The sequence below is a fragment of the Cyclopterus lumpus genome, chromosome 10, assembly GCF_009769545.1.
Source record: "Cyclopterus lumpus isolate fCycLum1 chromosome 10, fCycLum1.pri, whole genome shotgun sequence".
Classification (NCBI taxonomy): Eukaryota; Metazoa; Chordata; class Actinopteri; order Perciformes; family Cyclopteridae; genus Cyclopterus; species Cyclopterus lumpus.
The window spans coordinates 22044532-22113934 of NC_046975.1; the positions used below are offsets into that span (position 1 = coordinate 22044532).

A 69403-nucleotide genomic window follows, 5' to 3' on the forward strand; every position below is an offset into this window, starting at 1 on the left:
GAAAACAAGATTGAACTTGTTACTATACTGGAAACGTGTTCCTGTTGTGATTTCTAAAGGGATTGAAGTTAATCCCTGTCAATGGGGGGGGCTTTTTTTGTTTTTGTGAAGTCATGTCGATGGCCTTTGACCTTCAGGGTTGGGTCTGATTTTCAGAAGAGTACAAATACTAAACTTTTGTATAAAATGAGCCGGAAGAGGAAAGCCCGCTACCCTCCACATCTCTGCTTTCTGCAGTTTATTTATGTACATGCTTTGCACCTTGGTGATGAGAGCATGCACTATTCATATTTACATTGTTCTAATGCTATTGTGTCTCACGGGAAACAACCATGTAGAATTTTAGGAACACTTTTGAATGTCTCCGTTATGGTCCCGATGGCTCTGAAGTGTGACAAGTAAGTTCTGATTGTTAGAAATATAAAATACTTGACTTAGAGCACTGTTTTGTTTTGCGTTTTCACCGCTTGAAGAAAATCCTGTTTTTTGGTTCATATTCAGTGATTTGATACTGAACAGTGTGATTTTGAGCCTCAGTTATCCACAATATAAATCAATAAAAAATAAGTCAAAGCTCAAAGTATGATGTTCAGTACATGTTTATTTTTGCAAAAATTTGTATGATGCAGCCTGGAAAGTTATTTATATATATATATATATATATATATATATATATATATATATATATACACACGCACGCATGCAGGAAATGCTTTGGCTTCCTGTGTTTGCAGTGGATCATTTACTCCTGTAAGTGTCGAGCGCTCTTGTGAACAGAGCGGTGGTGCGTTCACTTCCTACTGGTTTGGGCAACGGATGGAATTACCGGTGCGTTCAGGGAACTTGTGTCCGAGGATCAAAGGCTTCCCGTTGTGTGTGTGTGTGTGTGTGTGCCCACAGCTCCAGGTTTCGTACTTGTGTTTCATTTTCTTTTTGTTGGATCACTTGTAACTTTTTGACTGACCATGTTTCTGCTGATGTTGATGTCTGACACTGGCACAAGTGCTTTTTCTTCTTTCCTGCATTCATTGGAGATGCAGTGGGGAAAACCTGCATGGCAGCACATGGACCAAGGGGTGTGCATGTTCTATTAAAGGGACGTGTATGTGTGAAGGCACTGCATGTAAATTGCCCTCCTTCCTCCTGCAAGCCGGTACACGATTGTAAAGATTTAATTTAAAAAAAGGTTAATGCTATTGGTAATTGTTCATGTAGTAGGTTTTGTGTCTAATGCCACGACGATCGAGAAGGAGTATGAAAATGATTAAAATCCCCGATGCCGTTCCCCCAAACAGAAGCAGATGCATGCAGGGTAAAGTGTGTGTGTGTGTGTGTGTGTGTGTGTGAGAGAGTGCCCATCAGTCACTGAGGTGATACTAGGTTTAGAGATAAACAGGATGTGCAACTCTTTTGATGTGGTTAACAAAGTGAAAACATTTGAGCACCTATGTGCAGAAGGACGAGTAACGTGTGCTGCATACTTTTTTTTAAATCGAGGCTGGATTAAGAACTTTAAATGTTTCAGTGAAATCTGTTAAATAAATAGTTATTTGTGCTCGAAACTCAGCAAAGTGCAGGATTCACGGGGTTAAAACTACACACAGGATGAATAAAAAAACCATGCCGACACTTTGCATCTACACATAATCATCAAATGTGAACATTTTCCTCGCCATTTAAAAAAAAAATAAAAATAAAAAAAATAATAATATTCCAGCAATCCTTGTATTAAATGGGTGAAGTTTAACGCAATAATGTAGTTGTGTTAATGATTATGGGGGGGGGGGAAGCATTGCTGTCAAAGAGTGGAGATTTGGGGGTGTTGGTTGGGGACCTGAGGACTATAAAGCTGATGTTTTAAATGACGCTTCTGATGTGGGACTGTACGGCATCTTTACTCGTTCTTAAAATGACTCGACAGTGAACGCATCACCGTGACTTTCCATCATTTGTCTGTAACGTTGAGGAAACTCCGCCTCCAGAGACCGTACGTCCTCGCCCACGTTATGTTCGCACCACTGCTAAAAGGGACGGAATAATTATTAATTATTTTTTTTTTTTTTCCGAAAATTAAACTACCAATAGCAGCGTCTGTCCCTTTTTAAAAAAAAAATAATAATTGAAATACTCTTGAGGGAATTTGTGTTCCCAGTATTTCAGTTATGCAGTGTATGTTTTCGGGCTTTTATTGTGAAAGGTAAGAACGCTGCCTCTGTCGAGGTTAAAAAGAGTAATGAAAGACCACAGAGCGTTTCGTGTCGTACAATTTGGCATCCGCACAAAGCTTTCTGCACAAAAGTGTACGTGACAAAAAAAATAAATATATATATATATATATATATATATATATATATATATATATATATATATATATATATTTGCGTGACAATTAATCACATGAAATAAACAACCCCGGTGTGTAAAGGCCTTCAGACATAATGTGTATTATGCACAGTTTCCACAACAATTCACAAGAGCATTAACTGGCAATACACAAACTTTAAGATAACAGATTTATACCATCAGGTTTAGAGCAACAACAACATACATTATATACAATAAATATATAAATAGAAAATCTGAGCTTTACAGGATCAAATACATCTTCATTGTTGGAAATTGATTTGAGAATTTTAACTTTGAACTCTTTTTCACAGCAGATTATTGTAGAGTAAAAGGAATAAAATATGTCATTGTAGAAATGTAAGATTATTATTATGTAGTAAAAAACATTTGGAATAAGTAGCTTTATCTTCACATTGAAATGACTTTGTTACAAAAGTAAATATTTTACAGCAGCGTTTAATCGATATCCCTGAGATCGCTCCTGTGTTGCTCGGTGGCATTAAAATCCTTCAAGCACCTTCTTCAAAAGTCCGCTGGTTGAGTCACATCCCACACTAGTGAAAGATCACTTTTTTTTGGCGGGGGGGGGGGGGATTTAAGGATTCGAGTCACTATTTTCCAGCTCAAGTAAAGACAACACGTCTCCCACGAACTCACTGAAAGACGTCTCTGGCCACCTCTCACAGGCGCACTCCCTGGAGTCGGTCAGCGCCTGAGGGGGGGGGGGACCAGTTAGTTCAGAGTACCTTTTTTTTTTTTTTTTTAACATCAGATTTGGTAACCCTGTGTGTGTGTGTGTGTGTGTGTGTGTGTGTAAATTACTCACGTGGCCTTTTCCCGACCGTTCTTCGATCTGAAGATCCAAGTATTCGACGGCGTCGTCGACGTATTCTCGGGGGTCTTCGCATTCCTCTCTGACGGTTCCGCTGAGCTCTCTCCGAACGCAGTCCAGCGCCGTAGTGATGCATCGTTTCTGAGAGAGAGAGAGAGAGACACGTGTTTTTAGCTTCCTCCTTTTCTTTTTTACACTGCTGTGACTTGAGGCAGACTTGTGGCTGCCCGGCCACTCGCAGCTTTGTGATGTAGCAACACCTGCCGAGCTCACTTCCTGTACTAGAGAACCTGTTTACATGTGGTTATACAAGTTCATCTCAACCCTGACACTTCAGCTTCTTTGATGCTGGGGAGTACCCAACGTGACTTTTTGTTTGTTCTTGAATGAAGCCATCATCATTGGATTGGAATGCAACATTATATTCCAAAACGATACAAAATATAGCCTTACCTCCACATTTCTCGGAGCGTAGAAAGTCGATTCCGATGGCTGTGTGGACAGAAGAAAAAACATTGCACTGTGTTAGCAACTGGCAGACACTGAGCAGGGAAAGTACATTTGGCTTAAAAAATTTAAATTTTAAAAATGTACTTACACATTCGACATGCTTCCGCAAATAGTAGGCACCGAAGTCAGAAATGGGGAATGAGTTTGTGAGGAGGCAACCGGAGAGGGTGATCCAAAAGGCAATCCTGATAAAGTACCCCATCTTCAGCTTCAAGGCTCGTCAGTGTGACAAGCAAGTTGTCTTCTGGAGGTGTTTGAATTGGTTTGCTCACCCCGCCCCCCACCTCCACCCTTGTGCAATTTATATATCTGTCGGGGTGGAAAGGGTGGGCTGAATTTGTCGTTTTTCGCCTAATGCATGCAGCATTGTTTTTTCCCTTTTTTACATGACTCTTGGAATGAATTTTTTTTTTTTTGTTCTCGCCGTACAGCGGGGTAAAATCCCTCAAGTGGCCTATTGCAGCACAGCATTCGACTTCAAGCCCTTGTGAAAGTAGGTTGGCCGGCCCTAGTTTGTGGTGCGGAGGGTCTTCCTTTCTCTCCTTCTTTTGTGTGCATGTTTTTGGTCATGATCTGACACTTTTGTTGTTGTTGTTGTTGTACATATTAAAATACAGCTTCCACAGCATCTTAACCATCTGTCTTTTATGCGATTCGTTTTATTTTTAATCCACTTTGCAAGCGAGCAAACTTAAAGTTCCTTTAGGTACACTTTTGCTTTAATGTGTCATTATGAAGTAAATGCCGATTGCACAATGTCGCGGCTCACTGTCACGATGCAGTTCTGTCTGCCACCGTGGAGAGAAAATAAAAGCTTGACAACAGGCAACGTGTCCTGTGCAGTATTGCCAGCTATTGCCCATTTAAAAGTAGCTAAAAAAAGTTGCCAGATGATGTCATGCACTCATTTGCATATCGGCGTCATCTTCAGGCATTCATTTGCATAACGCTTTAGTTTTTAGCTGCGAAGAGGAGGAGGAGGAGGAGGAGGAGTGTATTTTAATATATTTCTTGCTCTTTCCCTGACGGCGTGAATGCGTTTTTAAAATTGTCGTCGGCTCTCGAGGAAAACGGAACGCGGCACCGAGGACGCCGCCGCTTGTAAACGCCATCGGGTTGGATCCATTGACGCGTTAGTGTCATCTTTCAGACTAAAGGTTAGAGGAAGAAGAGGAAAACGCAAATAAAAAACAACACAGTGATGGAGTGTAAGAAAAGACGATATAAAGTGTGCAAATCACAAAAATATAAAGATGTGTATATAATCCGAGAAAATATCCGTAACCAGATAATTCAAGTACTGTTACGCATCTGCTCAGAATTGGTTGAAACAATGTTGAAACGGGCCCTGAAGTTACTAAAAAGTCAGTGGGTAAAAAGTCAGTGGGTAATATTCACCACAGTTTCCTCAACGTGGAGGTATGAAAACCTCTCTCGGATAGGGGAATTCTCATGATGAGACTCATTGAAAACAACATACAGTAATGAACACCTTTGTCCACCAGATGTGCATTTTAATACATGATGTAAAATCTCAGGTTGGATAATCTAGTGCGGTGAGTTTATCGTTTATTAAGTGTGTGTGAGACATTTAAAGTTTTAAGCTAGTTTAAAAACAAAGGTGTCGGTCACAGCATTACCAATCAACTAGTGAAGAAGATGACCCACGTTTACCAAGGTCACAGATGACCTTCAGAGGTCGGCTATTAGTTTTAATATCAGATAGATGGGCTTCACTGTCTGATCGGTAAGATTTCTAATGGTGAGTTAAAGAGCCGAGCTCACCTGACTTTGACTGACTGGGGACTCGTTCACATAAAGTGTGAAAGGACGCAGCCTTGTGGCGTGTTTACCAACTCCCAGCTCCAATATCCTTCTGTCACTATGAAAGATACCGGTCACCACCAGCAATATTATTTATTTTTGCGAGGCAAATGCAGACAAAAATCAAGACTCACAGTTATAATTGCTCGCATTTTATTTGCACATTTTCACACATCGTGTCCATACATGTCAGTTGCATAATAAATAAATAAATGGATAAATAACTTGAGAACCTTTCTTCTTTTTTTTTTTTGCAGTGTTTCTTAAACCGTTACCAGACGGTTAATCGAATTTTAGTGCAGTGTATAATATTAAATAATCATAGTAGTATAAATAGAGGGAACGTCAGTTTGCGGATTTGGCGTTGAGAAGTTGAACAAAACTTTCGAGGTTTTCCACAAAGTCCTTGAACTCTGACTCCTTGGTTTCCAGCGTGCACGCCGTCGAGTTCGTCTGCGTCTGAGGAGGAGGCGGGGTTTAGTTTTTGGATCGTGCATCTTTTTTTTCTTTTTTTTTATAAAATCCAACATTTAATTCAAAGGCAGCAATGTACTCACATTGGATGGAAAGTCGTTGTTCAGGGCGTCCAGAGTGTCGTAGATTCGCTCTTCGACGTCTAGACATCGCGTTGCGGCGTGTTCCAGTCCGGCCTTGAAGCGTCGCAGCACTTCATCGAGGCAGTTCTCCTGGTCAAAGAACACACTCGGGTTCACACTCGGTCCAGTAAGATAACAAGTTTAATCGGTGTTAAAAGCTGACTGCCGGCCTCTTGTCATTTACCAGAGCTAGTCCCAGTAAGTGGGAAGTCTTTCTTTTATCCATCCTATTGATCTATCTGTTTTGTCACTTTGAGAACACACAATCTCTCCGTCTTCGAGGTCGATGGCAGAGGATTTGCTAAAAGCACGAGGCCGGCCTCTCAAAAAGAAAACCAAAAGCGTGGCGACGTAAACACTGTGGTCTGCGCGACACGTCGACGCGCAGCTGCATGTAGCTGCACGAACCTCAGTGATCTCCTCTTACCTCGTGCACGTCTCCTGGGTAAGTGAACATCACGTTTTCCTGCAACAAATTGGAGAGAAAAAGACACTTTCACCTGGAGCATTCACCTGATCCTGGTCTGTTTACATATATATATATATATATATATATATATATATATATATATATGTGTGTATATATATATATATATATATGTGTGTATATATATATATATATATATATATGTGTGTATATATATATGTATATGTGTGTATATATATATGTGTATGTGTGTATATATATATATATATGTATATGTGTGTGTGTGTATATTCCACAAAAAAAAAAAGTTATCCTCAAATAAATAACTTACGCATTTGACATCTCGCTGTAGATAGCAGAAGCCCATGTCGCCCTGCTCCGAGCAGACGGGTCTCGCTTGAAGATGGCCGATGAGAAAAAAACCCCAGAGGGCGATTCTGAAACACTGCTCCATGTCGACGGCTTGAGGGCAAATATCCTGTGAAGATGTTCAATGAGGTCTGTTCGCCGGTGGCTTGTGGTGTCCCTCTGGTGTGCAGCGTGCTAATTTATAGGGGACGGCAGTCACCAAAAATTGAGTAGGCTGGTGAAAGGTATGTTCTTGTAGGGTTGTTTTTTTTCCTATTAATCACGTCACATTTTTCCCTCATTAACTGCACGGTGAAACCCCGAAGTCAAAAAAAAAAAAGGGTCAGGTGGGCACAGAGTGCCCTCTCTGGTGAGGGCTGCTGACACATTACAAACAAAACGAGAACAAAAAGTATTTTTGTCCGTGACAATGTGAGCATACTGACGGATGTAAGAGGTTTGGTTTCCTTCCTTCAGAGAATTGTGTTTCTTTTTGTTGTTCGACGTGAGGAGCAGCTTGCACAACCACATCTGTTACATAACATAAAAGTCTTTTTTTGACTTTTGGGCTATGGCTTGAAGTAGGAGGGGAGCAGCTGATTTCCAACTGTTTGACATTGATTCATTTCTTATACGTTGCAACATGCGTTATAAAACTGATCGGGGAACCGCAAGAAAAGGAGCTATACTACGAATGAGACTTTCTCTGGAAAACCTAAATCAATACCTGTAATGCATGAGAACAGCCTGCATCAGTAATATGTGTCATAGGAATTTATAATTATGTAGTTTTGCATCCCAGTAAGAATGGAGCAGCAGGTAAAAATAGACTGCGTGACGTCACACGGCCTGCAGAAGGGTTTCTCTTACGCCTACGACCCCCTCCCCGCCCCCCCGAGGGGATTCCCCTCGACAATCCCAGTTGACAAGAGGACCGCGGGGCTCGGTTCACCGAGATTACTTAATTCTGTCTTCTAATTGACGATTGGATCGATGCAGAGATAACCGGCAAACTGGAATCCCCTTTTCGTGACGAGCGGTCAAGGACCCCGAAAAAAAGTACTGCGTCACTTTTACCACAACACCTCCAGACCAGGGCATGTAAATCATGCTGTCCAACGTCCTCCTTTTTCCATCTTATTTCTTATTTTTGTGAAACTCTAGATTAACAGATGATGCATATTTATATATATATTTATATGTATTTATATTTATTCAATATATATTTATATTTATTTATTTATATATATATATATATATATATATATATTTATATATATATTTATGTATATATGAATGAATGCTCTTAATTAATATTTTAGCTGTTGTGCTTTACAATTCAGCAGCAAAAAGAAACCAACCGTAAAAGATTAAAACCGTCAAGTGTCGTATTTAAAGGCAGTGTTTCATACTTTTTGGGGCCCCGATGTATGAGCTTTGACCTTTTTTACATCCCCAAATGGCAACGAGGTTTCTGGCTCGCTGTCATGTCTGCGGCGCCGCAGCTTTATGTATTCAAAATGTTGTTTTCTGACTGAATAGTCCACAATAAATACAGTGATCAGTAAACGCGAACATCCCTTTTTTACGTTTTTATTTTTGTGGGATATTTGAGGCCTAAGATGAACAAGGTAAGTTAGTCTCGTCCCGGTTATCTGAGGGCACTAAAACCTGCACTTCATTGGAAGTATGTTGAATTGTGGTTAATTGTAATCTCTGGTAAGAGACGTAGTGGATCAAATACTATGCCTCCATGAAAGTGATTTGGTAGTTTCACATCCTGTGACTGTGATGCTGTGTGTGTGTGTGTGTGTGTGTGTGTGTGTGTGTGTGTGTGTGTGTGTGTGTGTGTGTGTGTGTGTGTGTGTGTGTGTGTGTGTGTGTGTGTGTGTGTGTGTGTGTGTGTGTGTGTGGTGTGTGTGTGTGTGTGTGTGTGTGTGTGTGTGTGTGTGTGTGTGTGTGTGTGTGTGTGTGTGTGTGTGTGTGTGTGTGTGTGTGTGTGTGTGTGTGTGTGTGTGTGTGTGTGTGTGTGTGTGTGTGTGTGTGTGTGTGTGTGTGTGTGTGTGTGTGTGTGTGTGTGTGTGTGGGGGGTGGTATGTCAGAGGTTTGGTTACCGCAGAGTCCACATGTTGTTATTGAGTCACTTCTGGATTATCAAAACTCTGTCCCAAGTTTCCTTTTTTTAGATATATATTTTTTTTACGTTTACTGCATGGTAACCACAAACTGGTGTCATCTAAAAGAGGGGGGAGGGAGGGGGGGGCTCTTTGTTTTAGTCAGAGGGAGTTTTTTTGGAAACTAAGGTCTTCATTGTGCATTTTAAATGTTTCCATCTGAATGTCTGAGATCACTAGAATGGAGTTTAAGGATCCTTGTACCTCGAGATCCGGGTGTGACCTATTCTGATTTATTGGGGTAATGAATTTAGTGTCGGTGCTAATTATGTACATATAAACTTTATACTGCGCTGTATTTCAGAGGGACATTTTTACTTCACATTAATTGGTAATGAGTACATGAAATACAAGTGAATTAAACCACTATGGACAACATTTAACATTAAAAAGCACCTCTCTTTGTCTCTCCCTCCCATCCTCCTCGCTCCTCATTTTGCCTTTTATAATAATAATAATAATAATACTAAAAAATTGGTGAAGTTGACCGTCCCTGCGTACATGTGCAGATTTTTTTTTTTAAAAAGCATGGCGCATGCACGCGATGCAACCGGAGAGCAGAGAAGCGACCTCAAGACGGAGCATTTCTGCATGGAAGCGCGATCACGTTACCTTTTCATCTCAGTGAAAAGGCTTCGTTGATCGTAGACGTTGATCTGAAGTCTTCACATCAAGTGGAGATCACACGAGGTGAATTGTGTTACAGGGAATTAAACTGTGTCTGTGTGTGTGTGTGTGAGAGAGAGTGTGTGGTGACACACAAAGAGGTGGAAGATCCCCACTTGGGCTTTCTCTCAAGTGGACCGCTGAAGCCTCGGCTGAACTGGAGAAAGTATGTTTGAATTGGATTTATTATTATTTATTATTATTATTTGGGATTTTTTTTTAAATCCAAAACTGTACAAAAGATGCAAACCAATAAAACACAAATAAATGTGTTGGCAGCGAGGAGGCACATGGCTGTCTTGTTTTGGCAGAACTGTATTTTTTCTTTTTAGGTTCAGTTTACACATTTTGTTGTGGACACTGGAAAACCCCCTGAGCCCCACCACACACACACACACACACACTTTGAATTGAAAAGGCTCTAAAGGTCTCTTCGTGAAGATGTCTGGCAGGCACACAGCTGCACCACACAGCTGCGTGCCTGCCACACATCAGGTGTCATCGCAGTGTAGTCTCAGCTGTAAAGAAGGAGATTCCACACTGAATTGCAAAAATTGTGCTTGTATTTTGCACTTTTTTTTTAACAAAATTGAATGATAAGCAAAGGCGTTTTTTGGAGTGAATCCATGTGCTTCATGCTTACAGTACGTCCGATTCTCTTCCCAGTCTACTTACCACCGTGGGCGTGGCGGTGGAATAGTTCAATAACCGGCTCCTCCCTCATTTGAACACCTTGTCTTTTAAACTATTTGGTCCCAAACCCCCCCCCCCCCGGCTACTACAGTCACTTACCGCCCCACAAAACCTAACCCTGCTTTCCCCCTCTGATATGTCTGAAGCATCGACCTCACCATCTCTGACCACCTGGCTCTCACCTTGGACATAGACACCCTAACCCTGTTGCATCACAACTCAAGTCCCACCTCAATCTCCATAATCTCTACGAACCCTTCCAATCCGGCTTCCGTTCAAAACACGGCACAGAAACCGCCCTGCTGAAAATCACAAATGACATACTTCTCTCTGCTGACTCTGGCTTTCTCACCATCCTCTAACCTCCTTGACTTCAGTGCCGCCTTCGACACCATCAACCACTCCATCCTCCTCTCACGTCTCCAGTTCTCCCTTGGCACAACTGGGACTGCCCTTTCCTGGTTCACCTCATATCTTTCAGATCGACATCAATTCATGGCCATAAACAACTGTACATCCTCCACCTCCCCAGTCACCAAGCTGCTGCACCCTCACCTCTGGAACGCCCTCCCCATCCACATCCGTCAGTCTCCCCCTCATCATTCAAGCAAGCCCTCAAAACCCACCTCTTCAAACTCACCTTCACCTGCTAACCCCTGCACCCTACCTGTTAACCCCTGCAAACCCCTGCACCCGACCTGCTAACCCCTGCACCCTACCTGCGAACCCCTACTAACCCCTGCACCATACCTGCTAACCCCTACTAACCCCTGCACCCTACCTGCTAACCCCTGCACCCTACCTGCTAACCCCTACTAACCCCTGCACCCTACCTGCTAACCCCTGCACCCTACCTGCTAACCCCTGCAAACCCCTGCACCCTACCTGCTAACCCCCCAGGTGCACTTATTAAATTTCAGCTCTCTGATTTTTCGTCAGAGAGATAATTTCAATACAGCTGACAAATCTGATATGTTGTAGTGTAAAGTCTTTAATCAGAGCACATGTAGCACGAGTGAGATGTGTATATATCATATAGAACAGATTGTTGGACAGAATGTAATGGAGATTTCTTCATCAGATCAATAAAGACATAGATCGACCCGACTTACGACCCACGTCATTGTGTCACGTTCAATACGTTCTTTCTCTATTAAAGTGCTCAAGAGTACGCGTCAGGCTTCAGAGTGTGTTTTATTGCATTGTTCCTATTAGTACTAATAGTTCTTATTAGTACTAATAGTACTAAATAGTTTTAACTATCTATTCTGTAGCACTCTGAGATTCTTTTTGAATGAAAGTGCTTTACAAATAAAATGCATTATTATTATTTTATTTTTTATATTATTTAACCTTTATTTATCCAGGCGAAACAGAATAAGAACAAATTCTTATTTTCAACTGTGGCCTGACAAGAGGCGAAAACCTCTTGAGGGAAAGGAGAGGAAAATAAATAAATAAAAGTTTTAAAAAGTGCCAAGGAGTGGAGAAAGCAACATGCTAACAGCCTGAGAAACAGCTGCATTCTTCTTTCAGCAAGTCCGTGATCTTGGCTTTAAAGGCCGACTTAGAGACGTAGGAGTGAAGTTGCAAGTATTTTTGTAGTTCATTCCAGGTTGTAGCTGCAGCAACATTAAACGACGACAAACCAAGTGCAGAGAAACTCTTAGGGACATCCAACAAAATACGGTTAGCAGAGCGAGTGTTGTAAGCAGGGGATAAGATGTGCAGCTGACACAGGTAGGGCGGAGATAAACCAAGGAGAGTTTTATAGATTAACAAGAACCAGTGAATTTTTTGACGTGTGCACAAAGATGGCCAGTTTAGTGATGAATATAGAGTGCAGTGGTGTGTTCTGAAGGGAGCATTTGTTACAAACCGGATTGCAGAGTTGTAGAGAACGTCGAGCTTTTGTAGCGAACCCTTGCATGCTGATCTGTAAACTCTTTTGAGTTTCATGCAGTGACGGTTACTCACCCGGTTCATCTAACCATTGTCGTTCTCTAACCATTGTCGTTCTCTACCGTCCTCCTGGTTCCTTTGGAGACTTCTTGGAAGAACTAGATGTCCTCCTATCAAACTTCCCAGAAAATGGACCCCCGCTCATCCTTCTGGGTGACTTTAACATCCAGACTGAGAAGTCATCGGACCTGCTACTCTTACTGTCTTCCTTTGCTCTCTCTCTCAGTCCTTCCCCTCCTACTCACAAAGCTGGCAACCACCTTGACTATATGTTCACCAGAAACTGCTCTACAGCTAACCTCACTGTAACTCCACTTCATGTTTCTGACCATTTCTTCATATCTTACTCTCTCCCACTCTTTGGAACTGACAACCCTCCCACAATGGACTCAGCACCTGTCCGTCGCAACATCCGCACCCTCTCACCCTCTTCTCTGGCCTCCTTTGTTTTGTCAGCCCTCCCTTCAATCGATTCCTTCGCACTTATGCAGCCTAACTTCGCCACTGACACTCTTCTCTCTACGCTGTCGTCCTCTCTTGATTCTCTCTGTCCTCTTACGACTCGTAAGGTCCACAAGTCCTCTCCGGCTCCGTGGCTATCCGAACCGGTGCGCGCCGAGAGAGCCACTATGCGAGCAGCGGAAAAGGAAATGGCGAAAATCCAAACACGCCAGCGACCTGCTTGCCTATCAATCTCTTCTCTCCTCCTTCTCTGCGTCCATCTCTGCAGCCAAAAGTTTGTTCTATCAATCCAGAATCGAATCCTCTTTATCTAACCCTAAAAAGCTCTTCTCAATTTTTTCCAACCTCCTTGACCCCCCTGGTCCCCCCCCTCCCTCCACCCTTCTACCAAGCCACTTTGTTGACTACTTTACAAAAAAGATAGACGACATACGCTCTTCATTTACTAATCCATCTTCCATAACTACACCTCCAGTAACTTCACCTTCTTCCCCCTTGTTTTCCTCTTTTATCCCCCTGTCTCCTAATCAAGTTCTTACCTTGGTAACCTCTGCCCGCCCAACCACCTGCCCCCTTAACCCCATCCCATCTCACATTCTCCAGTCTATTGCTCCTGACCCCAGCTCGTTCACTTCGCTCGGCTTTTGCCAATCGGCTTGTAGCTCCTTCACTTCGAGCTAAACACTCAACAAAGTCACGACTGTTTGCTGTGCTGGCTCCTCATTGGTGGAACGAGCTCCCCATTGACATCAGGACAGCAGAAAGTCTCTACATCTTCCGTCACCAAACTAAAAACACATCTTTTTTGACTATACCTTGAATAGGTAGCACTTAAATGCCGTAGTAGCACTTAAATGTCCCTTACCGATAGCACTTTGTTGTTTAGCACTTTAGTAGCACTTAAATGGCACTTACGGATAGTACTCTGTAGTTTAACGTTATTGAAGAAATTGTACTTGCTTGATTCTTGTTGTTCTGAGTTTGGACTCATGGTTTAATGCACTTATTGTAAGTCGCTTTGGATAAAAGCGTCAGCTAAATGACATGTAATGTAATGTAATAGACGACATCCCCATAATCAAACATGTGAAGGATGGTCATTTGCACAAGTGTTTTTTTAGCAGAGGCGGTGAAAGCAGAGCGCATTCTGTAGAGGAACCCAATTTTTGATTTGATTTTGGACAGCAGTTTATCAATGTGGATGGAGAAGGAGAGAGTATTGTCTAGCCAGATTCCTAAATATTTATATTCAGTAACCTGGTCTAGAGGAGCCCCATCAAGGGTAGAAATGCTAGGGGTAATTAAGGGTGCAGGTCCCTTCTTACCAAACCACATTACTTTGGTCGTAGAGGCATTTAATTGTAGATGCAGACTAGAGAAAGCCTGTTGGATTTTATTAAAACTGTGCTGAAGCTTTTGATGGACTACGTTTGGAGAGCGGCCAATAGAGTAGAGGATTGTGTCATCTGCGTACAGATGGATGGATGAATCCACTACAGAACTTGCTATATTATTGATATAGATGGAGAAAAGAGTAGGGCCAAGAATTGATCCCTGAGGGACACCTTTTAGTACTGTGCATAGCAATTTGTTTAAAAAATCCCAAAGAATCAAAGGTTGGTTTAATACTAACCTTTAACCTTAAATGTGTGCTTATGGTCAACCTCAGGATTAACGAGGGGGTGCCACAGGGCTCCGTGCTGGGTCCTTTACTAATTACACTCCAACAGTTTTACAAAAGGTTACATGCAATGAGTAATTGATATACAAATGTTAATTTTCCGCATTTCAATAAATACAAAAAACAGGGTGTACAGGACCTCTGTTGTAATGCAAAGGGTGATTTATTTTAATTTTTTTATTTGGTCTATCTCGTGGGTTTCACAGGTGTGAAATGCATCTCGGTGAAGTTTGAGTCTGTGTTGCTGAAATCCCCCCTTGTCATCTGGGAAGTCCACAGCAGGGTTTGTTTGTTTGTTTGTTGTGAGTACACTTGCTCGCATGTGTGCACCTGTCATAGTGAGAGTCGTCGGAGGTATTTGGGTCTTTTTGTGGTCGTGTTCTCGCCACACAATTTCTCCGTGTCTGCGGCAACTATGCATACACCTGCTTTTAAACTAGAGCCAATGTGAATACAGTACATACAACAACAATAACTACTGTTGGGTTGTAGTGGATTTTATATATATTTGCACATGTAGATAAGAGAAGTTTATGTTTTAAAGTAATACATAAAGAAAGATATGATAATTAATTTGGGATATTATGAGGACTATTCTGGAGGAATGTATTATGAAACATAAGAGAGGATCACTGTTTTATTATTCTGTTTTAATGACAAATGTAATGATTAACTGTATGATGCATGAGAATTAATGAATGAATGTTTTATTGTTTAGACAATAGTTCAAATGGATGCCGATTGAAACCTATTGTGTTGCTTTTATTCTGAAGGCAGGATAGTGGGTTTTATTCTGATGGGGAACTTCCTGTCCTTGACCGGAAGTGTGAGCTTTGACCTCGCCAGCTTATCAATTGGCTTAGCCAACAGAACTGCAGCATTCTTTGAACTGACCAATAGAACTAACCTTTAGGTGTGAATTCATTTGCATGACCAGACTAACGACCGAGCATTTGTTCTGGGGAGACATGGTTCTACTGGTCTGGAGACTCGAGACAGCCCCGGTCTGGTGCTCCCTGGGAGTTGCAGTCCATCTGTGGAGAGTTCCTCCTTTCTGTCCCCACGATCGTGAACGCTACATGAGTATTATCTTTAAATAAATAATCCTGAATTTCCTGCGGCCACGGGACCCGGAGCTTTGAACACAAATCTTACACTACAAAGGAGCTGCACAAAGCCTACATGAACCAAAGTAGATTGCACAAGAAACCGCCTGCATACTCTCTGGGGTTAAATTCAAGTCCCTAACTGAAGGTGAGGTCCCTTTTTCTGACGACGACCAAAAAAAACGTGCCACCGACGTCTTAATATCGTTAAATTGATGAACTCATTTCACTTTGAGATCAACATCTCCCACGGGTGTGTGCGCTCCCCTGTGGTGGCTGGTTTCTGACCCAGGAGCACATTAACCTTCTATTTATTTCTCTATTTATTGACCCGACCGCTTTTGAAAGATCTCGCAAAAAAACTTCTTGCGTGAAAAACCCTCGAATTTACTTTTCTCTTTCTCTTTTCTCCATGTCCCTTCAAGGGCTCGGTCGTATTTAATGTGATTTATTTTTGACTTTTTTTTTTTTAAAAGCAATCGAAAGAAATCGGTGTACGACTTACTTTTATAATTTAATTTGTACCATTTTGTAATATTTCATTTTGAAATAACCGAGCAGCTTAAAACACTTCAAAAGGGAAGCTCGGTCATTGTCATGACAACAATAAAATCAACAATAGTACAACGATACTTATGACAATATGGACTAAATCAATTAAAAGCATATCAAATAATGTCACAACACATATATTACTGGCAAACCCCATCAGTGGCTTTTTAATAATAATAATAAATAATAATGCATTTAATTTATATAGCGCTTTTCATAGTACTCAAAGACACTTCACATAATTAAAACATCCTGAAAGCTAAAAATAAATAAATAAGAATAGCTAAAATACAGGTAAAACAAATAAATAGGGACTTTGAGTCGCTCGGACCCTGATAAGAAAACAAAAACAAAAACAAACAATCACACATTAAAAGCAGTTCTGAACAGGTGGGTTTTGATTTGGGATTTGAATGAGCAAAGATCAGTGCAGTCTCGGATGAGTTTGGGGAGAGAGTTCCAGAGGGAGGGGGCAGATATGGAGAAGGCTCTGTCACCCCACGTCCGGTGCTTGGTCCTATGTGGGATGGACAGGAGATCATCAGAGGAGCGGAGCTGACGGGATGGAGTGTGGTGGTGGAGCAGGTCGGTGAGGTAGGAGGGGGCCTGATTATGGAGGGCTTTGTGAGTGAGGAGAAGGATTTTGTGTTGGATCCGTTGTGGGACGGGGAGCCAGTGAAGGCTCTGGAGAACAGGGGTGATGTGATCACGGGAACGGGAGTGGGTGAGCAGGCGAGCAGCAGAGTTCTGGATGTATTGGAGTTTGTTTAGGATTTTGGAAGATGTGCCATAAAGAATACTATTGCAATAGTCAATTCTGGAGGTGATGAAGGCGTTGGATTAAAGTTTCAGCAGCAGATGAGGAAAGTGATGAGCGGAGACGGGCGATGTTTTTTAGGTGGAAGAAGGAGGTTCTGGTGATTTGTTTGATGTGATGTTCAAATGAGAGGTTGCTGTCAAACATGACTCCGAGGTTGCGGATGTGAGGGGAGGGAGACAGAGTGGAGTTGTCAATGGTGAGGCAGAAGTTGTGACTGGTTTTGGTGAGAGATTTGGGGCCGATGATGATCATATCCGATTTATCACAGTTGAGTTTGAGAAAGTTGGTTTGCATCCATGATTTAATGTCAGTGAGGCAGTTGGTCAGAGTGGAGTGAGTAGCAGTGGTAATGGCTTTTGTGGAGATGTAGAGCTGGACATCATCAGCGTAGCAGTGGAAGAGGAGACCGTGATGACGTATGATGTTTCCAAGAGGGAGCAGGTAGAGGATGAACAGAAGAGGACCAAGCACCAAACCCTGTGGGACGCCCTGAGACAGAGGAGCAGTGGAGGAGGTGCAGTTGTTGATGCTGATAAATTGTTGTCTGTTTGTTAGATATGATTTGAGCCAGGAGAGAGCAGTTCCGGTGATGTTGAGGGACTATTCGAGGCGGGAGAGAAGGATGTTGTGGTTGATGGTGTCAAAGGCTGCAGTGAGATCCAGGAGAAGGAGAATGTTGAGGTGGCCAGAGTCTGAGGAGAGGAGGAGGTCATTGGTGACTTTGAGAAGTGCTGTTTCGGTGCTGTGCTGTGAGCGGAAACCAGATTGAAATGGCTCGAACAGATCGTTTGAAATGAGGTGGGTTTTGAGTTGTGCAGCGACGACACGTTCCAGTATTTTTGACAGGAAGGGAAGATTTGAGATGGGCCGGAAATTGCTCATGGTCTCAGGGTCGAGTCCAGGTTTCTTGAGGATGGGGGTGACAGCAGCCAGTTTAAGTGTGTCGGGGACTGAGCCGGAGTTGAGGGAGGAGTTGATTATTGCTATGATGAGTGGAGCAATGGCTGGGAGACATTCCTTGGTGAGAGTAGATGGTATGGGATCCAGAATACAGGTGGAGCTTCTCATTCCTGTTGTGAATGAAGAGAGCTCCAAAGGGGACACAGGGGAGAACTGAGAAAGGGGCTGAGGGGTGAATATGGGGAGAGGGGGTGGCGAAATGGAAAGTGCGGGTGAGGTCTTCAGGTTGCTGTAAATTATATCAATTTTTGTATTGAAAAATGAAAGGAAAGAGTTGCAAGAGTTTTTTAAATGTGTAAAACACACAAAACGTCAGGAACTTGATTATAAATGTAAATTGGCTGCCACCTGCTCCTGGAAATGGAGAACAGTGCATCTTATTTAATTTAATTTAATTTATCATCCTCACTAATGACTCCTTCTTTCCCCCGCTGCGTTTTCACAGAGTTTAAGAACTTTTAAGTTGCTGACGTGCGAAACAAATAAAGCAGACGACCCCAAAAAAAACCTCTGTTGTAATCAGTTTAATATTTTTTTAAATGGTACAATTATTTTTTTCATTAAGAAAAATCACACATCCCATAAATGTAATTATATACTTTTATATTCTTTGAGAACCACAACATATAAATCAACTTTCACTTTTAGTGAAAATGAGAGGGGGCGAGTCCACTAGGGGGCGGCAAAGCAGCTTTTCTGAGCATACAATCTTCACAGCTTTCGTGGGTTTCAACACCACAATCTAAATAAATAATAAATAAGTTAAATATTTAGAAAAATATCTTTGCAGCGTAGTGTCTCTACAGTCGATCCTCGGTCACATGAAGATCTCCACCTCTAGCTCAGTCTGGTTATGCCCTAAAAAGAGGAAACAATCGTCATATATTCACATCTTTACAAAATTTAAAACAAGTCGTGCTATTTCCAGCCTCCTTTTTTAGTCAGATAAAAGAATATATAAAAAAAAAAGGGGCTCACCTTTTGAATGAGAGACTCTAGTCTGTTGAAAAATTCCCTCGCGTTTTCCTTCGGATGCGAGTCGCAGTCTTGGCAGGTTGCCTGAAGGGAAACGTGTAAAACACACGAGAAGTTAACTTCCGCACGACCGCACTCGGGTTTTTATACCTCTGGATTATCCACGAAACACAGAAACAACAGAAAAAAAACAATCTTCTCTCACCTGAACGTCTCCTGATTTGGTAGAAATGCAAAGACCTCGCTTCTGAAATGGATCAAAGTCAGTTGTTAGTAGTTGTTGTTGTTGTTTTTTACGCTTTCGGACGCATGTATCATTGTTGTTTACTCACGGTGATCGGACTCTTGAGGCTCTTGTAAAGCTTTCCTTGCGTTCTTTCCGTGACGTTGAACTGCACGTGCAGGTTCTCCTGGAAGCACTGCAGCGCCGACAGGCAGCAGCAGTCCTGATTGATGGAACGGAAAAACAATGTGAATACAACGTCAATAACAAACATATCGATGTTCTCCTTAAAAAACAGAAAAACATGACGCAGCAGTTGTTGTTGTTTTTAAAAAAAATAAAAACGTTGCAAACACTTGGTGCCATTAAAAAGGGATCCTGGACATTGTCCGTTGTTATGTTTGTTGACTTGGTTTCGTGGGAGAGTTATTTTAAAGAAACAATGTATCTATATCTTGTCAACGTGGTAGATCTAGTTCACCAGCAATCCACGACATCTGTTTTAGAAGAAAACATTTCTACATTCAACTGGCATCAAAAACATTTCCAAGAAAACTGCCGCTTCTGGTTTCATGTCACGACTTCATCGACTTTCCAATCGGAATGCGCGCGACACTTTTACTTCAACTGAAACCTTTTTTGAACGTTAAAACCTTTCCACTATTTCAAAAGACGAGTTTCTGTTCCCGACGACGTCAACGCTTTATTTCCAGGTTTCAATTTGTTTTCTGCTTCTTCTATTTATTTATTTTTGCTCGGTCGCGTCGTGATTATCTTTCTGATTCTTCTTCTTCTTCTTCTCTTTTTTTTTTTTTTTTAATAAGCTTTTGTGGCGTCTTCACGTCCTCAACCCTTCGCTGTTTTTGAGATGAGTCAACAAAATGTTGAGTCAAATGTTGTTTTTTGCTCTGCTCAGCGCGCCGGAGAAGGTTTGTGTCGTGGTTTTTGTTGGATCACTCATCACATTTCACTCGAGCGTGCAATGGAAGCTGAGAGAGAAACGCACTCTCGACTTGACTCAGTGGGGAGAAAGAGGCTGATCTGAGTTTACAGGTACTGCAGTCGAGCTCAATGAGACACAAAATCACATCTTCTTTATATGTGGGATGGTTTCGGCCAAAATGTCGGGTTTTGCTTTTCTACAAATATTTATGCAAGCAATTAAGTCTATTTTACAATTAAATATAATGTTTTTTTTGGGGGGGGTGATTAGAATATTTTAGTCGTGGCAGTTTTTCCACTCGTACCAGTAAATATTTAATTAAAATACAAATACTGGCATGTTTGTGGCTGTTAGTTCATTCTCCATAACACTGTTAACCCATAAAATAAAATAAAAATGGAACCACATAGCTTTTATAAATAATACTACTAATACTAATTTCCAATGTAACATTTCTTTCTCTATCAAAAGTAAATACATTTTAAAAATAAATGCTTTCAATTTTTCAATTTCAATTTACTTTTCAAAAATGATGAGCGATTTCTAGTTGTTTTTTTTGTTGCTTTGTTACGTCTTAATTATCTGTAACTGCGTGGAAAGCCTCAATCAATCTGGAATTTATTGTATTTTAAATCTATTTGAAATAGTATGTGAAATACTAATAAGCAAAACAAAATCAGAATATATATATATATTTTTTTAATTATGAATTTGTAAAGCTGCAAGGTAAACCCTGGTTATTTTAATTTTCTTCTATATTCGCTTCCAACCCAAGACATTTTGTCATTTCACACACTATATGTGATCTCCTCCTACAGCCCATGACAATAACCAACTTGCAGCAGGTGGGTAGAATATCAACAATGACTAAGCAACCACAAATATTAAGCGTGTCGGTGACCGTGCCGTCAAACGACACGCTCGACGCGACTCAGACGCCGCTCACCTCGACACTCAGCGGCGGCGTGCTCAGCATCTTCTCACCGTGCTGCGAGGAACAAATCGAGAACGTTAATAACGACAACTGCCACAAAAAAAAAGAAGAAAGAAATAGAAAGTAAAAAAAGTAGATGCGCCAACCTGCAGGCTTCGTCTCACACTGTTCAACTGTCTCAGGACTTCTGTTAGTTTTCTTTGCAGCGTTCTATCGTTCGGACGCGGCGACGCGCCGACCAAAGAGCCGCACCACACTGCAAACAGGCAAAACACAACCAGCTTCATGTTCTCGGGCCGGTGAGGGAGGCAGATCACCCAAAAAAGGAGGTTTTTTGTATCGTAAAAGATTCACTGGAAGTGCAGACGGTCGCCCTCGCTTACCTTTTTTATACTCATCCCTGAGGACACAGGAAAACCACTTGGAAAGCTGCAGAAACCGGCGCGCGTGAGTAACGAAACTTTCTTTTCCACTGGCAGCCACCGAGAGTGTCGACGTTGTCAGGGCCACGCCTTCGTGGGGCCCCCGGACGTGTGTGTGTGTGTGTGTGTGTGTGTGTGTGTGTGTGTGTGTGTGTGTGTGTGTGTGTGTGTGTGTGTGTGTGTGTGTGTGTGTGTGTGTGTGTGTGTGTGTGTGTGTGTGTGTGTGTGTGTGTGTGTGTGTGTGTGTGTGTGTGTGTGTGTGTGTGTGTGTGTGAACATGAAGCGCACCCGACCGGAAGCGGCAGGAAGGAACGCCACTTCCCATTTTCATTTTTGAATCGGTGGAGCCCGGCAGCCGACACCGTGTCATCGATGTGGTGCCGACGACCTGAATGCATTCGCTTGCAACACGGCCTCCTACACACACACACACACACACACAGAGAGCGCTGCAACAACAGGAAACCCATTTTTGTTAAGTGTTCACGTCGAGCCAAAAGGAGAAGTGAGGTGGGTTTTGAGCAAGTCGAGAATACTTGAGCCCAAGTCGTCTCGGCTATAATTGCGTCTTTTTAAAAAAAAATGTTATGTCACGGTAGTGCAGATTAGGAAAGAGGATCTTTTACAGGTCGCATCTGTGATGGATCCTCTGCTCCTCCTATTGAGTAACTAAATCCACTAAGTCGTGAATGAAGCTCCTTAGATGGGAAATGAGCCGCACGTTGTAGCTCGTTGCTCTTATTAGTGCCACAAACTCCCAATCGACGGCACCAGAGCAGTGACATGACTTCTTATCTCGCTCTCACTCTACTTTATCAGACTCCAACACAAAGGGCTCCACGCGCAGATGGTTCCCCACGTGAGCCAACGGCCCCCCGATGTGTCTTGTTGCATGTCAAGGTTTGACTTGTGCACACTGCTTCCTGTCGTCCACTACAGGACTACAGCTTTGCCTCTTATGTACAGACACTTTGACTAAAAGACCCATTTTCTTTTTTCCACCAAATAACCTCTTTTTATGCCTCCATGCCGGCGAAAGCAGAGGCTGGCATCATCATCATGTTGGTCCGTCTCGTTCTCTTGGCACAAAAAGTATGAAAGGGATCAGAATTTGGCAGCCGAAGGTCACCGTGACCTCACAAAACACGTCTTTTTTTTTGGCCATAACTTAAAGAATACGGTAATTCTGACTATTTCACACGAAAGCCTGCGACCAGCTTTTGATTTTTAATGTTGAACACTTGCAGCTGGCAGTGGATTCGGCTGCAGATGTGCACACACACACTGGACTGCAGTGAGCAAAGGAACATTCATGGCAGGAAAATAAATAAAATCAGCATGTGTTTAGACTTCTTTGAACACTTTAATACACACACACACACACACACACTGCATACATGTGCCCCGAGGTTTTCAGAAGAAAAGATGAAGCGTGCCGTAGTGATTTAAAAAAGAATCTCTGTGCTTTCAGGCTGCACATAATGGCATCATTTGTGTGGAAATATCACATCTCCAATGTGCATTAGCGTTACCCGTTTGGGAAAGTCTGGGAGGTATCATTACGTCAGTCGGCGTGCATGAGCACACGTTCTCGGCACACACAATCTGTACATCGGGGAGGAAGTGAGACTGAGAGAGAAAACCCCTCTCGCCTGTTCTCACTCTTCGTCAGCGTGAGGGGAAAAGGTGGGTGGGGGCTCCGGCTGCTCTGAGAGGTGCAGCACCCTCATCAGGAGTCCCCTCTGTGATGCGTACGAACAGAAGGGAAAATGTTTACTCAGGTGTGCCTGCTACATTCACAAGAATTGTACTCAAGGAACCCCTTCTGACCTGTGTGTGTGTGTGTGTACATAAAAGTTGGATATGTAACTTCCTGGTCAGAAAGATAAGCGGTATGTTAAATAGGACTTTGACACCGTGCATTCAGAATTAAAGAGTTTTTCTGTCCGATTTTCTTCTGAAACGAGACGTTTTAATTAATGTGTTTTTTGACGGTTGAACTCTAATTTTAAAATGCTTTCTGAACAGTTAAAAGCCATTTTATTGGACATACCGCAACGACGTTTGTAGCGAGAAAAGCGCTTCCCTAGACCGTCTATTGACAACTTGGCCTTCTGTAAACAGACCTGCAGATCATCTGGACCAACAACTTGGGTTGAGCTAAAAGGACCAAAGAAAAGGAGGTTATTACATGCTATTAATTACAACTTTTAAACTCTTTATAAAATGTTGCAGATTAAGTTGGAGCCAGTTTCTTTTATGCAATCGTGACCAAAAGTCACCGTTTATCTCTCCACATCCTAAAAAAATGTGTGCTTTCGAGACAGCTTTTTTTCCGTGTGATTCGCATCTCCGAGGCGTGTTTTTTTCAGGGCGATGACTAAAAGCTCTCGGGTTCAAGTTTCTCAGAGTTTCTCTCTGTGGTCGGGGCAGAGTGTTAAAGCGCAGCGTGACTTGAAGTGAGGTCGCAGGCGGAGGTCGACAGGCGGAGGTCGACAGGCGGAGGTCGACAGGCGGAGGTCTGCAGGCGGAGGTCTGCAGGCGGAGGTCTGCAGGCGGAGGTCGACAGGCGGAGGTCTGCAGGCGGAGGTCTGCAGGCGGAGGTCGACAGGCCGAGGTCGACAGGCGGAGGTCTGCAGGCGGAGGTCTGTAGGCGGAGGTCTGCAGGCGGAGGTCGACAGGCCGAGGTCGACAGGCCGAGGTCGGCAGGCGGAGGTCTGCAGGCGGAGGTCGTCAGGCGGAGGTCTGCAGGCGGAGGTCTGCAGGCCGAGGTCTGCAAGCCGAGGTCGACAGGCCGAGGTCGACAGGCCGAGGTCGTCAGGCCGAGGTCTGCAGGCCGAGGTCGTCAGGCGGAGGTCGTCAGGCGGAGGTCTGCAGGCCGAGGTCTGCAGGCCGAGGTCGTCAGGCGGAGGTCGTCAGGCGGAGGTCGTCAGGCGGAGGTCGTCAGGCGGAGGTCTGCAGGCCGAGGTCGTCAGGCGGAGGTCTGCAAGCCGAGGTCGACAGGCGGAGGTCGACAGGCGGAGGTCGACAGGCGGAGGTCTGCAGGCGGAGGTCGGCAGGCGGAGGTCGACAGGCGGAGGTCGACAGGCCGAGGTCGACAGGCCGAGGTCGACAGGCGGAGGTCGACAGGCGGAGGTCTGCAGGCGGAGGTCTGCAGGCCGAGGTCTGCAGGCCGAGGTCGTCAGGCGGAGGTCGTCAGGCGGAGGTCGTCAGGCGGAGGTCTGCAGGCCGAGGTCGTCAGGCGGAGGTCTGCAAGCCGAGGTCGACAGGCGGAGGTCTGCAGGCCGAGGTCGACAGGCGGAGGTCGTCAGGCGGAGGTCGTCAGGCGGAGGTCGGCAGGCGGAGGTCGACAGGCGGAGGTCGACAGGCCGAGGTCGACAGGCCGAGGTCGACAGGCCGAGGTCGGCAGGCGGAGGTCGACAGGCGGAGGTCGGCAGGCCGAGGTCGGCAGGCGGAGGTCTGCAAGCCGAGGTCGACAGGCGGAGGTCTGCAGGCGGAGGTCGGCAGGCGGAGGTCGGCAGGCGGAGGTCGACAGGCGGAGGTCGACAGGCGGAGGTCGACAGGCCGAGGTCGGCAGGCGGAGGTCGGCAGGCGGAGGTCGGCAGGCGGAGGTCTGCAAGCCGAGGTCGACAGGCGGAGGTCTGCAGGCGGAGGTCGACAGGCGGAGGTCGACAGGCGGAGGTCGACAGGCGGAGGTCTGCAAGCCGAGGTCGACAGGCGGAGGTCTGCAGGCGGAGGTCTGCAGGCGGAGGTCGACAGGCGGAGGTCGACAGGCGGAGGTCGACAGGCGGAGGTCGACAGGCCGAGGTCGACAGGCCGAGGTCGACAGGCCGAGGTCGGCAGGCCGAGGTCGGCAGGCGGAGGTCGGCAGGCGGAGGTCTGCAAGCCGAGGTCGACAGGCGGAGGTCTGCAGGCGGAGGTCGACAGGCGGAGGTCGACAGGCGGAGGTCTGCAAGCCGAGGTCGACAGGCGGAGGTCTGCAGGCGGAGGTCTGCAGGCGGAGGTCGACAGGCGGAGGTCGACAGGCGGAGGTCGACAGGCCGAGGTCGGCAGGCGGAGGTCTGCAAGCCGAGGTCGACAGGCGGAGGTCTGCAGGCCGAGGTCGACAGGCGGAGGTCGTCAGGCGGAGGTCTGCAAGCCGAGGTCGACAGGCGGAGGTCTGCAGGCCGAGGTCTGCAGGCGGAGGTCGACAGGCGGAGGTCGACAGGCCGAGGTCGACAGGCGGAGGTCGACAGGCCGAGGTCGGCAGGCGGAGGTCTGCAAGCCGAGGTCGACAGGCGGAGGTCTGCAGGCCGAGGTCGACAGGCGGAGGTCGTCAGGCGGAGGTCGGCAGGCGGAGGTCGACAGGCGGAGGTCGACAGGCCGAGGTCGGCAGGCGGAGGTCGGCAGGCGGAGGTCTGCAAGCCGAGGTCCACAGGCGGAGGTCGGCAGGCCGAGGTCGGCAGGCCGAGGTCGGCAGGCCGAGGTCGACAGGCCGAGGTCGACAGGCCGAGGTCGGCAGGCGGAGGTCTGCAAGCCGAGGTCGACAGGCGGAGGTCTGCAGGCGGAGGTCTGCAGGCGGAGGTCGACAGGCGGAGGTCGACAGGCGGAGGTCTGCAAGCCGAGGTCGACAGGCGGAGGTCTGCAGGCGGAGGTCTGCAGGCGGAGGTCGACAGGCGGAGGTCGACAGGCGGAGGTCGACAGGCCGAGGTCGGCAGGCGGAGGTCTGCAAGCCGAGGTCGACAGGCGGAGGTCTGCAGGCGGAGGTCGACAGGCGGAGGTCGACAGGCGGAGGTCGACAGGCCGAGGTCGGCAGGCGGAGGTCTGCAAGCCGAGGTCGACAGGCGGAGGTCTGCAGGCCGAGGTCGACAGGCGGAGGTCGTCAGGCGGAGGTCGGCACGCCGAGGTCGACAGGCGGAGGTCTGCAGGCCGAGGTCTGCAGGCGGAGGTCGACAGGCGGAGGTCGACAGGCCGAGGTCGACAGGCGGAGGTCGACAGGCCGAGGTCGGCAGGCGGAGGTCTGCAAGCCGAGGTCGACAGGCGGAGGTCTGCAGGCCGAGGTCGACAGGCGGAGGTCGTCAGGCGGAGGTCGACAGGCGGAGGTCGACAGGCCGAGGTCGGCAGGCGGAGGTCGGCAGGCGGAGGTCTGCAAGCCGAGGTCCACAGGCGGAGGTCGGCAGGCCGAGGTCGGCAGGCCGAGGTCGGCAGGCCGAGGTCGGCAGGCCGAGGTCGGCAGGCGGAGGTCTGCAAGCCGAGGTCGACAGGCGGAGGTCTGCAGGCGGAGGTCGACAGGCGGAGGTCGACAGGCGGAGGTCTGCAAGCCGAGGTCGACAGGCGGAGGTCTGCAGGCGGAGGTCTGCAGGCGGAGGTCGACAGGCGGAGGTCGACAGGCGGAGGTCGACAGGCCGAGGTCGGCAGGCGGAGGTCTGCAAGCCGAGGTCGACAGGCGGAGGTCTGCAGGCGGAGGTCTGCAGGCCGAGGTCGGCAGGCCGAGGTCGGCAGGCCGAGGTCGGCAGGCCGAGGATTATTTTTACATCAACCGGAATAAACTTTAAATTAGTTTTTTGTGTGTGTGCGTGTTTAATAAAAGAAAGGCGTTCGGACTGTGACTGAAATAATAAAGTTTATTTCTATACTACGTCAGATAAAAAGCTTGAATATAAAACGTATTGATAATTAGTATTTATTAAGATTTAATAAATAAAGTTTTACACTTACGCTGTAGTATGATTTCTCCCCTTCGTGGGGGGCGAGTGGGTTGAAATGCAACTCGTACACATGTTGCAGAATATTGTTCATTTATTTGGGGGAGAAAAAAAAAACTCTTTTGAATAAACGCAAACATTTAAAAAGTCCTCGAATTTTTTTTTTAATCTTTTTTTTATTTTTAATTCATGCAAGCGTTCACAGAGCTGGAACCAGGACCGGTGAAGGTGACTCGGGAAAGCGAGCGTGCTTGATATTACCGTAAGTGTACAGGAAGAGCGCAGAGAGGCCGTGGGTGGGGGATCCTCCAGCAGGCGTGACACGCCGTGTTTACAACGCCGCGTTCATTTATCAACGACTTAGTTATTGTTGCTTTTGAGGTTATTGTGTATAAAGAAAAAATCTGTCTGTGGCCAGAAAAAGTGCAGATTTCTTCAAGAGGATCTATGACTCAATTGTTACCACTTTATACTTCAATCTGTAATCAATCGTCACTGGAACACAGAAAACGTCCGTTATTCTTCAGCGAATTCTTCTTCTCTGATCCAAACCACTCCCAGAGAGGGATCACTTCACACCCGCCGAGGGGGGGAGGGGGGGGGGGTTCACCACATTTGATGAATTAGATCCGACTCCATGTCTTCCCCTTTTTCACATATTAAAAACTTCAGATTAGATTTTTGGCAAACGGAACAAGAGTCGCCTTAAAAAAAAAAAAAAATCATATTCCGTCCTCGGCGCATTAAAACGAAGCGAGACGAAACAATTGATAAACAATTAAGTGTTGTCTTTGTTTCATTTCGTATTCAAATGATTTTCCTCTCTTTCATTTGGTTCATCGGGTCGTTCACCAGCCAGTGAGACGTCTTCAGAGGAATCTTTGGTCTACGGTAATCTGTAATGGCCGTTTGTAGCAGACTTTTTAATTTAGAGACCTCGACTGTGGATTATTTTCACATCCCGCTTGTCTCGTTCCACTTAGTCCACAGAATCAGTTTCTTCTCCACCGTCTCTGGAGGTAACCGCCTCCTCCAGACATCCTGTGTGGTAATAATAATCTCACAGTCAGGTGATTATCACGTATATAACGCGTCATGGCGTTCAGCACTGTGGTTTTATTTTAACAAAGGAGATGTGAAATGTAAAAACAGGCTTCCTCGTCGCAGTGTAAACATATTTACCGTTCACAATCCAGAAATGTATGAAATAAATCTAAATCTATAAACTGCCTGAGCACAAAAAACATCAACGCTCCCCAAGAGGAAAGTTTATTCACAAAGAACAATTAGTACATTAGAAGTAACGCCATCGAAGAGCAAGTGATACCGGGACGTGTTGAAAGTAAAAGTTAGAAACATTAAACGTCCAGAAATGTGGAGACGTCGTCTTTTGGCTTCACCAAAATCAACATGAAATACAAATAAGACCAGAAAGAAGCGGCGAAAACATCGGGACACGTGCAATCACCTTGTGGGGGCAGCCCGGTATGATTTAAAGAATTTAAATTAAACATTTTTGGTGTCGGGCTGCACGGTGGTGTAGTGGCTAGCACTGTCGCCTCACAGCAAGAGGCCCGGGGGTTCAATTCCCGGTCGGAGCGGTCCTTCTGTGTGGAGTTTGCATGTTCTCCCCGTGGCAGCGTGGGTTCTCTCCGGGCTCTCCGGCTTCCTCCCGCAGTCCAAAGACATGCTGCAGGTTAATTGATCTCTAAATGTCCCATAGGTGTGAATGTGAGAGTGAATGGTTGTATGTCCCTACATGTGCCCTCGATGGACTGGCGGCCTGTCCAGGGTGTCCCCTGCCTTCGCCCTATGTCAGCTGGGATAGGCTCCAGCGCCCCCGCGACCCTAATGAGGATAAGCGGTATTGAAAATGGATGGATGGATGGATTTTTGGTGTCTAAAAAACACCTTTCTGAGAGCAGCGATGGACCGGTCGCTTGTTATGTCAAGAGCTCTTATTTATTATTTAGCTATTAGTACATTCCTGCTGCTTTGTTGTGTCACTGGCCGTGTTAACCCTCTTTCACAGCTTCCTTTTATATCCAAGTGGCCACGTTCAAATAAATAATACAGCAGCAAACAACCAGCTGCTATGTAAATATATATATATAGAGAGAGGAGTATCGGATATCTGGGCAGACAATGAAGCCGCTCTCCTCTGTGTGTGTGTGTGTGTGTGTGTGTGTGTGTGTGTGTGTGTGTGTGTGTGTGTGTGTGTGTGTGTGTGTGTGTGTGTGTGTGTGTGTGTGTGTGTGTGTGTGTGTGTGTGTGTGTGTGTGTGTGTGTGTGTGTGTGTGTGTGTGTATATGTGTGTGTGTGTGTGTGTGTGTTGTAATCCGAGCTTCTCTGTGCTCGGTCTACATGTGTCATGCAGAGGCCATAGATATGATTCCTTACTAAACACCTTTTGAGCTTTACTGAACTGCTTATTCTTTCATAATCCATGTTTTCGGGTCAAATCGAATTTTTTTTTTTAGTTCCTAAGTTTTTAAAACGACTAACCATTTTTTCAACATTGTGCCCCGTGATGGACAGAAGTCTGGAGTCTACTGGGTACGGCCGTGTCTCAGGTCTTGATGCCCTGGAGGGATTCGGGGTTCTTGGACATGGAAAAGGCTTCCACGGTCTGAACTAAACAAAAGAGCCTCATGTCGTCAACACGTCAACGAAAGAATCTGGATCTTAATAATAATAAAGGTGATTTAGAATGGCACTTTGGGGCTCACCTGTGTTTTAAAATGGATGAGCGCTCACCTGGTGCGTGGTGTACTTTGAACTCCAAGAAGGTGGAGGGATATGAGTCACAGGGGCGAACATGAAGGGGCCCCTTTGAAGTGCAACGCCTTCTCATTTGGTTCATCTATATCAATTAAAAATGTCAGTTTGACAGATGGAATTGAAGTGAAATCCACATCAATTCAATATTTTAGCCAATTATCTCATCTTAGGTTTGAGAAAATGTTCAAAAATAAAAGTTCCATTTAAAAAAAAAAAGAAAAGGGACCCGTCGTCTGTGAAAGTTGTGCACGCGTCTTTTGTTTTTGTACCGTCGAACATTTGAAAGAAACGGAAAATCTCGGGACAAAACTTTTCATATTTTCCGTCGTCTAGAACGGGTTGTCAGAACTTCCATAATCGGTGGCAAGCATCCTCGGAAAAAACAACACACACACGTCATGACAGTATCCTGTTTATTGTGACACGCCGTGGTGTTTTTGGTATAAAGAACATTTAAAAAAAAAAAACTGTCTTCCACTGCAATTATTTAGCAGGAGCTCTTTTTTTTCTCTCCGGTACACGATCAGAACACGATGGAGTACGAGTCGGCGGTGTCGTCTGCAGGTCCAGTAACTCAAAACGTGACTTTTACTGAGTTACTCACCTCAAGTTCACTTCTCTCTATAACACTAATAACAAAGCGCGGGTTAGCCGACATCGACTTAGTCACACGACTTTCACTGTCTGTATAAAAAAACAAAAAACAGTAACAGCAGACAATGAGGGAAATATATTTATTTTTCTTGCATTGTAAAAAGAAGAAAAAAAGATAAGAGAAATCTGTGCAAAAATATGGCGCGGGACAAAAACATACATTCGCAAATCTGTCTCGGGGAAAAAAAAAAAAAGGTGCCCCCGAGAAAAACTCCGGGCACAAACCGTTCCGATTGGGATCTGAAAGAACCGCCCCCGTTGGGTCCAGACCGGGTTCAGTAGAGATTGGTCTTCTTCATTATCCTCAAGAACTCCTGCTCGTTAATCTCCCCGTCGCCATTTCGGTCCGCCTCGTCGATCATTTCCTTAACAAAAAAAAAAAAAAAAAGGATAAGAAACAAAAAGTCTGAATGTCTCGCGTGATGGACCAGAAAAGTGCTGAGAAATCATAACTTATTGTTTGCTGCCTACTCGTCATCTCAATAGTGTTCATTCCTAACGAAGGTAAATGATCCATTATTATGAATGTGTTGTTTAAGGCATTCTGACACAACCCAAAACTATTCTTCAACGGCTGCATAGTTTCAGACAACGTGTGACGTTGATCACTTTTCTGTGGCTCGTGAATGTGTCGGCAGCAAAAAACACTTCTCTGTCGTCGTTGTTGTTGTTGTTGTTGTTGCAGCTTTTCCTCGCGAAACCGTCCACCACATCCAGTGCGTTCCTAAACATCCGGCTCCATATGCAGGGTTCAACATTCATGCTCTTCTTTTTTTTTCCATGTCAGAAATCTATTTATTAGTCCGCATTTTGACATTAGAAAATATATGCAGTGCAAAAGCTGCAATATTTGACGGGAGCATGTTGCTGAAACTTTTTTTTTTAAAGGTTCAGAACTAATTGAGTTACTGAGCGTCGACAGCCTGCATCAAAAATAGCAAAACAGAAACTGTGAATAGATTTTATTGTAAAGACGAACTCTCTCTCTCTCTCTCCAAAAAAATAAAAAGAATTGCAAAACAGCAATCAATTCAAAAGCTAATGAATGCACCAGTGAATCTACGCGAGACCTTTATAAACTACGAAACATTATTTTTTGGGTCTTTGTTTGTGGATCACCAACAACAAATAATATTTGGCACGTCGCTAGAATATACTCATACCTGTAATTCTTCGTCCGTGAGGTTCTCTCCCAGCTCCTTGGCGACTCGCTTCAGATTTTTGAAGGAGATTTTTCCTGTGCCGTCGTCGTCGAACAGCCGAAAAGCCTTCATTATTTCTTCTTTGGAGTCTTTTTCACTCTGTTGACAAGCGGATAGTAACACTTAAAACAAGTAAAATCAACACTTCCAATTAAAACATTTTGCAAGTAAAATTTAAAAAAAAGAAGCATTTTTCTGTGTTTGTGGTCATTTCTCCACGTTAAATTTCACTGGAACTCAAAATCAGAAGGACGTCGCTTCTGGGATACGTTTGTTTTGTAGAGCAACTGGCTGATCCAGATGAACACAAGACGTGTGAGTCGCCACGCAGTCTTTCCAGGAGCAGAAATGACACCTTTTTTAAAAAATTTCCAAGAAGTTTCCTTGTTGTTTTTACGTCTAAAAACACCTGTGTTACACACTCACCATTTTCGAAGTCATCATACCGAGAAAGTCACTGAAGTCAATCGTTCCAGAGCCCTCTTTATCGATGTCTGCGATCATCTTCTTGATCTCTTCTTTCTTGGGTTCAAACCCGAGCGCCCTCATGGCAACCTGTTGCACAGATAGATGAGGGGGGGGTGAGGCTGCGGGTAACGGGATGAGGGGATCAGGGTATCGGGGGATCAGGGAATGAGGGGATCAGGGGATCGGGGTATCAGGGGATGAGGGGATCAGGGTATCGGTGTATCGGGATGAGGAGACCGGGGTATGGGGGGGATGAGGGGATCGGGGTAACAGGGGATGAGGGGACCAGGGTATGGGGGGATGAGGGGATCGGGGTAACAGGGGATGAGGTGACCAGGGTATGAGGGGATCGGGCTAACAGGATATCAAAGGATGAGGGGACCAGGGTATCCGGGTATTTGGTTCATCACAGGGTAGGTTACACCAACTTGTTGCTCACTGAACCAGAAACTAACCTTCAGCTCCTTCACGTCGATTGTTCCACTTCCATCGGTGTCAAAGAGGTCAAAAGCCTCTTTGATTTCTTGCTTTTGCTCCTCAGTCAGGTCGATTTTGGGACCCGACTTCTTCCTCTGGCCCACAGAAGAAGCTGGTTTTCGGTAACCGGAAGCCTGGAACACAAACACAACGACGTTAGCTCCTCAGAGAGACGTCGCTGTCTGTCACGCGAGCTAACTTTAGCTGCTGTGCTGCTGCGCGAGACCCAACTGAAACACGTTTAAAACTATTTTAGCGAACTAAATGTCGGCTTTTAACGGTTAATCTCGAAATTCCCCCAACATGTTAACACGGCGTGAGGTTCACACTCGACATTTCTACGTAGTTATACCATTTAAATGAGTGATTCAGCCCCGGAAAGCTGCAACTGCGTCTCGGATCGGATGTCAACAAAACGAGCAGCAACGGTTGTATTCTTTTTTTTTTTCATTTTATTTTTCTGTTGATTGACGTGTGAGACAGCCAATAGAAACCACGGATGTGCGTGACCCAAACATGCAGCCAATCACAAAAAAAGAAACGGGCGGGTCATAACGGCGTGCGCCAATGGTTGAGATCGTTTCTTGTCGCCACAGCAACGAGGAAATAGCGCATGCGCAGTGTTTAATCGCTCGCGCAGAGGCAGCTGGGCAGTGGGCATCGTTAGCTGTGCTATAATACATAATTAAATAAGGTAACGTTACACCCTTTATGCATAGAGAAGGTCGGTTGAGCAGAAGCATCTTTTGGAGACACTCCTGTGTTTTTGTCTCACTTTGGACTCTTTATTAAGACATTAGCCTGTTAGCTTAGCTTGTCTGGCAGCTATAAGTCTCTTGCTCCTTTAGTTAGCTAGGTGTTGTGTTTTGTGTTGTGCAATGTGTTCATTTAATACCTTGTTTAGCTGAAGTTGTGTCTATGTTGTTGACGTGCACAGTGGCGGAATAAGTATTATATTTTTTCCCCAGACATCTTAGGGTAACTTGTAAATACATTTCTCTCTGACATGAACAGTAATGATGCAAAGTTGAACTTGCTGTGCTTAGTTTATCATCCAGTGCTTGTTGATGTGACTGAGATGTAACACATGTTACCTTAGCAGGTGTAACTACATACCTTTACTTGGTAACAGGTAAACAAATGTTTATTGTCCCTTTTTATTATCCAGGCACCTCGAGTAATGCTGGCGAGTACGATAATAAACCATCGGCAACATGTGGGACTGCAGAAGCTCTCCGCACTGGCAGGAATCACACACTCCTCTTTGGGCCCCAACAAACAGTACAAGTTCATCCAAGACGAAGCGAGTGGGGAGTCGGCTCTTGCGTGCTCGTGCTTCCGCGTCCTGGAGAACCTGGAGCTGACCTGCGGGGTAGGCCAGCTGGTCTACGAGACCATCCAAGCCCACCAGGAGGTCTATCACACGGGGTCGGGATGCCTGCTGTTTCTCGCCGGAGCGTGGAGCCGCGCTGCTCTGGAGTGCCTCCGGAGAGGAATCTCGGTGGGGCACATCATCTCGGCTATGTCTGAAGGAATGGAGGTGTGCTTGGACGTTTGCAGGAAGTGCAGCGTCTCGACTGAGGGCCTCGGTGTGGCCACATCTCCGGGACTTCACCTGTTAAAGAAACCCACCGTGGAGGCTCCACAGGTGAGAGAAGCCGGTGACGAGACTCTAAATGCCGGCGGACGAAGGAAAGTAAAGCTCAGCAGACATTTTTACGAGACCAGGTCTGAAGATGTCCCACAACCTCCCCGACCTGAGCTCCCTGACGTCGCACACATCGCCGTGGGACTGAGTCACGGTTGTGTCAACGCGATGAATTTAGTTGTCGAGGCCAGCCGAATACAATCGGAAAACAATCCGCGAGGCGTCAGCTGTCCTACGTTCGATGTCACTAAAGTGGTGACATGCGTGCTACCCGGTTTACCGGAGGAGCACGCGTGTGTTTTGCAGGGCTGCGTTCTTCTTGTCTCCGACGAGCAGGCTTCAGTTGCACATCGCTTGAAAGAACGGCACTTGAAGGTGGCTCTGATTACTGGAGATTTATCAGACACCTATCGCCACCTCGGCTTTAAAAGGCTAAAGGGTGTGCGGTGTGTGCGTGACCGGTCACACTGTTCAAGTTCAAACAAAGAGGAGGAGTGGCTGGAAGAGACCGTGACGCTTCTGCTGAACCTGGAGGTGAACCTGGTCGTCGTGAGTGGGCTTGCTGGCGACAACGTGATTCAACGCTGTTGCAGACATCACGTACTCGTGGTGGACAAAGCGAAGGCTCCCGTCCTGAAGGCCCTGGCGAGCGCGACGGGAGCCGTTCCGGTGACCTACGCCACGCAGCTGAGTCGCCGCTGTGTCGGCGCCGGTGCGAAGGCGGCGATATGGAGGGAGCTCCGCAGCCGCCAGGGGAAGCCCTCGACCACCGTGAACATTTCCACCGTCGAGAGCGGCGGCGGGTTGGTCACCGTGATCCTCACGAGCCACGTGGACGCCAAGCTGCAGGCCCTGGAGGACCAGTTTTGGGCGTGCGCGTATCGGTTGCACCACGTGCTGAAGGGCAAAGTCCTCCTGCCCGGTGCCGGAGTCACCGAAATGCTCTGCGTTCATCGCCTTCAGAAGGAGGCGGAGCTCCACGTTGAGCCTGGCAGAGGGAGGGACGGGGACGGGGTCCGACAGACCAAAGCCGGGACAGCAGCCAGCCCTTACAGGGCTTTGGTGTTGCGCCTCATGGCAGATGGGTTAATAGATTACGTGACCTCTGTGATGGTTAACACTGGAAGGTTTTCAAAGGTCAGAGCCAGGACCGCAGTGAGCCGACACCTGCAGGCGTACGCAGGAAGTCCAGGCATCGCGGCAGAGTTCTCCCGACTTTTCTTGGCAGGCGAGCGAGAGGACGGGGGAGCTTCGCCACCCGTGGAGTCTCGTGACCCCCCGGCGGAGCAGGTCTACGACAGTCTGAGCGTGAAGCAGGAAGCGTGGAGGAAGGCCTTGGACCTGGTTCTGCTGGTCCTGCAGACGGACGCGGAGGTCATCACGGGCATTGACCCAAAAACAGATGGCGCGCAGGACAAGCTGATGCTGTTGTGACCTTCACCGCACACAACTTTCTCTAAAGTTTATTCAGACTGCACACCGCATTCAAGATATGTTTCTTTTCAAGAGTGGCACAAAGTAAAAGGAGAATAAAGTGTTTTATATTGTTTTTTTCCTTGTTGTCAATAAATAGCCACGGTGAAGCGATGCTACCTGTGTGCCACCACTAGGGGGAGACACACGATTAAATGACACATCAGTCTCTCTGACTCTCTCCTCCAACCCCATGCAGGTAATTAAATATACTGAAGAATCGGCCTAATAGTTTCTGAATGGTGAGACTCATAAATATCCCTATTTCAAACATGTCCACTTCATGGAATTAAGATTCAGAGTTTAAAATTGGAATTTGTGTTATTGTCCTTAATGTTTTCTCTCCTGACCTCCAGGTATTTGGAAAGAAGTGAGCACAGCATCTTAAATATAATAACACATGAAGTACGGTCAGTGGATATTTCCTCATTTCATTTAATACTACTTAGTAGTAGTAGTAGTCTTAATTAATATATTACCTCTCTTGAAAGTGCTTCATACTATCCTCATACAGGAAATACCCTAAAATTCAGTTTATTTGTATTATTAACCAAGCGAGACTAAACATTTCCCTTTCTATATGATCATTGAAAGGTCACAGGGCTTTGACCTTTGCACTCTTCAACACTAGACGGCCAACAGTATAGGTCATTTTGTTATACTATACTTTTTAATACATTTAAATATATAAAAGGACATCATTTGTTATTCCGAAGAAAAATGTCCAATAATTAGAGAAAAAACCCACCCGAAAGCTGTGCCGGTTCATATGAGAGTAAAGCACGCTCTTGGTTATCTTTAGACCTTTTCCTGTTGTGCGCGTCATATTTCAAGGTGTCAGCGACACGTGAAACCTTCCAATTTCCTCCTTGGCAAACAAAATAGCTGAGATAGGTGAAAAAGAAGTAAAGAAACGTTACGGGGGTGTGACATAACGCAACATAAGCACGAAGCCGGGGAGGAAACGGGACGGAGAAGGCGGCGACACGTGTGAGAGTTCAGGCCGAGTTCACGCTTTACGGTCCGCCCCCCCCCCCCGTGAACTTCACACGTTTTGAAGATTAATAATAAACACGTCAAAGCCAAAGAGATGGGTGAGAAGTTAGTCGTGCGTTGTGTCTAGCTGACAGAAAAGGACGCTAATTAGATAAGGCATATATTCAAAGTAAGATCTAAATAACTATTTTTGTTATCTTGTGATTTATACATGCATGGTATTCACAAAACGACAAATGTACATGAAGGTTCGGCTGCAGCAGAACTCAAAAGGTTCTAAAATAAAGCAACCGGTTTGGGAACAGGTGGCGTACTGATAGCAGAAAAAAATCTATTTTTAGATATCATAAATCTTTGTTTTAATGTTCCTCAACCCAAACGTCCGGCATGTTGAAGACCAGGTTTCGCTCGAACAACGGTAGTGGAGGCTGCCAACTTACGGGGGGTTGGGGGGGGAAGGATCCATCGGTCGATGATGGTGGTGTTTGGATCCGTTTCATTGGTTCTCTGCACGACAGCAACGCGTGGAGCCTTTGCATCTGGTTCACGAGACCCCAAACGTACACTGACGGGTGTGCCGTCCCCCCCCCCCCCCCCCCCCCTATATAGCTGTGGAAATGATTTTATCGTCACGGTGAAACAAACCACTGAAATCACAGATATTCATGCATATACTTGTGTTGACAGTAATATTATCTATGGAGTCATCTGGCTGCTTTATCTCTTCTTCTTTTTTTAAAGCCCTTCCTGTTGGACTCCCCTCTGGACCACAAGTCTTACAACTGTGCTCGTCTCCGGACTGAGTCACTCACTCGGCCTGGCCAGTTTCGATGTGGGGGGGTTGGGGTAGGGGGGGGGGGGGGGGGGGAAGAGAGTTTCACCATCGTGACGTCAACCGAGAGCACAGCTGACTTTCTCCGGGTCCAGCACGAGTTTCAGATGTGGTACGTTTTACCCAGAAGTGTTCCTTTTTTTTCCTTTTTTCTTTTTCTTTTTTTTTGTGGGCAAATGGATGAAATCGCCTGCTAAAAATACCCGAAACACAAGAAATCCTGCAGGAATAAGTCCCAACGCGGATCCTCCACTCAGCTGCTTCTGAGGGAGTCGAGAACAGCAATAAAAATCAGTCATTCGTGATGCATCTCAAGCCTCAGATCATAGTTTTCTTTTTGTTTCAACTGTGCCGTTTCTTCTTTTTTTTTTTAACGTCTCTCTTTTTCTTGCTCTTTTTCTTGCTCACATTCCCGCCGCCGCTCTGAAGGGGTCTCACTGAGTCCACGTCCCCCTCCTTCCACCTCCTCGACTTCTGCCCGGGTTGGTTGGCTAAATCAGTGAGCATTAGTGGGCGTGTGCATGCGTGTGTGTGTGTGTGTGTGTGTGTGTGTGTGTGTGTGTGTGTGTGTGTCGCATGCGAACTGAGGCCCAAAGGGGAAAGCCTTCCACACAAGATCTAAGCCAGCTGCCTGCTGATTTAAACACTTCATTCGCAAGAGGAGTGGAGGCGCGGGGGAATCCGCGTGCTCAGTGGGCTCAAAGTACGCTGGCAAAGCAGCTGCCCGACGGAAAAAAAACCCCACGGAGGAGCTTCTTCTGGTGGGAGATTGAGACGTCCGCTGCTCGGTAGAGGCACTTAGGAGTCCTCCGGCCTTTAGGAGTCAAAGGGCACTGAGAGAGAGAGAGAGAGAGGGAGGGTTAAGCAAACTGACCTCTGGGTTAACCAGAACCGGTTTTTTTCGTGGAGGAGGGGAGGAGGGAGCAGGAGGTGGGAGGCCACGGCGGGGCTCCTGCACCACTCGAGGAAGAAGGAGACGAAGCAGTTTGCCAAGGGAAGCGAGGGAAGGGAGGAGGACATGGCCACGGGAGACATCACGACGCTTCCCTCCACGCCGGACGACGGCGGCGGCGGCGGCTTCCCTCCCGGGAGCTTCAAGGACCCCAAAAGGCTGTACTGTAAAAACGGGGGCTTCTTCTTGAGGATACGGTCCGACGGGGGTGTTGATGGAATCCGGGAGAAGAGCGACCCCCACAGTAAGTACTTCCAGTCCTTCGCTTTGCACACACACACACACACACACACACACAAACACACACAAAGCTTCTTTATGCTCTCTTTCTCTCTTTTTTTTTTAAACACGAAAACAGGGAAGTGAGCGTGAAGCAAAAAAAAAAAAAAAAAAACATCATGGAGGAGCGATGTGAGTTTTTCCAGCTCACCGAGGTTCATCCTTCACATTTGTAAACACAGGAATGCGTGCAGGACCTTCGCTTCTGGAAAGTGTCTCAAGGGAAGCGAAACGTTTCCTAATCAACGGGGGACTCTCATGGACTGTGTGTGTGTGTGTGTGTGTGTGTGTGTGTGTGTGTGTGTGTGTGTGTGTGTGTGTGTGTGTGTGTGTGTGTGTGTGTGTGTGTGTGTGTGTGTGTGTGTGTGTGTGTGTGTGTGTGTGTGTGTGTGTGTGTGTGTGTGATGTTTCTTACGCTGTGTGGGTTTTTTAAAATAAAAAAAAAACAGCACAACATGGAGAAACATCCCAGATCAAAAGATCAAGTCTTTACTTTAACGCGCCACTGATTGCTTTGGAGTGTGTGTGTGTGTGTGTGTGTGTGTGTGCGTGTGTGCAGTTGCATCAGTGAGGGGGAGGAGGAGGATAAGGAGGAGGAGGAGGCGAAGAAATTTTGGGTTTTCAGAGGAAAAACATGTATCCTGTCCGAGACGTGACATTTGGAGCAGGTGTCCAAACTGGTGCCTGATATGGAAGCACTTCAAGGGCACGGGAGCTATTTTTAGGATAATTCAATTACCTTCAGCCGGGAGTTATGTGTTGAAAAACAAACTTCAGGAGAGTCACCTTGTTGTTGTTGTGCATGATTAGTTTGTTATTGTAAAATTAAAAAAAAAAAAGGTGAAAAGAGTCATAAAAATACTAAATCCACAATGAGTCACTAAACAGGAATGAGTATTAATCAGTTGGCTTCATCACTGGTCCTTTTGTTGAGGTTGAGTTCGGCCTGCCAACTTCAACGTCACGGGGGGGGGGGGGCTCTCTACTCCATCACATGTGGCGTCCCATGCCAGAGCTTCGCCAGGACCACATTGCACATGTGCGTCGCCATAAATTGTTGCATTGGGAGCAATTACAGAGACATTCACGACCAGTTAGACCTGAACGCACCATCAGCTCTGTGATGTATTCAAGTGCATCTCCAGGAAATAACTCTTTGATCTGTGACGTGAACCAGCCAGACGGCGGGCGGTCTTAACCGGAGACAGACTGCTCGTCTATCTGAAGTCTTAATGTGGACTCACTCGGTACAGATGCCCCTAATTCACCTCACGGGGAGGGGGGGGGCTTTAAAGAATGTGGAGATGATTTTGATGCGCGTGCGTGGAGGCCGACGGTGACGGCCGCTGAACGTCAAGTTTAAATAATAAAAATAAATAACCGACAGGGAATGGATCTGTATGCACAATTAAAGCCACATTAATCAATGTTTTACACCAACTCTGCACCTTTATGACGCTTTCAAGGCTTTAAGTATTAATATATATATAAGTGTTGATGTATGAAACGCAGCTCTGTTCGCGCCACGACCACGAATCTGTGTTTTGTGTTCTTGTTGTTCACTGAAACGTTCCAACTTGTTTATCCCCCCCCCCCCCCCCCCCCCCCCTCCCCAGTAAAGCTCCAGCTGCAGGCGACCTCGGTGGGGGAGGTGGTCATCAAAGGGCCGTGTGCAAACCGCTACCTGGCCATGAACAGAGACGGCCGGCTGTTCGGAGCGGTGAGTGAAGAGGCCCAACCTGCATGTCACGAGCAGCATTTAAACACACACATATTTAAAAGAGAATGAGAACAATTTGTAGGTATCGAGTAGGATACGATGGAGAAATGATAGGTTTATGCTCTAAAATTCTTTTTTTATTAGACTTCATTGATGTGTAAAGGTCAGGCCCATGTATAATAGGATATATCCCAGATGGTGGTGGGAAGGGAATGAGTTGATGGTTCTCCACCTGACCGGCCGGTTCATAAAACGTGGGAAAGGCGGCTTTAATGTGGTGAAAGTTGTGAATGCGTCTTGTGAATGATCGAGAGACTCGACACTCTTTTCTGAAGGAGGTAACAGAAGGAAGGAGCTTCCTGGCTGAGCCTTTGAAGCTCTCTCTTTTACTGCGAGGAGCCCGTTAGTCCTTCAGCGGTCCCACGTTCAGCCGAAGGCGCTGGAAGTATGAAGCGATGTGGTTTTGGTGGTCCTCCACAGCCCATGACTCATTGGGCAAGAGGCACTTCCTCTCCAATAAGGAAGCTGCTCCCACTCGTGTTTAGGAAGTTGTTAAAAGATACCAACGCTCCTCTAATTAACCAGACGCAGGGAGAAAAAGAAAAGAAGGTAAACAAGTCATCATGTTGATGAAGATAATAAACATCCGGCGCCAAAGAAATAACATTTCCCCGTCTAATTGAGCACTTTGACTCGTTCGGTTTTGCACGTTTTTTTGTATCCAGAAGCAGACGCCACGTGTTAGATATTTGATTATATAATTGGCCAATTCATTTTTAATATTTATTTCACCTTAAACCTTTTGACGAAATGTAAAAAAAAAAATATGAATATCATGCACCTTTTCATTTTATTTTACTTTCAACTGAGTAATTGGACCTTTTCATATATGTTTCTACATGTTTCTACATGTGTATATATGTTTCTACATGTTTCTACATGTGTCTATATGTTTCTACATGTTTCTACATGTGTATATATGTTTCTACATGTGTCTATATGTTTCTACATGTGTCTATATGTTTCTACATGTGTCTATATGTTTCTACATGTGTATATATGGTTCTACATGTGTATACATGTTTCTACATGTGTATATATGTTTCTACATGTTTATATGTTTCTACATGTTTCTACATGTGTATATGTTTCTACATGTGTATACATGTTTCTACATGTGTATACATGTTTCTACATGTGTATACATGTGTATATATATTTCTACATGTTTTACATGTGTATATATATGTTTCTACATGTGTATATATGTTTCTACATGTGTATATATGTTTCTACATGTATATATATGTTTCTACATGTTTTACATGTGTATATATATGTTTCTACATGTGTATATATGTTTCTACATGTGTATATGTTTCTACATGTGTCTATATGTTTCTACATGTGTATATATGGTTCTACATGTGTATACATGTTTCTACATGTGTATATATGTTTCTACATGTGTATATATGTTTCTACATGTTTCTACATGTGTATATGTTTCTACATGTGTATACATGTTTCTACATGTGTATACATGTTTCTACATGTGTATACATGTGTATACATGTTTCTACATGTGTATACATGTGTATATATATTTCTACATGTTTTACATGTGTATATATATGTTTCTACATGTGTATATATGTTTCTACATGTGTATATATGTTTCTACATGTATATATATGTTTCTACATGTTTTACATGTGTATATATATGTTTCTACATGTGTATATATGTTTATACATGTGTATATATGGTTCTACATGTGTATACATGTTTCTACATGTGTCTATATGTTTCTACATGTGTCTATATGTTTCTACATGTGTATATATGGTTCTACATGTGTATACATGTTTCTACATGTGTATATATGTTTCTACATGTTTATATGTTTCTACATGTTTCTACATGTGTATATGTTTCTACATGTGTATACATGTTTCTACATGTTTCTACATGTGTATATGTTTCTACATGTGTATACATGTTTCTACATGTTTCTACATGTGTATACATGTGTATACATGTGTATACATGTTTCTACATGTTTCTACATGTGTATACATGTGTATACATGTGTATACAGGTGTATACATGTTTCTACATGTGTATACATGTGTATATATATTTCTACATGTTTTACATGTGTATATATATGTTTCTACATGTGTATATATGTTTCTACATGTGTATATATGTTTCTACATGTATATATATGTTTCTACATGTTTTACATGTGTATATATATGTTTCTACATGTGTATATATGTTTATACATGTGTATATATGGTTCTACATGTGTATACATGTTTCTACATGTGTATATGTTTATACATGTGTATATATGTTTATACATGTGTATATATGGTTCTACATGTGTATACATGTTTCTACATGTGTATATGTTTATACATGTGTATATATGTTTCTACATGTGTATATATGTGTCTACATGTTTCTACATGTGTCTACATGTTTCTACATGTGTATATATGTTTATGTTTCTACATGTGTATATATGTTTCTACATGTGTATATATGTTTATATATGTTTCTACATGTTTCTACATGTGTATACATGTTTCTACATGTGTATATATATGTTTCTACATGTGTATATATGTTTCTACATGTATATATGTTTATACATGTGTATAAATGTTTCTACATGTGTATAAATGTTTCTACATGTGTATATGTTTCTACATGTGTATATATGTTTCTACATGTGTATATGTTTCTACATGTGTATATATGTTTCTACATGTATATATGTTTATACATGTGTATAAATGTTTCTACATGTGTATAAATGTTTCTACATGTGTATATGTTTCTACATGTGTATATGTTTCTACATGTGGATATATGTTTCTACATGTGTATATGTTTCTACATGTGTATATATGTTTCTACATGTGTATATGTTTCTACATGTGTATACATGTTTCTACATGTGTATATGTTTCTACATGTGTATATGTTTATACATGTGTATATGTTTATACATGTTTCTACATGTGTATATATGTGTCTACATGTTTCTACATGTGTCTACATGTTTATGTTTCTACATGTGTATATATGTTTCTACATGTGTATATATGTTTATATATGTTTCTACATGTTTCAACATGTGTATACATGTTTCTACATGTGTATATATATGTTTCTACATGTGTATATATGTTTCTACATGTGTATACATGTTTCTACATGTGTATATATGTTTCTACATGTGTATACATGTTTCTACATGTGTATATATGTCCTCACTATGTTTAGGCTCGTCCTGGCGTGGGGGACCAACGGTTCAGGGGTCCGTAGTCGCGGTCGAAGTAAAGACAGGAAGTAAAACAAAAACCTTTTGTTGGGCAGTTAACGCCCAGCGAGACGTTCACAAATTAATGTTTCCTAAAAATCTTCATGTTTGGTCCCTTTTTTTTTTCCTTTAAAAATAAATAATAAAAGTGAGACATTGAGCAGAAATTACTTTTAAACCAACGGTCTCCTTCCAAAAAAAATAAAATAAAAAGGTAGCATTGAGCTTTTCTTTTTAATGCGCTACTTTAATGTCATATAACTTGTCAGCATTACACATTTTCTTCCTTTTCCAATAACATATAATCGCACACATTAAATAAATCATCCAAACATGAGCGGAGAGGATTATTAGCAGTTTGGAAAGAAACATAAACGACCTTCACTTTCCATCGGTTGAAAATATTAAAGTGTTCCTCTGTGAAGGAATCCATTGACCTCTGTGTCTCTCTCTCTCTCTCTCTCTCTCTCCAGAGACGGGCGACCGACGAGTGCCACTTCCTGGAGCGTCTGGAGAGCAACAACTACAACACGTACCGCTCCAGGAAGTACCCGAGCATGTACGTGGCCCTGAAGAGGACCGGCCAGTACAAGTCCGGGAGCAAAACGGGACCGGGTCAAAAGGCCATTCTTTTTCTGCCCATGTCCGCCAAGTGCTAGTCTGAAGAAGAAGAAGAAGAAGAAGAAGTGTTGCATCGACGTTGCCCCCTAAAAGAAAAATGAGCTGTGATGCTTTCTGACTGTTTCGTCTCTCTCAGCTTTTACTTTCAGACACAGTGGCTCACTGGCTGCTTCCCAGTAAAAACCAGTCCTCGTGACTGTGGACCACCGACCGCAGCCAAAGGTGCCTTGCTCAAAGTGCAGGTGTTCCCTCTCTGGCCCGAGGGGGGTTTGAAGCAGCGACCTCTAGATAACGCGTCCGCTTCCCACCGTCCGGCTTGCGGCTGTTTTTAGCTGCAAGAGGATTATGATCATAACTTTAGAAGAGTGAAGGACGTCAGCTTCGTAATTTTATTAATTTAGTTATACAACATTGTTTGACAAAGTAAGAACTCAGCACACTCAAATCAAAACCCAAAGCACTACTTAAAAGCACTAATTTATATAATTATTTTACACTACTCTGCACACTTAGAGGTCACTCAACAGATCACCTGAGGTTGTGTTTGATTCCTGTTAAAACTGCGTCAGTTAGTGTATCATTTTAGATTTGTGCAAAAAAAAAAAGTCTTCTACATTCATTAATACGAGATAAGAGGACATAAAAGGCAGTTAATAGATGATTTTGACCTCTGACCTGTCGTCTTCCAACATGGCCGCCTACGAAAAGTTAAAAGAACCGTATCAAACTCGGTTGCAGGCACCACAGTGGCAAATATAAATATATATAAGAACCACAAAGTGAGTGTTTCCTTGTAGTTTCGCTACATTTGAAGTCACAGCTCGTGTTTAAAGAAACAAACTTAATTCCCATAAAAAACACGTTTAAACATGAGCGGTACCGACGGGCCGCTAGCGCTCCAGCTGCCGCTGGTACAGCTGGTAAAACGCGCCCGAGTAGACGGCGCGCAGCTCCTCCAGCGGGAGGTCGATGTCCCCGAAGCCGCGCTCCAGGCCGCGCAGCAGCAGCCGGGCCACGCGGGAGGTGACGGGCGTCGTGTTCGCCGTCTCCGCCAGCTCGGCGAGCTGCAGCCACTCGCAGCGCGAGCACTCGTGCGTGCAGAAGTCGATGTCGTAGCTGAGCGGGCCGAGGCGGCAGACGATGTACAGGTCCGACGCGCCGAAGGCTCCGGGGAGGTCGTGCTGCTGCCGGATGCTGAGCAGCGACCGGAACTCGGAGCGCACGCCGGTCTCCTCGAACACCTCGCGGACCGCCGTGGCGCCTGAGAGGGATCCAAGATCAATTACTCGTGTTCCCTTGTTGCAGACTGAGTGTTTAGATGTGTGTGGAGGGGAAGGAAAATACATATATATATTTTTTGGGGCCGATGGGTCACGTATATAAATATTAAAGCTGCTTTTAAAATGTAAAAACTTAGCCTATATATATATATATATATATATATATATATATATATATATATATATATATATATATATATATATATATATATATATATATATATATAATGAAAAAAAAAATCTATATATATATAATTTTTTTTCATTATATATATTATATATATATAATATATATAATGAAAAAAAAAATCTCTCTATATATATATAATTTTTTTTCATTATATATATTATATATATATAATATATATAATGAAAAAAAAAATATATATATATATATACATTTTTTTTCATTATATATATTATATATATATATATATATATATATTTACTGTGTGCCTTTTATTTTGTACAGAAAATAAAATGAATGTATCATCAGCTAGATTTTCTTTACTGTATTTAGTTGTGTTTTTTTTGAGCTCACCAATATTTTCTCCTGGATCCGACAAGCCGCCGGGGAACTTCCAAGCGTTCTTTGTCTGAAACACGGGGGATAAAAGTTAAAAGTTTTAACGTTGTGATAGATGGCACTGCTGTAAACATGCATCTTAGACTTGTGTACTTCAAAGAAATGTTCATTATAGGCTTTCTAAAAAATAAAAAAAAATCATAATGTAAGAAAATCGTCGGCACGGTTTTAAAAGTTTGTTTCTTTTTTAAGAAAGTCACAGCGAGCAGTCCGATGTGTCGCATCTGAACTAATTATATGAACTATTAAGCAGGCAGAGAGATGTTCAATGTGTCCCACCACTATTTAATAACAGTATGCTGCTGGTTAACTTATGACGTCAGTGTCGTGTACATATTTTTGTAGTTAGTTAAAGAACTTCTTTTCTCTCAAGAAATGCCATTTCATCGTCTATATATTGTTCCTCGTGTTGCAGATGCACTACAGCATTTATTTTCACGTCAACAGAAATATATTTTTGGATGCTGTTTTCTAAAAAAAAATGTGCCTTTTTAAAAGTAATTAAAGGGATTTGTGTTCAACTCTAAATCTGTGTGTGTGTGTTTTTTCAGAGTAGAAATATGTAAATGTGAAAATAATAAACACTTGAGGCCAAAACACGCGTCTGCTTCATCTGATCGGACCCTTCAGTGCACCGGGGGCCGATAACAGGAGGTCCGTAACCCTCATGAGCTCTGAACCGAGACTGCTGCCAAGAGCACACGCTCATTTCCAGTAAACAGCTCCATGTGGAGGAGGAGGAGGAGGAAGAGGAGGAGGAGGAGGAGATAAAAACTCTTCCCTCACTTCAGATGTTTCCCTTCTGGCCAAACGGCCATGAAGACTCATTACACGCTCAGAAGACTCCCGGCTGGCGGACATGTTTGTCGTTATGAACTACGCTTGTTGTTTGTAGTTGTTTTACAGCCACCACGTGTTCCTTTAATGCAAAGTGTTTACTTCTATTGCGTATAGATTTAAAAAAAAAAAAAAAAGATAATCTCTAGTTATCATCATCTACGGATCTGGAATGAACAAAATCCTCAAGAAAAAGTTACCAACGACATGCAGACGATATTATTTTCATCAATCTTATATTTGAGTCTGTCCACAACAGATTTTGGGACGTTTACATGTTTTTTTTTGTGTGTGTCACGTGACCTCACGTGACCTCACGTCGACTTCGGTGCGAGAGCTGCAGCTTGTTTACTTCACGTTGTGCTCTCGCGCTTCATATCTCAAACACGTAACTTGGTTTTTCTAACTTGCGGTGTTACTCGTTATTTATTTATTTAAAAAGAGCCCGGCCGTGAGTCGGGGCCTCTTAGCGCCACACTTAGCTCCGCGAGGGCGGACAGACGCTTGTTTGTTTGTTTGTGTTTACCGTGGAAACCAACGCAGTGCATTCATGCACTGAAAACAGAACTTTATTTCATTAACGTGGTCTACGTATATGGTGATTATAAATATATATATATACATTTTAAATTAACGTAATGCAACTGGGACACGTTCACCTTGTTTCTGTCTTGGACCACGAGAACTTTTCCATTCGACTCATCGACGACTGCGCCTGCGAAACGAAAACAAATCAAATCAATCAATCAATTCAGTGCTTTTATTTCACATATTTTGCACATTATGGTCCACATTCTGCATATAATGTTCCAAAGGGAACTCCTCGGTTGGACACGACATAAAACCTGCACCACCACGGGGGGAGGGGAAAAAGCTGCCGGAGCTTATCTAAGATTTTCTTGTTGTCCACAGGGACGAACCAGTCGAATAAACAACAACAACAACAACAAGATTCAAGTTTATTCCACTTCTCAAAAACCTGCCGCACGGAAGAGAAACCCAACAAACGGGGGTTCCTCCACTTTTAACTGCGCGGGACAGCAACGCGGGAACCGAACGTCGGAGAACAGAGCGTTACGTTCTTCACTTTCATAACGGAGTTACAGCTGCACTTGGGACACATCGGGACGTCCCACTTCAACGCTAACGTATTGTATTCTTTCAGCACTTAGTGACTAAGAGAGGCTGACAGGAAGGGGGAGGAAGAGGAAGAGGAGGAGGAGGAGGAAAAACGGGCCGCTTTCTTTTCCGGCCGCTCCGTCCGACGGGCCTCCATGAATGAATGTCACAGATGTGTAAAGAGAGGGATGACTTGGACCTCCAAGTGGAAAGTGATGTCACCCCCGATCCGGCGAGGGCCCGCCCGCCGCTGACGGACAGCTCGGCGTTGGCGAACGAAATGCTCACACGGGAGCAGCAAGGGGAGAGAGAAAAAAAAATTCATTCATTATGAGAAGACGTTAAAAAAAAGAAGAAAAAAAAAGCCCAGAAGCAATCATCACAGGGTGAACTGCGGGTTCTAGAGTAAAAAGACACAACAATAACAACAACAACAACAACAACAACAACAACCTGTTAATCGCTTGAGGTCACAGCTGGTTTGGAGGCTTCCGATTTTCTTCCGGCTTCCATGAGGTCACCGTGAGGTCACGATGGTGATTGAGAGTCGCATCCAGAACACGTGCACACGTGGACTGGACGACGGCCATTTTTCTACGCCCTCGCCGACCGTCCAGAACGCAATCGTTAAAGTTTCGGTGAGTCACTTCTGTCATCACGTCGTTTTCGTGGAATTACTTCGAGCTCCGAGTTCTTGACCCCGTTTTGTAAGGTCAGAGGTCAAGTGCGGATTGAAGGAGTTCAGCTTCATACCTCGCCGAGACAGATGTTGACTTGTGTGTGTTTCAAAATGTTACCTTGTTACCTGGCGGCAGCAAGTTAACCTGCATTCTTTCTAACAGCCACCAGGGGGCGACTCCTCTGGTTGTATAGAAGTCTATGCTTCATGTGTTAAAGCTGCATTCTCTCTACTGACCACCAGGGGGCGACTCCTCTGGTTGTATAGAAGTCTATGCTTCATGTGTTAAAGCTGCATTCTCTCTCCTGACCACCAGGGGGCGACTCCTCTGGTTGTATAGAAGTCTATGCTTCATGTGTTAAAGCTGCATTCTCTCTACTGACCACCAGGGGGCGACTCCTCTGGTTGTATAGAAGTCTATATAAATGACTCTACTTCTCTCTTGATGTATTCCCTCAGTAAACATTGTAAACATGAGTTTATGGTCCCTTTCATGATGCTCCCATCATCAGCTCCCACCGTCTCATGTCAACTGTGGTTGCACAAAAAACAAAAACAAGATGGCGACCCTTCAGTCTGAGCTCCTTACTTGTGTTTCTTTGCTTCCGTTTCAGACTCTGTTTGTAACAGTCAGTGGAGCTCACATTGACATTTGGGTTTAAGGTTGGAGAGTTTAAAAAAAAGCGTTCTGGGGCCACGTGAAGCTCATTCGTAGAAGAGCCACGTCTTTAAAAAAAAACACCCAGAATTCCCCGATGCAGGACCTCATTAATCCTCTAGATCCTCTAAGCAGCAGTGGATTTCAGATTCCTGACCTCGGTGACATCATTGTGAAAGAGAAATCTAATAAAAAGAAGAAGAAAAAAACTTCCAAACTGAAGGATGCCGTGGACATGTTCTGACATGCTCAAGTGCAGCCACTGTTAAAAAAGGTATTAAAAAACAACAACGACACGCTGCCCTCTGCTGGACGATCAGAGACATAGCACACTGCAAGGTCTGCAACTCCTCCTCCTCCTCTTCCTCCTCCTCCTCCTCCTCCTCCTGAGTGAATTTCCATTTACACGAAAGAAATGGGCCAAAGTTGGTCGCCGGCTTATATATTCAGACAGAGAAATTAGAGATTCTTAGGGATTACTTTCACGACTGCCGATACATTTCCTGTCGATCAAGAAACCAATTATTAGTCTACTTATAGTTTCAGCTCTATTGCCTTTTGATGGTCGACTGTATGTTATGACGTATGGAGCTTTTTTTCTTCTTTTTTTCGGAGCATTTGCAACTACTGGGTTCTGAGTGAGGACCTCGAGTTATTTTTCTATGAATAAACTTTAATAGATTCTCTGTTCGATGAGGGCTGAAGCTTTTTTGTTGGCATTCATCTCTAGCTGCGTGTTCTACGTTGTTGCATACACTGTATTTCATGGTGCGTTTCTTAACTGTCTGATTGTTCCATTTCATTGTTCTTTTTTTATCTTTTATATGGAGGATATGGGCAATAACCTGACCTAAAGATTGTGAGTATATGTATTTATAGCACGGAGTGCTGAAAGAAACTGTAAATAAACTTAAATTCACATGAAGTCATATTATTTTACTATACTTATACACTAAAATAATATTTTTTTTAAACTCTCTACCTGCCACTCCTACTTGGTGGGTCGCGAACCCCGGCAGCCGGCTCTCCCCGTCCCCCAACCAGAGGGCCAGCACGGCGTGGCGGCGCTTGGCGTGGTGGAAGGTGAAGCCGTGGGCGGCGGCGGCGGCGGCACACCGGCTCAGGGAGATGGGCACCCGGAGCCACACGGCCACCTTCCCCTCGGCTTTCCACGCGGCCAGAGAATCTAGGGAGGACACGGAGGTTTTCACCAGGATGGACACACTTTTTTGTTAATTAAAAAATAGATATGATGATTAATGAGGGTTTCTGCTTTATTGATTAAACTGTAGAAACAGACAGGAAATAGAAGATTGTGGGTTTTTTTTTTTTTTTTAATGCTTAACCTGATTTGGGGAGGCAAATGGAAAATGGAAAGAAGAGAGGGAGAGAAAGATGACAAGCAGCAGAAGTAGCCCAAAAGGTTAAGAAGCAGATCTTTTAAAAAGGTTGCTGGATCGAATCCCAGACTGACTCTGGAAGAATGCAGGTAGGTGGTGCCGAAACAGTTAAACTAGAAATATAAAAAAATACATTTCATAAAATCATACATCCTCTATGAATAGAACATGCCATGTATTTAGCTGATTCCAGCTACTATAATACATCATTTCCTTTCTAATGACATTAATTAAAAGATCTTTTGGGCTTTTAATCCATACAAAAATAAAACAAATAGCAGTTTAAGGGCCACCTGGTAATGAGCGGTTTCACTTTTTTTGACCATTACCACATTTTCTTTTAAATAGTCAGATTACTCAATATAAAAAAAATAAGTTAGTGGCTGATATAATAACTCGGTCTCTTCTGTGGTAAATGCATTAAAGGCTCAAATCTATGAGCATAAGTTTTATAAATAAATAAACTAAACCCAACAACTATAAAGAGTAAACATTGAAACCTGCCCACGTTTATATTTAGAGACACGTTTGTCCTGCAGGCATTCGCGCACCTGCATCTTCTTCAACAACGCACGTGCGGCAGCTGACCGCTGTCACTGTCTCACGCACGCACGCACACACACACACGCGCACACACACGCACACGCACACAGAGACCACCGACCGTGAAGCAACCTGCTGAACGCGCCTTCGCTGATGTCCCCCGGTAACCCGGCGTCCGCCAGGTCCACCGTGACTCCACCGAACCGGTCCACCGTGCCCGTCAAAGCGCCGCCGCCGGTCCCCGTCACTCGGCGCAGTTGAGAACGCGCCGCGGCGCACGAGAACGCACGCGCCGCGGCGCACGACGCCCGGCCGCCGCTGCAAAGTCTTCCGAGTGTCGCCAAGGGCTTCAGAGCTGAGGCGCGCGCGGCCATTGTCACCGGGCGAGCGGCGCCGTGCAACCGGGGGCAACTTCAGCTGGAACCGGTGGGTCAACGTTCAACCGGGCAACGTGAGCACGGGACGGTTACGTCAACATCCGCCCTGCACGTTGCATAAATACCGTAATGCTCCGTGAAGGGAGCACTATTAATAATAGTTCATCTTGTATTTAATTTTCACAATTAAAACAAACGCCTATTTCAAGGGTTTGTTCAATATTGTGTTCCCAATTTATATTGAAGCGAATAAAACAATGCAATAAATACAACAGAATAGTTAATTTTCAAAATAAGTTGATTTTCACTAATAGTTAATCTTGTAGTTAATTTTCACAATTAAAATAAACCCCTATTTCAATTGTTTGTTCAATATTTTGTTCCCAATGTTGATTGAAGCGAATAAAAAAATACAATGAATACAAAATAATAGTTAATTTTCAAAATAATAGTTGATTTTCACAATTATAGTTAAATTTGTCAAATGCAATAAATACAAAAATAATAGTTAATTTTCAAAATAATAGTTGATTTTCACAATAATAGTTAAATTTGTCAAATGCAATAAATACAAAAATAATAGTTAATTTTCTAAATAATAGTCAATTTTCAAAATGAAAGTTAATTTTCACAATTAAAACAAACCCCAATTGTTTGTTCAATATGTTGTTCCCAATTTTTTATTGAAGCAAATAAATTAAAAAAAGAAGCAATAAATACAAAAACAATACCCGTCGTAAAATACGCGAGGCTTTACGGTAAAAGGGAGGCGGGGCTAAACTGTAACCCGGAAGTGTTCCACACCGCTCCGTGTTTACACATGTCGGAGCTCTCACGCGGACAGACGTTTTAACTCAATACAATGTCGTCAAAGAAAAATAAAAGCAAACCCAAAAGCGCGAGTGAAGGAGACGGTTCAGTGCTGTCGAAGGAGACCTCGAGCGGCGACCTGCAGACACCTGGTCGCGAGGGAGGAAGGTGCGCGAGCTTAAACAGCAACTCGTTCACCGTCATCGATTTCATTGACAAAGGTACCCGTTACCTGTTTGGGGCACGAGCAGTGAGGTGTACCGGGCAGGTGACGCCGTTTTAACGGGCTCCTCTTCACGGTTCAGTTTCTTCTCCCTGCGGAAGCAGATTGGCTTTAATTGTCAGTGTTCATAATATATGTGGATATCTTCCTCCCTTCTCTTTCGGAGGAAATCCCCCCTTTTTGATACAATATATATATATATATATACAAAAAATAACTTTTTATATACGTTTTTATACATATTTATATATTTTTTTATATATATTTTATGTTTTTATCTTTTTATGAATCCAGTCTTTTGCTACTTTAAAATCTTTTATAAGTAGCTGTGATAAAAGTATATATATATATAAATTCTTTGTGTATATATGTATGTATATATATGTATGTATGTATATATGTATATATATATATATGTATATATATGTATGTATGTATATATGTATATATATGTATGTATGTATGTATGTATGTATGTATATATGTATATGTGTGTATGTGTGTATATATGTATATATATATATATATATATATATATATATATATATATATACACACACACACACACACACACACATATATATATATATTTATTTATTTATATATTTATTTATTTATATATTATCAGCATGAAACTGAAGCTGTGTTTTATAACCAATTTTTTCATGCAAAGAGCACTGTGTGAAATTGGGAAAACAATTTGATCAGTTTTGTCTGGTCCACCAAAATAAATGTTTATTTTTTTCTTTCAAAAGGTATGAATACATTAAGGAAATAAGATGCATTTTCAACGAAGTCCCAACGAAGACAAACTACAACTTTCTTTACATATTCACACAGCGATGCATTAAACCACAAAACTGCTTTCACTCTTGACACCTGGGGATCAAACACTACTTCACATTTTATTATTTATTTTAATCCACATAACACACCTATATTTTGTTTTTGTTCATTTCCCCCCTGCAGCCGACGACAAAACGCCCAAAAGTTGCAGATGGACTTTAGTCCAGCTGAGCCTCAATTCAATGAAGTCAGCCGGCGTTTGCATCGGGAGGCCGGTCCTGCTGACGAGTCCCACGGGACGACAAGAGGTGTCCTCTCTCCTCCTTTCCTCTCCTGTGTCCTCCCTCCTCCTTTCCTCTCCTCGTCAGTTCATATCACAGATGTGTTGTAAACATCAGCTCTGAATCCTTTTTGTTAATAACCCGCCTACCTTCCAGGTGTGTTCAGGTTGGCCCGTCGCCTCCTTTCCTGCAGGAAAAGTGGGTCTTCAGAAATGTGCCCAGAATAACCTCCGAGCGAAGTCTGGGGAGGAGGTGACGCTGCACCCACTGACGGGTGCTGTGCTCCGGGCCGAGGAGGTGGTTCTCTCCAACAGGTGACACCCGTCTCATCATCGACGTCAAACGTATTAAAGTGTCGTATTCACGCTGTGCATATTGTTTTATTACAATATAGTTGCTTGGTTATGAGGCAAACCTGGCTCAAGTTAATATGATTGTGATATATATATATATATATATATCATTTAAGGAGAAGTGGATTCAACTTTTGAATTTATTTGAGTTTATTTCTAATATTTTTCCCACCTGTTTTTATCAATCTTCTACATTTAATTCGTGAAAATATGCAGCCGAACATTTAGATCCCGATACAAAACTAATATGCGATTTAAAGTCAGTGCCAGTTGTCATTTTATGCCTCTGAAAAAAAAGCTTCTAAAGATTCCCTTCATGGCTTGAACGCCTTTTTAAATGTTGTGTAATGCAGGTAAATGCTGCCACCTGCTGGTTACATCTTGCAACTGCAGTTGGGATGTTATTCATCCGCTTTATGGATCTATTTGTAATGATTTAATCAGTTTTCATGTTGTGACATTATATTTAATGGGATGTGTTTTTTGATTCTTTCCATATTTTAATATGTTATATTATGAATGTGTCTTATAATTATAGTGCGCTCTTCACACATTCAGGGCAAAAGATGACACGCTGGAGACGGACGAGTTCAAGAGCTTCTTTCTGCGCTCTCTGGGTCAGTGGCTCACTTAATAACTTTAAATAATTCAGATAATAATAATAACTCCTTGATGTAATGATTAGAACGAGGGGCAACGTTCCTCCATTTGAAATGAAGTGGGACATGTATAGTTGTAAGCTTGGAGGTCACGATGGAGGTCACCGGGAAAATATGAGTGTGCAACCTTTTTTTAAATTGTTAACTGCATTAATTTGTAAAAGTGTGTGTTTGTTCTGGGTTGGGGATACATGTTTTATTTTTTTAATTATCACATTGCTTTCCTTTTGCTTGACTCTGCTGGTTTCTCTACGTCTTTGTGCCAGTTGGGAACGTCCTCTTGCCAGGAAACGTCGTCTCCCTGACTTACTTTGGCCGCTCGTGCAGTCTGCGCGTCGAGGCCATAACGGGGGAGGACGGGGTCACCCTGCACAGACCCGCTGCTGGTCCGGGACCGGCGGAGTCCTCCTCCGTGATGGACTCCTCCTCCGTGATGGACTCCACCTCGGCCGACCTCTCCCTGCAGCTCAGCCTGCTCACCGTGGACGACGACGACGGGTCGCCGCGTGGGGGGCCGGGCCCGGCGGCCAGCACCCCGCGCCGACCGGCACACCTCGCTCCAGTCTCCTCGCCCCTCGCTCCTTGCACACCGCCCCCCCGGAGTCCTCCCGCGGGGTCGGCGGAGGACGCCGCCGTCGGTCTAGAGGGCTCGCTGGGCTCGGAGAAAATCCCCACGGCTCCCCCTGGTGGCGCACTGAGCACCGACACCTTCTACTGCCTGTCCTGCTCCACGAAAGTCCGAGTCGGACACGGGGCGGGGCGGGAGGATCCGGACGCACAGGCTGCAAGGTCAAAGGTCGACTACAGCATGATCGGGGGGCTCAGCAGCCAGTTGGACGCCATCAGAGAGACCATCGAGCTTCCTCTGAAACACCCCGAGTTGTTCTCCACCTACGGTGCGTCACACTTTAACACTTTAACTATAAAGAAAAAAGGACGGACCGGTCTAACCGGGAGCCGTTTTCCCCCCTCGCAGGGATCCCACCGCCCCGCGGAGTGCTTCTGTACGGGCCCCCCGGCACCGGGAAGACCATGATTGGACGAGCCATAGCCAACGAGGTCGGCGCTCACATGACGGTGATCAACGGGCCAGAGATCATGAGCAAGTACGAGTCCCAGTAGGACGCGCGAGGACGCCGGTCATCACCGCGCACACCGTCACCTTCAATAGCTTAAAGGACTTCAGTGAATATCTTTTCTTTTTGCAGATTCTACGGTGAAACCGAGGCGAGGCTGAGGCAGATATTCACCGAAGCGTCTCAGAGGTAAACGCCCTGAGACGGTTTCTGTTCATGCACATCGCTCTCTGTCTTTTTTAGGGGCTCATTTTTGTGCAATGTGTGTTTTTTAGATTATATTCGCTCCTCCCGTGTCCACTCGAGCCGTCGTGTCATCGGCACAAATTTTAATATGCCATTTTAGTCGTCATTTAAATGCATATTCTTTTTTGTTTCATTTGCAGACAACCTGCGATAATCTTTATCGACGAGCTGGACGCTCTGTGCCCGAAGAGGGACGGGGCGCAGAGCGAGGTGGAGAAACGCGTCGTGGCTTCTCTGCTGACTCTGATGGACGGCATCGGTTCAGTGAGTGTTCCTCTGTCCCGGCAGGTCAATCAATCGGGTGGGAAACATTATTTTACTCCGTTTGAGTGGCGGTTTGTCTTCGAATTTTGCACCAAAAAAAAGAAAAAAAGACCGCCGTTCCAATTTCGCCCCGAATCCACATTTGAGTTGCCATAAACGTCTGCTCATACGGTTGTCGTTTTATACCTAAACAGTGCACCAGGTCTCCAGGTGGTCCCGGTTTACCGGTTTAGTCCCCTGCAGAGTTTCGCACCAGACGAACCGTGACAACCGGCCAAATGCACCGGAGAAGGCTGTAACCCCCTCTGACGAACCCTAAACCCAAATATACAGTTTTCTAAGAAAGAAAAAACAAACAAAAAAAGATGATCCCCCGCCCCCTCTACACACACACATATACACACACACACACACACACACACACATATACGCACACACACACACATATACGCACACACACTGGGAGCCTGGGAAACAAATCACCAACGGTTGCCATGACCTGCCCATTTGGCGTAGCTTTATCAGCACAGCACATCTCCATGAGCCCCCCCCCCCCCTTCCCCCCCCCCCCCCCCCCCCCCCCCTTCCAGGCCAGATCCAAGGTCTTGTGTGTGTGTGTGTGTGTGTGTGTGTGTGTGTGTGTGTGTGTGGGGATAAAAGCTCTTCCTGCTCCTCTTGGCATTCTCGCTCGCCTTTTTTATGATTTAAAAAAAAAAAATGGTTTCATCCCTGCGGCATTGAAAGGAAAACGGACCAATCGGAGCCCAGGACTAACGCAGCTGTCAATCACTGGCAGCAAAACTGTTCGCTCCATGAAATATTTTTAGGCATTCGCATTTCTATCAGTGATGCCCAGTTTGACCGGAGTTCAACGAGCAGTGATTGACAGCTGCGTGGGAGGACTCCTCGGCTCTGATTGGTCGTTTTTCCCTTTTGAATCTAGCGACGGCCATAAGGTGCATTTTACTTCTTTTCTTCCACATATTATCCATCTCGTGTACCATCTTCGGGATAATAGTGACAGTGTAAGCAAATATATAACATAAATATAAAAAAAATACAATATAAAAAAAGTGGTTTTCATTCAAACTGACCAATAGTAGCTTTAAAACACATACACATACCTAATGTCACTCACTGTCTGAAAATAAAATACAAAAACAATGTATTAAGTAAAGTTTGATTTGAAGTGATTTTGGTGCCTCTAAAATAATGAACCCGTTAAGCAGGACGGGACTGATGTGTGCTCTCCTTCCAGGAGGGTCACGCCGGTCAGCTGTTGGTTCTGGGGGCCACAAACCGGCCCGATGCCCTCGACCCCGCCCTGCGGCGACCGGGGCGCTTCGACAAGGAGCTGGAGGTGCGTACCGGGATGGAAATATCTCCCTGAATGTGTGTGTGTGTGTGTGTGGTGGGGTTCCTCAAGGTTCCTTCTCGGGGTCCCACCCTTTTTTTTTGTGTCTTTTTCTCGTCAATTAGTGGAGAAAAGAAAACGTTCTCAGCCCTTTTTTGCTTCTCCGCGACGGCAGGTGGGCGTTCCGAGCGCCGCGGAGCGGGCGGACATCCTGCGGAAGCAGCTGAGCCGCGTGCCGTGCGGCGCCGCCGCCGAGGAGGTGACGCAGCTCGCCGCCGCCGCTCACGGTTACGTGGGAGCCGACCTGGCGGCCGTTTGCAAAGAGGCAGGCAAGTAAAAAAACAAAAACAACAACAACGATCCACGGCTACTGGGACCAGTAATTTGGATAAACCAAAACAAAAGGTTTGCGCGTGCCAGCTGGGCCATGAATGCGAGCCCTCGTGGGCATCGGGCGGACCGCGGCTTGTTATTGCACGTTCGACTCCTTCCTCGGGCTCGTAGCGCTTCGCCCTCCCTGGTGACTTATTTCCTCCTAAATTAGCTTTTAACAAATCTTTGAACACAGGAGGGTCAAAACCAAAAAGGAAGTTGTGAGTTACTGTGGTATTCACATCCCAGTGAGAAAAAAACCACCGAAACCACCACTGGTTGTGAAATTCCTCTGCCCTCCCCCCTGCATTCCCTCTCTCCCCCCCCCCCCACGCCGCAAACCGATCCACCTCCCATCCCGAGGACCAGCGTGTTGGCCTACATACTGTGTGTGTGTGTGTGTGGGATTGTGTGACCCCATGTGCCTCCTGGGTGGTCCCCAGCGCCCCGGGGTACGTGGCGTATTGCATTTCCAGCTGAGGAGGGAGCCGGGGGCTGCTCTGGCGTGGAGCGTGATTTACCGTCCGCAGAGGGGGGGGGGGGGGGGGGGGGGGGGGGGGGGGGGGGGGGGGTGCGGCCCTTCCACCGATTCGACAATGAAAACAAAAATTGATTCAGAAAACGGGGATTTTAAATGTAAATAAGGTGCCACAGCGCATCGGAAACATCGACCAGCCGGCCGCAGTCATGACGAGAGGCTGTAAATGGGGGTTTGGTGTGTTACTAACTGTGTGTGTGTGTGTGTGTGTGTGTACATTGCATAGATCTACATAAACACACACACACACACACACACACACACACACACACAACCTGATATCTGTTTTTTCCTTCTTTCCTCACGAAAACACATCAAGTAGGAACTGCAGTTGTTTCCTTCTCAGGTAACAATGAGCTGCTGGGGGGGTGAGGGAGGGGAGGGAGGGGGGGGGGAGGGGAGGGGGGGGGGGACATGCCGCACCGCTTCCTGAAAAATATAAAGGGGGGGTGGCGATGGCCGCGACATGCTCGAGACCACCACCACCACCACCTTGCACAGCTGCAGAGAAGCATGATTCTAGATGCACACACACACACACACACACACACACACACACACACACACACACACACACACACACACACACACACACACATACAAGGAGTGTGGGAGGGGGGGTTCCACATCCTGCCTTCTGCACAATGCCAACCTGCTTATAGATCAGAGTCACACTAAATCGATGGAAAAATCAGGGACGTTTTGTTGTTGTTTGTCCGAGTTTTCCCCCAAGAAACGACTTATTGACGACAGATGCGTTATGTAATGCTCCTAATCCGGTTACACACACACACACACACACACGCACACACGCAAGTTATTAAGAAAGTCTGCGCTTTACACGGTGTGCGCTGACCGAGGGAATCCAGGTGGGACGGCGTGATCCTCTAATGAGAGCTGGGATTTAAACAAAGGAACACAAAGAACAGGAATGTGTCTCAGCATGTTGACGCGTACCTTTGTGTGTATTTGCTGTTAAACAACAAAAAAACAACACGTTTCTGACAAAGTATAATAAATAAAATGAAGGTAATTGTCTATTGATTGGATGTAATCTTCCCCTGAAAGGATAAACAAATGGTTGCACAATGAAAGGAAACGATAACATGAAGTATTTATTTATTTGGTGTGTTTACTCATTTATTCAGGTTATTCCTTTTTAAATATGGAGCCTGTCATTGCTACTTATTTACATCCATAATTTAATTAACATTAAAATAATAATAAAAATTTTAATTAAAAAAAAAAAATTAAATAAAACATTTCTATAAAAAAAATATTAAATATAAAAAAAATGCATGTGTTTTCTTCCTAAAGGTTGTTGTCGCTCAACCTTTTTAAAAATAGTTTTATTATTTCTTTTCACCGTAGTTCAAAGAGTTTGGCTGAAAAAACACACGAGAGTTGGAACTCAGGAACGGAGCAAAAGATTAGTGAAGCCTGAAATATAAACATACTTTTTGTGTAATTGGATTTTCTTTTTCTTCTTTCTTTCTCACTTCCTCTCATGACCGGGCCCCCCAAAAAAAAACAAAAAAACCTTTCTCCTTTTTTCTAGTCTACCTCCAGAGAGTTCGACGATATTTGCGGAAACGTTTAAAAGAAGTTTTTTTACGTTGCAGAAATGTTTAGTTATTGTTTCTCGGCTCGTCTGATGAAGTCTGAAGGTTTTGGAAAGAACTGAAAGTACAGGATGAATTACAGGAGGTCAGACCCTCCACAGCTGAACTGCATTAACCTTAAACACCGCCCTCTGCTGGGCAATCGCTATATTGCGGGTAAAGTAAGCCCAAAAAGTGAATAAAAGCCCTTTTTAATGACCTATTCAGCTGCTCCTGAGGGGAGATTTAGTGTTTGAGAATCCTTAAATCAGAACCACGTCCACCTCGAAGTCTCTAGTGGACTGAACTCCAGGAGGCGGACGTGTCTTTCATCGCGGCTCTTGACGTGCTGCACGGCGTTGGTCACGGCAGAGCTGTGTGTGTGTGTGTGTGTGTGTGTGTGTGTGTGTGTGTGTGTGTGTGTGTGTGTGTGTGTGTGTGTGTGTGTGTGTGTGTGTGTGTGTGTGTGTGTGTGTGTGTGTGTGTGTGTGTGTGTGTGTGTGTGTGTGTGTGTGTGTGTGTGTGTGTGTGTGTGTGTGTGTGTGTGTGTGTGTGTGTGTGTGTGTGTGTGTGTGTGTGTGTGTGTGTGTGTGTGTGTGTGTGTGTGTGTGCCAGTGCCTGTGCCACATCCGGACACACTGTTTTAAAGGCGTCTCTAAACAGGGGGAAGCCCACTGGAATAAAAAAAAAAAGGGCCAGTAAAATTGATTATGTGGAATAATATACACGCAACTCTTTTTTTTTTTTTTTCGAGGGGGTTCGCCCCCTCTCTTTATATTTGATGGAGAAGATCGGGCTCAACACACGAGTCCCCCGACCTGAATGATTTACTTCAGTCACATCGAGCTGAACACGGAGAAGTAGAAGAAGAACAACAACAACAACAACAACAACAAAGTCTGCAAAAAGGCCTTTTGACACGGATCCTGCAGAGGAGACTAAACTTTACCCAGTGACAGCTGTGTGTGGGGGGGGGGGGCATGTACTGTGTGTATGTATGAAATGTGTGTGTGTGTGGTGTATATGTGTCTGTATATATATATATACTGTACATATTTGTATGTGTGTATGTATGCCTGCACACGTCTTTCTGCATATTTGGAGTGTGTGAGCACATGTATTTGTCTTTTGTCCTGTGTGTGCGTGTGTGTGTGTGTGCACGTGCACTTTAAGAGCACACATATTATTGCGGTGTTTCAGCTCCAGGAACAGATGTTGTTTTTTTTGTAAATACAGGTGCAAAGAGGGCTCCGGAAGCCCCGGCGAGTAATGAAACGGTGTAATGCCCAAAACTATTGCGCAATCTTCTTCTCCTTCTCCTTCTCCTCCTTCTTCTCCTTCACCTCCTCCTCCGGCAAGTCGTAACGCGTGAAACTACTCGATGCAGCATCTAGTCCAGGCTTTGATTCTTTAGAGGGGCCCAATTTGGTGTGCGGGTCAGCGTAGGAGACCCCCGAAGAGAAGGCCCTTCAGGGCTGCTTTCTGGACCCACATAATGAAGACCAGCGTCCCTGTTGAAAAGCAACAAATAAGCGTTCTCGCTCTCTTCTCCTCCGCCCGGCTCTCTGTGAAAAGAGTCCTTCCATACCTCGTCCAGGTCCTGGTGTGAGGGGTTTGTTGCAAATGTGCATTCTTCTACATTTAGGGGGCCCCCTTTTTTTCTTTCTCTTCTCTCAACTCCCGAATTTGAAGTGAAAGAAGAAAATGAGTCCACATGAGGTTCAGATTAAACTGTGTTGTGTTGCCTCCTTTTTCTCCTCTCCTCTTCCTCCCTTTCCCATCGGATGTTTTCATAACTACACCAAATGTGTGCTTGGAGTCAGCCAAGACCAGTCCGGAGAGACCGAACCCCCCAAGCAAGATCTTGAAGTCACATTCTTGAATCAAGTTTCCGCTGCTGGCTTATGGACCCCGTTCCCCCTCTAGGGGTCCAGGCCGGTTTATGGACACCGTTCCCCCTCTGGGGGTCCAGGCCGGTTTATGGACCCCGTTCCCCCTCTAGGCGTCCAGGCCGGCTTATGGACCCCGTTCCCCCCGTTTATGGACCCCGTTCCCCCTCTAGGCGTCCAGGCCGGCTTATGGACCCCGTTCCCCCCGTTTATGGACCCCGTTCCCCCTCTAGGCGTCCAGGCCGGCTTATGGACCCTGTTCCCCCCGTTTATGGACCCCGTTCCCCCTCTAGGCGTCCAGGCCCGCTTATGGACCCCGTTCCCCCTCTAGGCGTCCAGGCCGGCTTATGGACCCCGTTCCCCCCGTTTATGGACCCCGTTCCCCCTCTAGGCGCCCAGGCCGGCTTATGGACCCCGTTCCCCCCGTTTATGGACCCCGTTCCCCCTCTAGGCGTCCAGGCCGGCTTATGGACCCCGTTCCCCCCGTTTATGGACCCCGTTCCCCCTCTAGGCGTCCAGGCCGGCTCATGGACCCCGTTCCCCCCGTCTATGGACCCCGTTCCCCCTCTAGGCGTCCAGGCCGGCTCATGGACCCCGTTCCCCTCGTCTATGGACCCCATGTTTATGGACCCCGTTCCCCCTCTAGGCGCCCAGGCCGGCTCATGGACCCCGTTCCCCCCGTTTATGGACCCCGTTCCCCCTCTAGGCGTCCAGGCCCGCTTATGGACCCCGTTCCCCCTCTAGGCGTCCAGGCCGGCTTATGGACCCCGTTCCCCATGTTTATGGATCCCGTTCCCCCTCTAGGCGTCCAGGCCGGCTTATGGACCCCGTTCCCCCCGTTTATGGACCCCGTTCCCCCTCTAGGCGCCCAGTCCGGCTTATGGACCCCGTTCCCCCCGTTTATGGACCCCGTTCCCCCTCTAGGCGTCCAGGCCGGCTCATGGACCCCGTTCCCCCCGTTTATGGACCCCGTTCCCCCTCTAGGCGTCCAGGCCGGCTCATGGACCCCGTTCCCCCCGTCTATGGACCCCGTTCCCCCTCTAGGCGTCCAGGCCGGCTTATGGACCCTGTTCCCCCCGTTTATGGACCCCGTTCCCCCTCTAGGCGTCCAGGCCGGCTTATGGACCCCGTTCCCCCTCTAGGCGTCCAGGCCCGCTTATGGACCCCGTTCCCCCCGTTTATGGACCCCGTTCCCCCTCTAGGCGTCCAGGCCGGCTTATGGACCCCGTTCCCCCCGTTTATGGACCCCGTTCCCCCTCTAGGCGCCCAGGCCGGCTTATGGACCCCGTTCCCCCCGTTTATGGACCCCGTTCCCCCTCTAGGCGTCCAGGCCCGCTTATGGACCCCGTTCCCCCTCTAGGCGTCCAGGCCGGCTTATGGACCCCGTTCCCCATGTTTATGGACCCCGTTCCCCCTCTAGGCGTCCAGGCCGGCTTATGGACCCCGTTCCCCCCGTTTATGGACCCCGTTCCCCCTCTAGGCGTCCAGGCCGGCTTATGGACCCCGTTCCCCCCCGCTTATGGACCCCGTTCCCCCTCTAGGCGTCCAGGCCGGCTTATGGACCCCGTTCCCCATGTTTATGGACCCCGTTCCCCCTCTAGGCGTCCAGGCCGGCTTATGGACCCCGTTCCCCCCGTTTATGGACCCCGTTCCCCCTCTAGGCGTCCAGGCCGGCTTATGGACCCCGTTCCCCCCGTTTATGGACCCCGTTCCCCCTCTAGGCGTCCAGGCCGGCTTATGGACCCCGTTCCCCCCGTTTATGGACCCCGTTCCCCCTCTAGGCGTCCAGGCCGGCTTATGGACCCCGGTCCCCCCGTTTATGGACCCCGTTCCCCCTCTAGGCGTCCAGGCCGGCTTATGGACCCCGTTCCCCCCGTTTATGGACCCCGTTCCCCCTCTAGGCGTCCAGGCCGGCTTATGGGCCCTGTTCCCCCCGTTTATGGACCCCGTTCCCCCTCTAGGCGTCCAGGCCGGCTTATGGACCCCGTTCCCCCTCTAGGCGTCCAGGCCGGCTTATGGACCCCGTTCCCCCCGTTTATGGACCCCGTTCCCCCTCTAGGCGCCCAGGCCGGCTTATGGACCCCGTTCCCCCCGTTTATGGACCCCGTTCCCCCTCTAGGCGTCCAGGCCGGCTTATGGACCCCGTTCCCCCCGTTTATGGACACCGTTCCCCCTCTAGGCGTCCAGGCCGGCTCATGGACCCCGTTCCCCCCGTCTATGGACCCCGTTCCCCCTCTAGGCGCCCAGGCCGGCTTATGGACCCTGTTCCCCCCGTTTATGGACCCCGTTCCCCCTCTAGGCGTCCAGGCCGGCTCATGGACCCCGTTCCCCTCGTCTATGGACCCCGTTCCCCCTCTAGGCGCCCAGGCCGGCTTATGGACCCCGTTCCCCCCGTTTATGGACCCCGTTCCCCCTCTAGGCGCCCAGGCCGGCTTATGGACCCCGTTCCCCCTCTAGGCGTCCAGGCCCGCTTATGGACCCCGTTCCCCCCGTTTATGGACCCCGTTCCCCCTCTAGGCGTCCAGGCCGGCTTATGGACCCCGTTCCCCCCGTTTATGGACCCCGTTCCCCCTCTAGGCGCCCAGGCCGGCTTATGGACCCCGTTCCCCCCGTTTATGGACCCCGTTCCCCCTCTAGGCGTCCAGGCCCGCTTATGGACCCCGTTCCCCCTCTAGGCGTCCAGGCCGGCTTATGGACCCCGTTCCCCATGTTTATGGATCCCGTTCCCCCTCTAGGCGTCCAGGCCGGCTTATGGACCCCGTTCCCCCCGTTTATGGACCCCGTTCCCCATGTTTATGGATCCCGTTCCCCCTCTAGGCATCCAGGCCGGCTTATGGACCCCGTTCCCCCTCTAGGCGTCCAGGCCGGCTTATGGACCCCGTTCCCCCCGTTTATGGACCCCGTTCCCCCTCTAGGCGCCCAGGCCGGCTTATGGACCCCGTTCCCCCCGTTTATGGACCCCGTTCCCCCTCTAGGCGTCCAGGCCGGCTTATGGACCCCGTTCCCCCCGTTCCCCCCGTTTATGGACCCCGTTCCCCCTCTAGGCGTCCAGGCCGGCTCATGGACCCCGTTCCCCCCGTCTATGGACCCCGTTCCCCCTCTAGGCGCCCAGGCCGGCTTATGGACCCTGTTCCCCCCGTTTATGGACCCCGTTCCCCCTCTAGGCGCCCAGGCCGGCTTATGGACCCCGTTCCCCATGTTTATGGACCCCGTTCCCCCCGTTTATGGACCCCGTTCCCCCTCTAGGCGTCCAGGCCGGCTTATGGACCCCGTTCCCCATGTTTATGGACCCCGTTCCCCCTCTAGGCGTCCAGGCCGGCTTATGGACCCCGTTCCCCCCGTTTATGGACCCCGTTCCCCCTCTAGGCGTCCAGGCCGGCTTATGGACCCCGTTCCCCCCGTTTATGGACCCCGTTCCCCCTCTAGGCGTCCAGGCCGGCTTATGGACCCCGTTCCCCCCGTTTATGGACCCCGTTCCTCCTCTAGGCGCCCAGGCCGGCTTATGGACCCCGTTCTCCCTCTAGGCGTCCAGGCCGGCTTATGGACCCCGTTCCCCCCGTTTATGGACCCCGTTCCTCCTCTAGGCGCCCAGGCCGGCTTATGGACCCCGTTCTCCCTCTAGGCGTCCAGGCCGGCTTATGGACCCCCGTTCCCCCCTTTTATGGACTGGGCGTCCAGGCCGGCTTATGGACCCTGTTCCTTCCCCCTCTGGGCGTCCAGACCGGCTTATGGACCCTGTTCCTTCCCCCTCTGGGCGTCCAGACCCCTGTTCAGATGGTTCTCGGTGAAACGTTTATTAAACATTTGTCCGCTGCATTTTATTGTATTGATCTCTGGTCCACACTCCTGACGGGACCTTTAAGACTTGCTGTCGGACTGCGATGATTTAAAGGATTGAAAATCTCGAAATAAAAGACCTCCGAATCTTTTATGGAGAAAGGCCAAAAACACTTCTACCTCTTTTTTAATAAAGCATCATATATCACCCCCCCTGCAGAAGATCAATGCTAAACCCGTTTGTTATTGCATTGGATGTAGATGGTTACCAAGGCCCTCCACCTTCACGGGGGGCAGCTGAGGGTTCGGGGGTTAGTGGTTAGTGCTCCTCGTCTCCTGGTTTTCCTTCCACATCCCGTCTTGTCGTGGACCAGATGTGTGAAGCTTTAACGCAGACGCAGAGCTGGAGCACCGGCCAGGTGGAACGATGGGATGTTTAGACCTCTGGGGGGGGGGGGGGGAGAGACCTCATACAGCAGGCGGCCCGGGACTGGGGAACACATTGACCTCTCCTTGAGCTCGCGGAGGACGGAACCTGCTCGCATTAATTGTAGTTGTCCCTTCTTCTTCTTCTTCTTCCTCTCCTCCGTCTGTCCGTCCTTCGGGGTCCTGGAACGTATAAACAGGATGCAGTCTTGTCTGATCGTAAATCCCCTCTCGTCTGCGCCCCCCCCCCCACCCCCCCGAGCCCTGGACCACGTCCGCTCCCCTCCAGACCGCTTTTAGCTTAGAAGAGGAAGCCAGAAGTGTGTGTGTGTGTGCGCGCACGCACGCGTCGTGAGGCTCGGATTTTGCACGCTTTTTGATTTTTGGAAAATCTTTACATTTAAGGAATGTCCCGAAACTCGATTTTGAATAACGAAGCGAAGAAGAAGAAGAAGAAGAAGAAGAAAACAAAAAGGTCCTCAATTGATCCTCATTTCCTCATTGAGATAACGACTCAAGTGGTTGTTGAGACCGGAAGGCGTGTGTGTGATATCCAACATTTACCCAGAATCCAACATTTTAAGCTTGGTGGTTTGACATATTTGTTTTGTTTTTTAAATCGAAGAAGTTTCGCGTGCATCAAAGCTTTTGGAAGCGCCCCAACCTCCAGGCACCTCAAGCTTTTTTTTATTTTTTTTTAAACATTTTGAAACCCCCGGGCGCCTGAACACACCTGGCGGGCTACATGAGCGTGATGAATTTTTTTTTTTTAAACTTCCCTTCCTGTGACCTTTTTATTTTTTTTAATTTTTTGTGACTCGTGCTTTTAGAAATACGCGTTGCGTGTCTGCACTCACTCGTCGACCTCGTGCGTCCCGGATCTTTTGAAACAAAAGGCTCCTTTCTCGATATTGTTCGCGTGCCGATGGGGAGGGGGGGGGGGGGGTTACGCTTCCCTCCCCTTCGGCCATGCTCTCTCTTCTCCCCACCGATAATGCAGGAACCAATTATTATTTATTTTTTTCCCCCGCGGTCAAAAGGGGAATTAGCGTTCATATTTTATTGGGAGATTTACATTCACCGGGGCGTGTATCATCATCATCATCATCATCATCGCCAGCGTGTACGAGCCTGAAGTCAAACCGTTGGACTGGTTCCTTTTGTTGGAATTTGGAAACGAAGAAAAAAACAAAAAAACCCTGAAAGCCACAACACCACGAGCGTTGCTTCTCGAGGCGAACGAAACGACCTCGAAACTTTTAAACTAGATTCGCGACTCTTCCTGCTGCAATATGTCGACCGGAATTAACGTAAGAAAACAACAACTGCAACGTCTATTTTAGACTCTTTCACGTCCCTTTAAGCCATACCATTATCCTCTTGTCGAGGAGTCTATCTGAACCTTGTGACCCCCCCCTCTCTCTTTTACACACAGGTCTACGTGCACTGAGGCGAGCGCTGGGGGGTTCCCCCCGACCGTCGGACCAGCAGCTGACTGGGACGGTGACCGTCACTCTGCAGGACCTCCGGTGGGCCATGTCGGTTGTGAAGCCGAGCGCCATGAGGGAGGTCGCTATCGACGTGCCCGAGGTACGCCGACCCCTCCTCTCTCTCTCTCTCTCTCTCTCTCTCTCTCTCTCTCTCTCTCTCTCTCTCTCTCTCTCTCTCTCTCTCTCTCTCTCTCTCCCAAATATCGATACCAATGGAACTGGCTGCATCCCCCTCTTGAATGCGTTTACTCTGTCTGGGTTCCACCTCCGGACCAGGCTCATGTAGTCCCTGGTTCCACTGGTGGAAACACAGGGAAAAGGATCCTGAAAATGGTTCCTGGTCCCCAGGAAAAAAAAAAGGTTCCTGTCTCACTGTTGAAAATGAAGGGCTGTCTGCAGTTATTGTCAGCCCCCCCCCCCCCCCCCCCCCCCGGAATCAAAAGGAAAGACCTGACATTGGAACATCGATGCCTTTCGGCCTTAACAATCTTGCCAAAATGTGTCTGTGTTTCGTCGGCCAAAGAGGTGGGGGGGGCTAAAGAACTGCAGCTGGTCAGAAGAAGTAATTAAAGTTTTATTAGCCCCTTTTTTCTAGAGCAGACGTCGCAGCGTGCATCGCAGCAGCAGAAGACAAATAAAACGTGACCGTGTGTGTGTGTGAAGTATAAAAGATGAACCGACGGTGGGTCTGCAGCTGTTTTTTTTTTTTTTTTTTTTTTTTTTTTTTTAAAAGGTGTTCACGGATCTTAAATCCAGTAGGGAGTCGGAGTTCTGCTTTCGTCTTCAGGCGACAATGCAGCAGGATGTCGGAATTTAATAAAGATCCGGCGTGAAGAACTCCACATCTGTGTTACATGAGACACTTGAGAAGATGGAGAGGGGGAAGTAAGAGGAAAGGTTCACATCATAGACTGAACTGAGAGGGAACATCATAATCAATAACCATTTTACCCTCCGCTGCAATGAAGATGAATCGCTTTGCTCGCAGGAGAGAGGGAGAGAGGGAGGGAGGGAGGAGGAGGAGGAGGAGGAGGAGGAGGAGGAGGAGGAGGAGGGGGGGGGGAGGACAGTGGTGAGACTCCAGGATGTTTTGGAGTTTGCATGTGCAAGACATAACGGACAGGAAGAGGGTTAACATCATCCTCCGCCGGTAATTGAAAGCAGATCGGGTCGCTGACGGTTCCTGCCAGCGACCCCCC

At 46.0% G+C, this 69403-nt stretch overlaps 6 protein-coding genes across 8 annotated transcripts; 3 read left to right on the forward strand and 3 right to left on the reverse strand.

Moving 5' to 3' along the window:
- Positions 1–18508: 18508 nt before the first annotated feature.
- Positions 18509–21321, reverse strand: il21 (interleukin 21). The gene is made up of 6 exons (XM_034544103.1): positions 21181–21321; positions 21047–21088; positions 19267–19380; positions 19140–19181; positions 18938–19018; positions 18509–18817 (listed from the first exon to the last, which is right to left on the reverse strand). Exons 1-6 carry the CDS (start codon positions 21319–21321, stop codon positions 18797–18799), a joined length of 441 nt encoding a protein of 146 aa, XP_034399994.1. The 3' UTR covers positions 18509–18796.
- A 9317-nt stretch (positions 21322–30638) lies between these two features.
- Positions 30639–33184, reverse strand: cetn4 (centrin 4). Its single transcript, XM_034543143.1, has 5 exons — positions 33075–33184; positions 32701–32856; positions 32204–32332; positions 31739–31876; positions 30639–30940 (listed from the first exon to the last, which is right to left on the reverse strand). Exons 1-5 carry the CDS (start codon positions 33075–33077, stop codon positions 30851–30853), a joined length of 516 nt encoding a protein of 171 aa, XP_034399034.1. The 5' UTR covers positions 33078–33184; the 3' UTR covers positions 30639–30850.
- A 29-nt stretch (positions 33185–33213) lies between these two features.
- Positions 33214–35918, forward strand: bbs12 (Bardet-Biedl syndrome 12). 2 transcript variants are annotated; one of them, XM_034543139.1, is made up of 2 exons: positions 33214–33416; positions 33891–35918. In XM_034543139.1, the coding sequence occupies exon 2, from the start codon at positions 33903–33905 to the stop codon at positions 35802–35804; it is 1902 nt and encodes a 633-aa protein (XP_034399030.1). In that variant the 5' UTR covers positions 33214–33416; positions 33891–33902; the 3' UTR covers positions 35805–35918. The 2 variants fall into 2 exon arrangements, with proteins under 2 accessions (XP_034399030.1, XP_034399031.1); XM_034543140.1 differs by having other exon boundaries at positions 33380–33446; positions 33891–35842.
- Positions 35919–38250: 2332 nt separating this feature from the next.
- Positions 38251–44642, forward strand: fgf2 (fibroblast growth factor 2). Its single transcript, XM_034543144.1, has 3 exons — positions 38251–38867; positions 40519–40622; positions 44433–44642. The coding sequence occupies exons 1-3, from the start codon at positions 38690–38692 to the stop codon at positions 44616–44618; spliced, it is 468 nt and encodes a 155-aa protein (XP_034399035.1). The 5' UTR covers positions 38251–38689; the 3' UTR covers positions 44619–44642.
- Positions 44643–44804: 162 nt separating this feature from the next.
- nudt6 (nudix (nucleoside diphosphate linked moiety X)-type motif 6) lies at positions 44805–52146 on the reverse strand. 2 transcript variants are annotated; one of them, XM_034543142.1, is made up of 6 exons: positions 51804–52134; positions 50722–50925; positions 47943–47998; positions 46402–46456; positions 45461–45841; positions 44805–44912 (listed from the first exon to the last, which is right to left on the reverse strand). In XM_034543142.1, the coding sequence occupies exons 1-5, from the start codon at positions 52054–52056 to the stop codon at positions 45471–45473; spliced, it is 939 nt and encodes a 312-aa protein (XP_034399033.1). In that variant the 5' UTR covers positions 52057–52134; the 3' UTR covers positions 44805–44912; positions 45461–45470. The 2 variants fall into 2 exon arrangements, with proteins under 2 accessions (XP_034399033.1, XP_034399032.1); XM_034543141.1 differs by lacking the exon at positions 44805–44912 and having other exon boundaries at positions 44956–45841; positions 51804–52146.
- A 696-nt stretch (positions 52147–52842) lies between these two features.
- On the forward strand, positions 52843–58448 carry spata5 (spermatogenesis associated 5). The gene is made up of 10 exons (XM_034544327.1): positions 52843–53090; positions 54062–54186; positions 54316–54473; positions 55071–55129; positions 55438–56067; positions 56148–56277; positions 56380–56436; positions 56634–56757; positions 58016–58117; positions 58287–58448. Exons 1-10 carry the CDS (start codon positions 52922–52924, stop codon positions 58446–58448), a joined length of 1716 nt encoding a protein of 571 aa, XP_034400218.1. The 5' UTR covers positions 52843–52921.
- The last annotated feature ends 10955 nt before the right edge of the window (positions 58449–69403 follow it).

Excerpts from the sequence above, each read along its gene's own strand:
- il21 (XM_034544103.1), bottom strand. The coding sequence starts at position 21,321 with ATGAAGCTGGTTGTGTTTTGCCTGTTTGCAGTGTGGTGCGGCTCTTTG. Across the intron at positions 19,182-19,266 it reads GCCTCAAGAGTCCGATCACC|AAGCGAGGTCTTTGCATTTC; the intron begins GTGAGTAAACAA and ends GATCCATTTCAG. Across the intron at positions 18,818-18,937 it reads TAGAGTCTCTCATTCAAAAG|GGCATAACCAGACTGAGCTA; the intron begins GTGAGCCCCTTT and ends TCCTCTTTTTAG.
- cetn4 (XM_034543143.1), bottom strand. Across the intron at positions 31,877-32,203 it reads GTATGATGACTTCGAAAATG|AGTGAAAAAGACTCCAAAGA; the intron begins GTGAGTGTGTAA and ends GCTTGTCAACAG. Across the intron at positions 30,941-31,738 it reads TCACGGACGAAGAATTACAG|GAAATGATCGACGAGGCGGA; the intron begins GTATGAGTATAT and ends TTTTTTGTTAAG.
- bbs12 (XM_034543139.1), top strand. The coding sequence starts at position 33,903 with ATGCTGGCGAGTACGATAATAAACCATCGGCAACATGTGGGACTGCAG.
- fgf2 (XM_034543144.1), top strand. The coding sequence starts at position 38,690 with ATGGCCACGGGAGACATCACGACGCTTCCCTCCACGCCGGACGACGGC. Across the intron at positions 38,868-40,518 it reads GGAGAAGAGCGACCCCCACA|TAAAGCTCCAGCTGCAGGCG; the intron begins GTAAGTACTTCC and ends CCCCCTCCCCAG. Across the intron at positions 40,623-44,432 it reads ACGGCCGGCTGTTCGGAGCG|AGACGGGCGACCGACGAGTG; the intron begins GTGAGTGAAGAG and ends CTCTCTCTCCAG.
- nudt6 (XM_034543142.1), bottom strand. The coding sequence starts at position 52,056 with ATGGCCGCGCGCGCCTCAGCTCTGAAGCCCTTGGCGACACTCGGAAGA. Across the intron at positions 47,999-50,721 it reads CCACCAAGTAGGAGTGGCAG|GCGCAGTCGTCGATGAGTCG; the intron begins GTAGAGAGTTTA and ends TTCGTTTCGCAG. Across the intron at positions 45,842-46,401 it reads GGATCCAGGAGAAAATATTG|GCGCCACGGCGGTCCGCGAG; the intron begins GTGAGCTCAAAA and ends GATCCCTCTCAG.
- spata5 (XM_034544327.1), top strand. The coding sequence starts at position 52,922 with ATGTCGTCAAAGAAAAATAAAAGCAAACCCAAAAGCGCGAGTGAAGGA. Across the intron at positions 54,474-55,070 it reads GAGGTGGTTCTCTCCAACAG|GGCAAAAGATGACACGCTGG; the intron begins GTGACACCCGTC and ends TCACACATTCAG. Across the intron at positions 55,130-55,437 it reads CTTCTTTCTGCGCTCTCTGG|TTGGGAACGTCCTCTTGCCA; the intron begins GTCAGTGGCTCA and ends TCTTTGTGCCAG.